Raw genomic sequence first — 72,089 nt, 5'->3', positions numbered from 1 at the left:
TCTAATAAAAGATAATTAATCTTACCACCTTGATGACTGATAACACGTTGCAGTGTAATATCACATTCTTACATTCTATGGAGCCTATGTCACACTAGCAAGTAGATTTAATGGTGTTGCTTATAAAAAATAAAAAATAAAAAATAATGCATGTGTTTAACACTCTACACTCTGGGTATTGCCACTAGCCTCTATCCATTGATGAAGCTCAGTCCATGAGAGAGCCACAAGTCTCCAGATACTAAGCACAAATAGATACAGGAGAAGATTTGAAGAGTGTCATAGAGCCCAAAATATGCAATATAACAGCTATCAAAGCCTTAAACATGTATCCAAGCCAGTTCATCATATTTTTAAATTAATTAATCTTATTCCTGTCTGAATTGTCCATCCTGAATCTACTTTTATGATATGATGACATTTGTGGGAGTTTTGGTTTCTGGTGAGACTTTGCAGATCACTGTCTAGTGTCTCAAAAAGAATCAATGTTTTCTATTTCTAAACATGTAGATATTTTACTGTATGAGACCTCGGCATAGATGCATTACTAGAGATTTATGGGACCTCCATCACCATCTATCGCTGTATGAGTTCTCCATGTAGATTCCTGTGCAAGAATGTATTTCGTCCATAAACGAATTGATTCATCCATTTTTAATCAACACCCAAGCGAATCAATTTATGCCCAGCTGGATCCATTCATTCAAATGTGTATTAAAAGGGCTTTGATTCGGATGAATTGAATCTATTCACAGCTCCATCAAGGGATAGGGGCAAAGGACAGGGGCCCATGTGTGTAGTGTTAAACATTTGCATTATTTGACTTTTTTTCTAATCAACATTAAATGTTTTTGCTAGTGTGACAAAGACTCCATAGAATATAAGAATAAGATATTACACTGCAATGTGAAATCCGAATAGTTCTCAAGGTGATCGGATTAAAAACAAGTTATTAGAGGACCTATCTTGTATCTAATTATGCCAATTTGGTAGATAGTAACTAATGAAGCTGATGTGTAACACAAATTAACACCACAGGGTACCATGAAGGTGTCATCTTATTTAGCAATTAAACCACTAAATGGCTGCCTTGTCTAGAGTACTGTAACTAATAACTCCTGTGCATTAATGCTGACATTGAATTATTATACTGTTTATTACTGTATGATGCCTCCATGTAGATATGTTAATGTATAGGGCCTCCATGTAGATATATTATTGTATGAGGCCTCCATGTAGATCTATTAATGTATAGGGCCCCCATGTAGATATATTACTGTATGAGGCCTCCATGTAGATATATTAATGTATAGGGCCCCCATGTAGATATATTACTGTATGGGCCTCCATGTAGATATATTAATGTATAGGGCCTCCATGTAGATATATTAATGTATGGGTCTCCATGTAGATATATTAATGTATAGGGCCTCCATGTAGATATATTAATGTATGGGTCTCCATGTAGATATATTATTGTATGAGGCCTCCATGTAGATATATTAATGTATGGGTCTCCACATAGATATATTAATGTATAGGGCCTCCATGTAGATATATTAATGTATGAGGCCTCCATGTAGATATATTAATGTATAGGGCCCCCATGTAGATATATTACTGTATGGGCCTCCATGTAGATATATTAATGTACGAGGCCTCCATGTAGATATATTAATGTATAGGGCCTCCATGTAGATATATTAATGTATGAGGCCTCCATGTAGATATATTAATGTATAGGGCCTCCATGTAGATATATTAATGTATGAGGCCTCCATGTAGATATATTACTGTATGGGTCTCCATGTAGATATATTAATGTATAGGGCCTCCATGTAGATATATTAATGTATAGGGCCTCCATGTAGATATATTAATGTATGAGGCCTTCATGTAGATATATTAATGTATGGGTTTCCATGCAGATATATTACTGTATGAGGCCTCCATATAGATATATTACTGTATGGGTCTCCATGTAGATATATTACTGTATGGGCCTCCATGTATATTACACAGGGCCTCCATGTAGATATATTATTACATAGGACCTCCATGAAGATACATTACTGTATGGGCCTCCATGTAGATATATTATTACATAGGGCCTCCATGTAAATATATTACTGTATGGGTCTCTATGTAGATATATTATTGTATGGGCCTACATGTATATATATCATTGCATAGGGTATCCATGTAGATATATTACTGTATGAGGCCTCCATGTAGATATATTACTGGATGGGACCTCTATGTAGCTTTTGATGCATGGACCTTGCCCCTAATTGCTATGAATGGTTCAATTTCTGAGATACAGCACTGTTTATATTTTTCAATTTTCATGCCTACTAGTGACCATTAGACATAGTAGGGGCGCTAGACACTTATTGAGCCTATTTGACTTCTGGTGTTAGCATTAGCATGCAAAGTATACTTACATCAGTGTCTAGTGTTTTTCTGTGAGCATCAGTAAGCTCTCATTAGAGAAGAAAGAGGTTCCATCACCAGGTGTCTCTCATTTGAGTCAACGTGGGCTGATCTTATCTCATAAATCTCTTTCTAACAAGGGCTTATTAGATATGTATTTCAGCGGCAGTAAAAGGTCTATTCAACACCCAGGACGAGTAGAAGTTTTGGGTAAGCCTTTATAGCATGTCTTCTGGTCCTAAGGAGAATACGACCAAGAACTGAGTTAGCTTTACGGGTTTCTAACTGCTCTTATATTCTCCACTTCAAACAGCCTTTTCCAATTTAATGTCAGATACTTGATCCAAATTAATATGATCTTCAGGGCGTTTTGGCACAAAGAGTGTGTTTCCTGCTGACAGAAGCTGAGCAAATCACATAGAGTAGCGAGGCAGCATGAGCACACTTTAAGGTATAATCAAATTACTGGCAATTTTTTTATTTTATTTTTTAAAAGCCTTACAGAGACATTTTTTAAAAGAAAAAGCAGAAAAAAAAAAGAAAAAAATTATAACTAGAGTTCCAGATAAAATTAACGACAGCTAGTAATAAATGCATTATAGTTTGGTCTTCAAATATATCAACCCCCCTCAATAACACCTCTTTGTACATGCAGTTTCAGTATTTTCTTTTCTGTGGTTTTAGCTAATCTCAGTAAAGGGTATTGTAGCAAATGTAAAAATGTTTAATGTTTTTAGTGCAAGGGAAGAACAGATTTGGAACCTGGAAGCCTCATTATATACAAAATGATGGTATATTGACTTGTCAGTGACGATAGTAAATTTAAAGTTATCGATTGGTCACATATATGCACGTGCTTGTCATAGGTCACCTGCTGTCCTGATTGCAGAGGATCTGGTTGCAAGATTTCCTTCAATTTTTCACACAAATGTGGACAAGGAATCTTCGCAAATTGAGCTGCTTATTGGTTTTCAGTCTGCAAGAATTAGTAAACGCCTCTCCAGTTTGCTTTATCCATACTATTATGAGTGTCTCCCACTGGAGAAATGTCTCGGGCTCTGAGTTATTTACTAAACTGAGAATTCAAAGTCAATTCAAAGTGAATCTCAAATTTATTGGCAGAGTAGCCATAGTGAAGGTACAGAGAAGTTTTCCATTTTGGTATTTTTAACCTTAAATTTGAAATGTACATTTCAAAGTTGATCTTAACATTTGCAGAAGACTGTGGACATCTTGAAGAAAAGTCTAGCAGTTTGTCAAGATGATCTTATTCTCTGTAACTAGGAATGGGTTAAAAAAATAAACAGGTGTTTATCTCCACTAGTGTCTGTAGTGGAAGGACGAATTGTAAGTCAAAAGTGCTCATCTTGAAAATGAGAATACCATCAGACTTACAGAGACATTATAGGCACCTGAATACTACATCTCAATGAAGTGGTCTAGGTGTCTTGTCCTCCATGTTTTAACGATGCAGCTGTAATGGCAACATTTTCATTCTAGGGTCTAAATGCCTTGTGAAGCACTTCTAACAAAATCAAATGGTCTCATAGAAACCATTGCTCTGCATGCACTCTAGTCCATCAATGCTTTCCTTTGGATTGGCTGAGACCTACATTTACATGTGCTTTGCATCCTTTAGAAAGCTTCTCCTGCATTAACATCTGCTTTGCAACATTAAAAAATCTGTACATCTTCTGTGGTTTGAATTAATTAGACCTTCAAGCAAGTTCACTAATATGTGTCTGCTATGTGCATGTTCTTTGTAGCAGTTATGCAATTTTGAGGAGACAGGATACATTATAGAAGGAAGACACCTTCTCTCCACTATTTGTTCCCACTGTGTTTTAATTTAAAACTTAAAAAAAAAGTATATCTCTCTCTTCTCACTACTACGTCTCCAACGTTACCATTTACAAGTTTTACAAATCCAATTCATAACCATATGTTCACTCTATTATTAGACCAGGATCTCTACACTCACCTTTTCTAAGAGTTATTTACACAATCTGGCTTTGGTATTTATCTGTGTGACCTAATGAGTAGCGTTTCAATCAGTTTTCATTCTTGGAGATGACTTTCCATGAAGTACTCCTGTATTAGAGTGAAGTTAACTCTACACTTCTCCCCAAAACTATGAAGCTTGTAATTACTAAGTTGATATTACCCTTTTAGAACATCTCATTTTGTGGGTTTAAGTGAAGATATGGTTTTTGAGTTATCTTGAGTACATTTACTGCAACACTGTATACCCTGTACAGAGAAAATTGTAATCCTTACAGTTGTGTGTTTTTTGTTGTTAATATTTTGTTTTACTCTACAAAATGCTAGTGTATAATATAACTATATGTATGGGACAAAAAATAAAAACACATAACAGAGATATCCAAGGTCTGTGAATCTTGCAATTTGAATTGTTAATTTATTAATTTGCATTGTCATTAAATTGTTTTAATTTGGCTAATTAGTATAATTTCAGTTCAGAAAATTAAATATTTTTATCATAGTCATAATGTCACTTGTTTGGGACTTTCAGAGCCAGACAAACAAGCAAGTACTGGCCAACCAATCGGACACTGCGGTGGTAGACAAGAAATAGAAGACTCCAGTCATGGCGGATGTGGCAATATCCAGTGACCATACAATCAGGAAGAAGGAACATGAGAAGATGGACAAATACCAAGGACTGAAAGAGGAGCTAGATAGGATGTGGGAAGTGAATGCAGTAGTAGGAGCCTTCAAAGCTGTGATTTCCAAGTTCAGGGAGTGGCTTCAGCAGAGTCCAGATGGGACATCTGAGATCACTGTCCAGAAGATACTGTGCAAAAACCTCAGACTCTAGGCATCTAGTAGAGGACCCATTAATAAGGAATGCATACCAGTCAGGAGGGGTTAAAAAATCTATTTATATATATATATATATATATATATATATATATATATATATATATATATATATAAATAAAAACAGGGGTCAAGTCCTGGGGGGAAAAGTGTGGGAACTCACCCGAGATCCCGCCCCCCCCGCAAAGATACACTTGTATGCATAGACGCACACACGCGCGCACGCACACACACATACTGATGACATTCATGCGCACACACTCTGGCTCACACATAAATACACTCACAGACAAATACTCACTCACAGACAGACACACAGACAAACACACTCACAGAAAAACAAACACTCACAGACAAACACACACTCACAGATAAAGATACATACACTCACAGACAAAGACACATACACACACTTCAAGACACTCACAGACAAACACACACAAACACTTCCAGACACACACACTTCCAGACACACACACTCACAGACAAACACACTAACAGCCACACACACATAAGCTCACACTCACAGACACACACACTCCCAGAGAAAGATACATACACTCACAGACAAAGACACATACACACACTTCCAAACACTCACAGACAAACACACACACACACACTCCCAGACACACACACACATACACTCTCAGACTCACACTCACAAACATACATTTTTACAAAATGCTTTACAAATGTCCACCCAGCCTCCCTACCTGGTCCAGTGGGGCTAAAGCCCGGCGGGCGGCTGTGGTGCCTGATACACGCGGCGAGGGAGCTGCTGGTCTGTCTCCTCTGCTTCCTCTGCGGGCTGTCTATTAATGCCGGGAGCCGGAATATGACATCATATTCCGGCTTCCGTAGAGAGCACGCGAGGGAGCAGAGTAGACAGACCAGCAGCTCTCTCGCCGCGTGTATCAGGCACCACAGCCACCCGCCGGGCTTTAGCCCCACTGGACCCCATAACAGGGGGAACACGGGGGTTCCTGCAGGAGAAACAGGAACGGTGTTCCCGCTGTAAAAAAATGTGCAGGAACGCCGTTCCCACGTGTTACTGCAGGACTCGAGCCCTGTATATAACAAAATTCAGTAGGCCCATCACTCTTCCTAAATAAATGAAAAATCAAAAAAATATACTAAGGTGCTGCACAGAGCGGAATATCTATACCAAACAATAATGAGAGCACTCCCTAGATACATAAAATGTGCATAAAATGTATTTAGGAAGTGCAATTTTTGATGATCAACGTTTCAACCTTCATTTCTCAAAGAGCAGGGACTAGGTTGCTAGAGTAGGACCTGCCAAGAATGAGGTACATTGGTGTTGTGGCAGGCTTATGTAATGTATGATCAAATACTGTAACTAAACCCCCATTTTTTTATGCCCAGGTGAGATGTTTCTTAATAAAACTATCACATTCTGTGAGATTTGAAATTGCTCTTCTCTTTAGTGAATGAGAGAATTCGATAGAATGCATGTAACACATTTTTTTGAATATTTTTTTGAGTATACAGCCTTTGAGTGCACTCTATCTGTTCTTTATATATATATATATATATATATATATATATATATATATATATATATATATATATACATATATCGTATTATCATTAATAATAACCAAAGTTGGGTACTTAATATAATTGATGTTTGCTCAGTGTGGAATATCAGTACAAGTGGATATTTGGGGTGGATAAACTATAATATGGTTTTTCAATATATCTTTATTTTTATTTATTGTTGTTCCTCATCCTTTGCTTCTGTGTATGACTAATTTAAATGTAAATGTATATATTAACTTAAATATATATATTAATATACATATAGTGCATGTGTACAATATATTTGCAATGCCTAGCATTGATATTATATTAATATAATATGCATAGTAAGTTTTATGCTATGTGGTTCGTGTCCACTGTCTTTAAGGGATGACTATCTGATCTATTTTCAGGAGCTCTTATCTCCCCTTGCTCTTTTCTTTCACTCTCTTTCTAGTATATCGTATTTACCACACAGAGACTTTGTTCTCACTATTATCATTTAGTTTGTTTTATTCGCTAGGTCCACCTCATTACCCTCATTCTCTTCTTCTACTTTACACTTATGCTCTATATCCCATTTCTTGGACACGTCCAATGATTGATTGATTTTGTCCTCCATGTTCCCCCCCGATGCTGGCTTATACATGTCTTTGTATTACTTTGTGATCACGGACGGCATTGTATTTTAGTGTCACTTAGCAACCACGCACGCGCACGTAAGGTGCATGTCACACTTCTTCACTTCTGGGGGAAATCAGTCAGTGGGCTGTCAAAGCACTAAGTGGGTAAGTGTATTGGGGTAAAGTTTTCTTACAAAATTCACGATATTGTCACTTGCACTCTGATCTTGAAAAAGACCCGAATTGGGTCAAAACGTTGATTATGTTTGAACACAGCATTTATGGCTATTTAACTGTATTGACACACTAAAACTCTTTTTGAAGACCTGTGAGTGCAGCCTATATCTTTATTTACTATATTATAAATGTGGCGATTTGCACCCAGGAAAGTAAGAATTTTGTATTTTTTGAAGGTGGAGTGCCGAGCTATCTACGGATATATATATATAGATATATAGATATATAGATATATATATATCTATATATATATACACACATACACAGCATGGTGCCTACTGAGATATTTCATAAATTCTATGTACAATTAGCCATATTCTTTTAGCTTTAACAAAGTAAATGATGTGTGCAGCATATAGTAATAATTCATACCCAGCTGAGCAAACCATTAAATATGCACCTATAATAGGGTAATGGGAAATATCCCTTCAGATTTTTCCAAAAACGACTTATAGAAGTTTTCTTACTGAACTTGCAAAGAGCAAATGATCTCAAGAGACAAGATGGGCTTGAGGAGTTTCATTAAATATTAAACAGCAACAGTGTCTTTGATGAAACTGTTTGGAAACCTAAGCTTTGGATGTAAACCATGCAAGTGACATTACAACTAAAACAAAAATATAAAATTTTCTGAACTGAAATTATACTAATTAGCCAAATTAAAACAATTTAAGGAAAATGCAAATGAAATAAATTAATAATTCAAATTGCAAGGTTCAAAGACCTCGGATATATCTGTGTTTTGTGTTTATTTTAATTTAATTTTACATTTTTTTATTTTTTTTTTAATCTTGCTGTGCAGTGAATGGAACTTAAATAAGAATATTGTTACGCAAATGACAAAGTAGTAAAAATGAGTTTAATAAAATGCTAAGCTTTGTCGATTCAAAAGTTAAAGGATCATTAAAGGCCTAAAACCACTTCTCCTTCATTTAAGTGGTTATGGTGCAAGTAGCCCATGAGCACCTTTTCACCTTTAAGTATTAATCTGTTTTTGAGTCATTTGACATTAAAATGGAGGCCCCCAGGTGCTGGTCCGGTTTCCTCTCCTCTACCTGTATGCTGATGCTGAAGCATTTGCTTGAGTGCGAGTGAGAGAGGGTCACATGGCTTATTATTCTGAAACATTACTCAATATAGGCAGCCATTGATAGGTTTCTGCATTTGTGAGCAGCCAAAGTAGAGGAAGTCAGACGGGCACCTGGGTATCTCCACTCAAGTGTTAATCCACTCGTAAATTACTTAAAACGAAGTCAGATAAGAAGGAGCCAGTAGAAAAGATCACCAAATCTACTTCATTGACATGAGGTGGTTTTGGTGGTCAGAGAGGTCTTCTAAAGTCTGGCTTGCAACTGTATTTCAAGAACATCTATGGTGTGAAGATTTGCATCAGTGCCCTACAATTTCCAATCTTTGTGTCACTGAAGATTAGACGTATGCACTTAGTTTCAAACGAATTACGATTTATCCAAATTTTGGGTGATCGGTGGTTCATCAGAAATATCAAACTCGGAAACGCTACAAAACTAATGAAATTGAGAATGCATGAAATCATTTCATTTGATTCATGATTCTGCTTTCCATCCATGAAAAAAAAAAAAAAATTATTGTGGGTTCGGAGACAGCCATTAAAAGTTTAGTTTATTCACAGATGAAATGAGAAGTAACAAAAAGAGGGGGAAAAAGAGGAACAGTAAAAACATTATATATTTATATATTATATATTTAATACATATATAATACTTTATAAATATATAGATTTTTTTTTTACTGATTCTTTCCACCCGTTACTTCTTCTCATTTGATCTGTGAACCAAATGGCGTGAAAAATGTCCCTATCAAAATATATACCTAATATTTATGTTTTGCGGTACATGGATTGGCCAATTTGGTTCATCTGAATTGTTTTTCCCAAATCGATTTCATGGACGAAATTCGACTGAAACTAAACACCACATAGACATATCCCAAATCGCCTGAACAAACGAACTATTCGCCTAATTAAATAATATCTAGGCTTCAGTAAATTATTAATATCTCTATAGGCAATGCGACACGTGATACCGAATGAACGCAGAGCCTATTATCAAATTGATATTTTGTACTTTTTTAAACAAATTTTTATCATGTTTTCCACTCAAGTTTTTTTTTTCTGTATAAGGATTTTGTTTGCAAATGTTAGTATAGTAATGTTAAATATGCAGTTTTTAAAACCATTTCTTCACACCACTGAGAAGTAGAACTAATATCCTTACCCAATAAATACATCAAAGGCAGTGTAGAAAATAAATACCTCCTGTCGTGGTAAAGTTTAAGATGACATTTTTGCTGAGTATGTATTTGCCTTTGAAGTTGCCTGTATTATCTAACACAAAAAAAATCGTTGAGTTTCTACCTCAAAAATTATATTTAACTTTTTTTCCTGCACGCACTTCTTTTTTTTTCCCAATCCATTTAATTTCTAAATTTATACACATTTCTTTTCTATTTTGATATAAACCTTCAAGCAAGCCCATTTAATCGTTCCTCCGAGCCTGAACAAATTGTCTCCAACTACGGCTTCATCTATTGAGTGACATAGTTAACCTTAAGCTGTATCTAGCTTCTAAATTCCTGTTTTGCAAAGCTGCAAAATTTTGAGTTTTAAAACACTTGGTTATGTTAAAACGCAAAATGAACAAAATGAATTCTCTACACATAACGTTCTTTCTCAATTCATCCATCAGTCAAGTCATATGTAGTTTGGACTGAAAAAAAAAATAACAAGGGCTTGTAATTTACATTATTAAATTAATAAAATGCCTTATCTTGCCACTCATCTACATATGAAGAAGTGTCCATAAGGTAGAGTAGGCTCTACTTTTAAGCACAAGTAGTTGAAATAGACATGTTAAAAATAAAACGTATAAAAAGTAAAATCAGACTTTTTTCAGAATAAAACTCAAAAACTACAGACCAAGCACTAGGGGTTAAAATGTATCACATAATAATAATAAAGACAGAGATAGTGATAGAGATAGTGGCAATTTGTAATATGTATTACTTTTAATCTGTAATGATTAACTGAGTAAATAAACCAAAAGCAATCGTACTTTTTCACTAAGCCTCGGAATTAAAAGGAAGAAAGTTTCTAAAATTGTGTTGGTTTTTTTTCCGTTTACTCCGATGTATTGTATCTAATTCCGTCCTCAATATTGAGTCCATAATTTGCAAAGCGTGCTTCCTACACAAATTGTATTGTTGGGATGGTCCAAATGTTTAAGTTTCACAAAACAGATCCAATTAAAGGGTACGTCAGTTAGGAAACAATTTAAATCAAATGAAGCGAGCTCTATAGTTTGCATGAATACAAAAGGAAAGGAAAAAGTTTCTGACGTAGTAATTATTGCTCTTTGCTTGTTTGGTTGAAATGGTTAAAGGATTCAAAAGCAAACCAGTAATTTTAGGGAAATCAAATATTGAACAACGCAGAACAGTGAGATCTGGGCAAATTCTAAAAGTGCTTAATTTATCTCTTGCGATTTATCTCTGTAGTTCGCACAAGACACAACATATAAAATCAGATTACCAGGATCATTATACATGAGTGTGCAACTTTAAACGCTATAAGTTATATACACTTTGCTCTTCTTTATATCTATTTATTTTATTTATTTATTACTGGATTTATAAAGCGCCAACAGATTCCGCGGCACTGTACAATTAGTGGAGAACGTCCAATATACACAGACAAATACCAGAGGTAGAGAGATCCCTGCCCGTAAGCTGGTATCTAGCCATTGGAGCTCTTTTATACAAAGTATAAAAGTATATATATATATAGACAAATATATATATACTTTTGACTGGTTTTTTTTCCTCGTTAGGAAGACTAAATTCTGTCCTCTCTGTTGGGGCTTTTTGCTTCTGTGATCGTTGACCCATCGCCAGCATATATGCTGGTGTGGCTGCTGTTGTAAAGGGTAAAGGAGACCCAGCTCGGACTGCAGAGGGTCTTCCAAGGAGTGCTTCAAGGCCTAGTAGCTGTGGTTTGGCATAAGAAAAAACGACTTTGATCTGTGCAGAACACCTAATGGAGTCAGGGAAACGCTTTTGTAAATTTAGATGGTGTGCAAATTATTGGATATTGCCAAGATTAAAAAAAAATACCAGAGGAAGTTAGAGAAATGGCATCTGTTCTGGTCGGCTGCCAGGCTCTGCTCCTCCCAAGGGAAAATAATTTAAATCATTTTTCACAAGCTTCCCAAAGAATAGAGAAACAAGTATTTTCATGTTTTAACTTAAGCCTATTGGTATGTGATCGATTCTAAATTGCAAAATTTTGAAAAACTGAACTTTGTGCCTGAAAGAATTTTCTAGTTGAGGATTTTTGACTATGTTTTACCAATCCACTGACATCTCACCACAACTCACTGCTTCGGACTATAACCCATTGGTGTATCTTTGAATGTGTTTGCTGGAATAAAAGTGATTTTCAGCTACAAAAAAATATAAACATACAACTGGAAACTATAAATACATAAATGAATGGAAAATCGAGTGATAAACAATTGAGGGTGTTATATGGTAAAACTGTGTGTTTTTATATGACCTGGCTAGATATCAAAAATCAGAATCGTTTCCATATAAAGTTGTAGACCCTATATTCGGATTTGCCTCTGTAACATCTCAGTATCTAAAACATGTTATCTTATTATCCCCTGTGGGTCACACTTAACTAACATTGTAAGCTCTTTGAGGGATTTAGCAAACACGTAATGTGTTTGTGTGACTGCAATATCTATGGTTTCCCTCCTAGATCCACTATACATGTGATTCATTGCTTGGCATGTTTTACCATTTGTATGCAAATAAAAGGGAGACAAATACTGCTTAGAGGGATTTGCAAGGAATTTGAGCGAAGCCCAGGAGCAATTCTACAAATCATCTTGTGAAAGGTAAAACAAGTACTAAAGTAACTCAGGGAATTCATATTTTATAGTCTGCATTTGCAATTTTTTTTCTCTTCATGCAATAATTAAAATAAGATAGGAAATATATTATTGTTCAGAATACATTTCCAAAGAAGCAAAATCATTTTTTTAATTTACTCTAGAACAGTCAGAGTATGTGTAAAAGCTTAAGTGTGCAATAATATATCTATTGTTACCATAAGAAGATTTTATTTCAATATAAGTAGCCTCCCAACTGTTCTAGAGTCTTCCCTGGATGTTGCGGTAAAGACCACGTAATTGGTCAGGACAGCACATCTCCATGGTGTGCAAGGCCAGTTTTGCCGTATAAAGTGATCATGGCCGCAACTCCAAAAAGGCAAGTCTTGTGGGATGTGCTCAGTATGCATCAGTTAGTACCTAAAAGTGATGCAGAAGGACAACTGGTGAACCCAAGGCTCATTGATGCATGTGGGGAGTTCAGGAAGTCACATGTCAAATGTCTGTGATAGCGATGTCAGCTGCAGTATTCCCTTGGTTACCATGAGACACAGCTATATTATCCTAAACCTAAAAATGTACCTGTCACATTCGCCGACAGTACACACCTGTCCCAGGGCATCCACAACGCTGTGGAGGTCAGTCTGCAGCAGTTATAGTGCCTGTGGCTGGTGCACCTCAGTCTGCATCCTCTGTACCTCGATTCACAGCCAGGAGTGATTGCTCCAGCATTCCAAGATGGCAGTCGCTGCATGAGGAGGTCAGAGGTCTACAGGTCAGAGGTTGGAGGAGGTGTGGCTTAGGGGCGGAGTCAGAACAATGATGCGTCCAAGATGGGGCTCAGTCCGACAGTCCGTCACATTTACCTCAGGTAACCCCTCTTACGGGTGAGACCAGGTTATATGATTGAGCCACTCCTTTATAAGCAGAGCACACCTTTCAGTCAGTGCTTGGTTGTTTTGCATCCTCAGAAAACTTAACATTTGTTTCCCTGTGTTTCCTGTCCTTGCTGGTTTCCTGACTTTGCCTGCTCTCTGAACCGTCTGACTCTGATTCCTGCCTAACCCTTCTTCGGATATCTTTGCCTTGGCTTTTTTCTATTATTTTTATTAAAGCCCCTATGCCATCACTGAACCAACAAAATCCTGTAGTCAACCCCAGGATCTCTGCGGATTGTGCTTGTAAGGGAGAGCTGTTACTGCACCTGAGTTCCAGGACTGAGCACGACCCCAGTGGTTTGTTACAGTACTATAAACCTACCCCCTAAATCTTCCTTTTTTCATGTAGAATTATACACTGATTAACCAGAACATTGAAACCACTGACAAGTGAAGTGAATAACATTAATTAGTTTGTTACAATGGTACCTGGATATATTTGGCAGCAAGTGAACAGTCAGTTCTTAAAATTCATGTGTTGGAAGCAGAATACATGGGCGAGTAAAAAGATCTAAGTGACAAGGGCCAAATAGTGATAGTTAGATGACTGGGTCAGAGCAACCCCAAAAAGGCAAGTCTTGTGGGATGTGCTCAGTATGCAGCAGTTAGTACCTGAAAGTGGTGCAGAAGGACAACTGCTGAACGCAAGGCTCATTGATGCATGTGGGGAGTTACGGAATGGTTTGATGATTCAAGGTGTTGCCATGGACTCAAAAGTCTTCTGATCTCAATCCAATTGAGCATCTGTGGGACGGACTAGAACAATCCACGGAGGCCCTATCTCACAACTTGCAGGACTTAAAAGATCCGCTGCCAATGTCTTTGAATCAAATACCACAGGACAAGTTCAGAGTTCTTGTGGAGTCCATGCTTAGATCCACCTACACAATGTAAGGAAGGTGATTTTAATGTTGTGGCTGTTAAGTGTATTAATGTCAAATTTTTTGTAAATTAAATAAAATGTTGGTCGTTGTGGCAGCACCACTGCTGAAAAATGTGTGTTCCAGGTATGTGCCCCAACTACCTTTTTTTGGTGTATATTTGGAACCCAGACCAGATTCCTTTTGGGTTGAGCACCCCTGCACTATAGGTGCATGTTTGGAAGTGACCACAGGAAAGCAAACATTTGAGGAGGTTCCCTGGAGGCAGTTTAAGAAGTATGTATTGGAGCTGGCATATTTATCTCCCATGTTAAAATGAGTGTAAAATTAGTGTAAGACTCACCGATATTGGTAATTACTGTGGCATAGTGGAGGGCTTGATACGATATGGCCATATGGTGGACTGAATTTGAAGATAAGATAGGTGATTTTAAGAAGCCTCATACAATTCTAAACTGTATTGTTTGTGTGTAAGCTGTTACTTAATCTTTATTTTGTATCTTTTTTTTCTCTCTGCATTTTAAAGGCACTGCAGTTGTCATTAATGCATTAATCTTTAATAATGGATATTTCATGCACAAATATTTAAAATCTATGTTTTAAATGTATACATATAAAAAGGTAATAGGATCTCCTAGGGCATATGTAATACCACTGATAATTATATTTTTAAACTAAAATTGATTAAAGGATGTGCTAAACTGTTGACTTCACCACTGTGGACTTTGTAAAAAGTACCTGGTTGTCATCTGAGAGTGACCATTGTAGATATTACCTCTGAGTACTCGGGAGTGGATTCTCATTCATTCATGCTTACTGGATGCACAAGTGAAAGGAAACCTATCTAACATACCATTATCATTGTACGTTCCCTTTAATTAGAAAAATACTGAGCACAGATATAGTATTTTGTCTCTTGAAAGGTGCCTTAACACTTCTGTTGGAATGAAGAGAATGTGATATATACATCTCTCTCTAACTCTCTCACTCTCTCTAACTCTCTCTAAATCTCTCTAACTCCAACTCTCTCTAACTCCAACTCTCTCTCTCTCCAACTCTCTCTAACTCCAATTCTCTCTCTCTCCAACTCTCTCTCTCTCCAACTCTCTCTCTCTCCAACTCTCTCTCTCTCCAACTCTCTCTCTCCAACTCTCTCTCTCTCCAACTCTCTCTCTCCAACTCTCTCTCTCTCCAACTCTCTCTAACTCTAACTCTCTCTAACTCTAACTCTCTAACTCTCTTTCTCTCTCTCTCCATACATACATATACACATACAGTTATCCATAAATATATGTATTATATTTGTAATATATTTTTATCCAATTTTGCTGCAAATGTCTTCAGAAGAGAGTCAAGGCATTTAATGCGTCTAAACTTACATTTTGTATGATTCATATCTCATTTCAGTCAAATTCCCAAGATAAATGTCTATTGACGTCAATGTGCGCTTATCTACCGCATACTTCCAAGATGTGTCTCAGTTGACTTCAGTACTGACAAAACATTTAGTAACAGAGAATCATGGGAAAACAACTTCTGTATCAAAAATGTACAAGATACCATTACAGCTAGATATGCAAAATGGCAGCACTTGTTACAAATTTTAGTTTTTAAAGTTTAGATGACTATATATTTTTGTTATCGGACCAAACCTTTCATCAATAATGTATTTGAAGTATCTAGATATTGAGCTGAGGTCTATGTTCAGAGACATATTTTGTGTTTGTTATTCATACATATGTAACATAGACAGCTTTCATCGCTTTTCTACTCTCAACAAACTTAATAGACAAAGTAACTTTCACTAAAAAAAATAAAATAAAGATAGAAACCTTTTTCTAATTGTTCACCCATACATTTGCGCATTCAAAGAATGTAGATATTTCTCCTTAATGTCAGCAGTAAAAGCTTAACAATTATGTCTTCTAATGCTCTACATTTATTTGCAATAACAATTACTAACAGTCCTCAGCTGCTAGGCTTGTGTCTTTGCATGAAAATGATGTTATTATCTTACTTGTATGTGACTAAAAAAAATCTAAAGATCACGGATTATATAATAAAATAAAATAGCATACTCAAATAAAATGCACAAAATTAAAGGGCAAAACAGCAAAAACATTTAAATTAGTCACAAAAACAAGGTTAAAATGAGTTTCTTTATGCTGTTATGCAAATGTAAATTTGCCTTTGACAAATATCAATTGTTAAATCCTTTTTTTTTACTTTTGCTGTCCTTTCTTGTTAATTTTGGAAACGTGCCTGTTTTAAAAATATTTACTGGCACAATTTATTCTGCGGGTTGTCTCACATTTTTATTTATTCAAGCAAACGGCACCAACACAATTCAGAACTATTATCCATACCAATTTAGACATCCCTAGTCATTCGCTTTATTTATTGCAATAAGCTTAGACATGCGTTCGATATTCGTTCAAAGGAAAAATTTATGCTAGTGCAGCGATCCGGGCAATGCATACTTATGTGGATGACTATGTAGATATATATGTATAGAATTTCAATAAGTCGATAAATAATATTTCTATCAATGGTCTGTAAAATATGCTTAAGATTATGATATGTATTTTACATTACAAAAAACATCCATGTTTCTATCTAATGTTTTGACAAAATATTGTGAGATAATTATTACTATAAAATAAAGAAGCCAAGAGATAACCAAAATAGCAATAACTTTTTCCAAAAATACTTGATGATATATCTAGTTATGCCTCAAAATGGATACAATATATTTCTTGTCTTCAAAAGGGCCATCATTTTTTTTTCTTGCCTCATTCAGCTATTAAAGCAGCGCTATCAGTTAGACCTGAAGAGTCAGATTGGTAATAATTAAAATCTGTCAGAATATCAACCGATTTGGTATCCTTTTGAATATCAGAATTTTGTATTTTACTTCGATCGATATTCTGCACAACCAAAAGTCCAAACCATATAAATTTAAAAAATATATATATTGTCACTTAAAAACAACTTTAAATCCCTAATTTACAGTTTGTGAGTTGTTGTTTTTGTTAAAAGCTTCCCCTGTAATTTTAGGATCGCTCCAACAATCTTTTGAGCCAAACCGAAAGTTCAAATTGAATTGTAAAATTTTTGATTGGACTAAACAAATATTTTCACCATACACAAGTCTACTATTAGTGTTTTTTTTTTTTTTTTTTTTTGGGGGGGGGGGATTTGTCAATGCAATTAAAAGAGATTATAAGATCAAGAAGAGATGACTTTATTTTATGAGCTTCAAGAAGCTTCTGCCATGACATCTTGCCATTTCAAATCAGCTATCCCTCGCCACAACTGATGGGAAGGGTGTCCACAATGCACAATAGATAAAAAAGGCACTTTATGGCTTATGTGCCAGCATACCTAAGGAGTATCCTGTGTTGCTGTGGGCTTGTGGGACCTATGGTAGAATATATTTTGTATTCTAATTCAATCCAGGAGTAAATGGTGGCTCCATTGTGGAAGATGGGTTGGCTGTAGAAGGAAACCTTCCACATGCCTCTCTTTCATCACTCTTCCCAAGTGTTTAACCCCTTAAGGACACATGACATGTCTGACATGTCATGATTCCCTTTTATTCCAGAAGATTGGTCCTTAAGGGGTTAAAGAAAACACGTCACCATGGGTCTTCTTTGCAAAAAAAACAAAAAAAAACAAGGATCCTACAAGTGAGAGTTAGGGATGTGCACGGGTAAAACATTTTGTTCGATTCAGAAATTCTGGTAAGAAAAAAATTGTGTCTGCTTCGGCAATTCGGACCAATGGCATTCGGTTTGGTTCGGCACTTCCGAAATTTGGGCCTTCAGCAATTCGGAACTTCGGTAATTCGGACCCTAACTCCTAACCCCTAACCCCTAAACCCTTACCCTAACCCCAAACCCTTATCCTAACCCTACCCCTAACCCTAACCCGCTTCCAAACTTCGGCAATTTAGAAGTTTGGCAATTCGGTTTGGCACTTTGGAAATTCGTCATTTCAGCAATTCGGCAAATCGAACTTCGGACATTCGCAAGCATCCGAATGTCCGAATTGCACGAAATTCACCTGAATGTACATTCGAATCGAAACGAATTGAACATGTCTAGTGAGATTGGTGTTTTGGTTTATTTATTAACCATTATTATACTGTATTTCCTGTTCTGCCAAAACATATCAAGAACATTTTTAAATTATATTGCAGTCTCAGAACATGTATGTTTTCTTGTATAAGCAAATGCAGATTTTTAGAAATTCAGTTCCCTTGTATTTAATGTAATATGTTAAGCCCAAGTGGAATCTATTAGTTTGTCATCACGGTTAATTGGGATGCAAGTCCAGTTCTGGGAAGGAATGTTGATAATCTGTCTTAAATCCAATCATATTTTTCCTTTCATACATCAACATTTTTGTAAAATCTCTAACATTACTTTTCAGAACATTAACTCTGAAAATAAATTGTCTTACCTTATTTACCTTTTTGAATGTAATAATGATGGAACCACATACATTTGTATCATAAATTCTACAAATATCACATCCACTTGTTCTGCCGTTGGTCATCATTCAGAGTTACAAAATGTCAAGCTTTCTTCAATTATAAGTCACATACTTCCATCTCTAAAATGTTCCACTTGTAGTGAAAATTCTCTTTTAATCAAGGAAATTCCATTGGCACTATCTACTTAAGATGCGTAAAAATATTCTTTCTTTTTTTCCTCTAGACGAACTGGGATAACTATCACATGATACATTTTATCTTGCTATTTGTATGTTTTATTATAAGTGTACGCCATAGGCAACATATGTAAATCTTCCATTTGCATCGTTAGCAGGAGTGACTTCATAAATAAACTAATAGACACTGATTAAGTAGGAGGCTATATCTCCTTGCATTTTATTGACATAAACAGCCTACAACATCTATTTCGCAATTAATTTATTGACAGGCTGTTATAATTACCTACAACTTTAAATTTAACAATGCCATTCTAATTGCAAGACCTTCTTAGGAAGCACATTACAATAACATGTTTTTTTTATTAACCCATTTAGTCCAAAATGGTTTCTTTACCATTAACTAGTTTTAGTCCAAAATGGTTTCTTTACCATTAACTAGTTTAGCGTAGAAACTAAGCATACATTAGTAATGTGTGTATACATAGCTACACAGTTACATAGATATAACTATTTCCATCCACTACAGAAATAATCTAGTTATAAATATATTAGATGCTATAAACATGTCATCTTCTACATATTCAAAAAACAGGTTTTGATGAATAATAATTTTCAGCAGTGCATACGACATAACATTGGTAAATAAAATCCATGCTTAAAGTTATTTGGAAGAAATGCTTTATTTAAATAATTATAGAGGGTGCGTTATAATACACCAAGCAATACATTGGAATAATAACTGTGAGTTTTCACCAAACCAGGAAGTGCTTGATACACTCCTAATATTATAGATAGCACTGCTGTGGTTTTAATATGAGCAGTGATTTAGGGGTACAACATCGTGTTCTTGGAATTGAATAGCAATTGCCAGCTTTCTGTTTTAAAAAGCTTAGAACTAAACGAGAACTCCCAGAAACCTAATTCATGGCATCATATAAAGCAGTACTTTTTGAGAATATATTGAAACAATATAGAATGGTAGGGAACAGAAAATGGGGACCTTTGGAGCAAAACTGACTAGTACTAATTAATATATATATATTTTTTTTTTTAAAAAAGTATACCAAAGAGAAAAGAAATCACCCAACTACATATTGAACCAAATTTTTGTTAGTGCTTAGAGTGCCATTTTGGATCAGAGACTTTATATTAATTCTATTAAACATATTATCTGTAACTATGTTTATTATTCTCTTGTATAACCCAGGTAAAACTTTAGAGTTCACTAGGTGAAGCACATTATTGTGCTTGTGTTTGTGGTACTGCTACCTAAATTGAACCAGTAGGAGAACTTGCGTTCCCAATGCTGGTATTATAGCATAGTACCAATGCCCTGTGTTCTTTTATTTGATCAGAATATGACTGAATATGACTGTTTTCACAGGTAATACCTCAGGATATTCAGTACAGCATACAACAGAAACATCACTATTCCTTCTTTATAAGCAACACAAACCAGTTTGTACATGGAGAATGTACATGAGCTGGTTTGTGCGGCTTGTGCGCTTTCTGCTTCTTCTCAATCTAGTGTCTTCCTCTTCCCTGTCTTCTGACCTCTTTTTTCCTCTGAAGTCTACTTTACATGACTGGAGTGAGAGCAGTCTTTCTGCAGATTTTTTTCCCTTATATACCTGAGAAACAAGTACTAAGGAAAATGTGTGTGTTTCTGAGATCCATAGTTAACCGCTTCCCCTTAAGGACCAAACTTCTGGAATAAAAGGGAATCATGACATGTCACACATGTCATGTGTCCGTAAGGGGTTAAATAGGCTGCTAAGAGACATGCGTCCATCAAGTTCAGCATTTCTCACATCTGTTTATGTTTATGCAAAAGAAGGCAAAAAAAAAAAAAATGGTTTAAAGATTTTTCCAATTTTGCAACAAACTAGGGGAAAAACAATCCTTCTTGACCGCATAATGACAGTCAGGTTTCTCCTTGTATAAAGAAGCTGCTACCCCACAAATTAAAAATGATATCCCTGAATATTATATTTTTGCAAGTATTCATCCAGTTGCTCAGGAAGTATTGATTTACTGAGAGGGTAGTGGATGCATGGAATAGCCTTCCAGCTGAAGTGGTAGAGGTTAACATAGTGAGAGAGTTTAAGCATGTGTGGGATAGGCATAAGACTACCCTAGATATAAGATAAGGCCAGGGACTAATGAAAGTATTTAGAAAATTGGGCAGACTAGATGGGCCGAATGGTTCTTATCTGCCGTCACATTTTATCTTTCTATGCTGATTAAACATCTGTACAGACTCTGATAAAACCACCTGTTCAGGCAGAGAATTCCACATCCTTATTGTTCTTACAGTAAGAAAAAAAAAATGTCCTCAGCCTTAAACTAAATCTCCTATCTCCCTATGTCCTATGTATAGTCCTGTGTATGAATAGATTTTAAGACAATGGTTTGTATTGACCCCAATATTTTTGTATAATGCCATCATATCCCCACTGAGATGACATTTTTCTAAACTAGACTGATTTCAAATGTTCCATTCCTTTTATTAATTTCTGCACTTTTTCTAGAACATATTATGTTTATATGCACAGTATTTATTCTTGTAGTGTTGCTTATTTTTAACCCCAATAAAGAATAATTGTTCACAATCTCTATAGTAATATGGAGATTTTCGATGGTATTTGAGTGCCGTCACAATCCATTTTGTATTGAGATTATCACGTGCCACTCCACAGAGGAAAGTTCTAGTCCAGAGCTGATAAAATTAAGAATATTTATACTGGTCTATTACCGACTACTGCAATAACCGAGAAAATGCATCATTAATTTAAATGATTAGTTTGCAGAAGATTTCTTCAGAATATAACATGGCAGAGGAAGCACAGCTGGCTATTCACAATGCCTGGAACTCCCATAAGACCATCATCATTGTTATACAGTGTAATATCTTGTCCGTTTTTACCTCTTTCCCAACTGAAGTCAGAACGTATCATCATTCTTTATATCTTTAACAGATTTTTATGTCAGAGCTGAAGAGTACAAGATTAATGAAAATGTACTTTATTCGGAAAACTTACTCCTTTTGCAATTTCTCAAAAAGAGTGGAAGGGAGAAATAACTGACTGACAGCAGCCGTGCCGTACAGTATTTATGCTTCTATCAAAGTTTGCGAAGTAGTTTTAGAAACTTGTTGTGAATATAAACAACGGAAAATGAACTTTCAGAAGTAACTGTACGGTTTCAAAGTAAACACAAAAATATTCCTTTTGTTATCTGTTACAGAAAAAAAAAAAAAAGAAACTCACTCACGGCCAACCTGAATGTATGCTAAGAGAATTGAAGAGACAAAAATACACGTTAGTTCGCGAGTATGTCCCTTTTCTGAAATGACTCTATAGTAGTGTTTCTTTTTTTTTCTTTTTTTTCTTCTGTGTGTGACTGCATGATAATGACAAAAAAGACGAAAGAACTGAGACGTTGAAAACCATTTCTCTAGACTTACACCTCAGGCCAGAATGCGCATATTGCTCTGTTGGAAAAATAAAAGGCACTTCGGATAGCCTGCTGTGCAACTCTAAAGACTGATCACATACACTATTCACTATGGAACTATAAATCAATAGCATGTAGTTCTACTTGAGCCAGTTCAGCACATCTGTTAAAAATATTCTCTAAAATAAAAAGTAAAATTTTAATCAAGGTGTATCCAATATCCTGCTCGCTTACCTAGGAAGAATAGAGCTGCTCAACATCAACGGGAGACTGCGGCAAACATGTTTGTTCTACAGGATACCTGCTGTGTTTGATTCACAGTGAAGTGACCACGGTGGCGTTTGATGATATCGCCATGTTGCACAAAGCTGGGTGCAACTAAGTTGACTAAGACCACCTAGAGTTTTCAGTAACAAAAATAAGAATTCAGATTAATCCAAAAGGTTCTTACTTTGTTCAATACATAATTATAAATCCATTACAGTTTTTTAATGTTTTCATAAATGTATGTCTAAAAGAAGTGTACTGTTCTTGTACATGTTATGTCTAGTAAACAAACAGAGATACTTACTAAAGTGTAAATGTAAAAAAATTCAGATTCAATTTCAAATTTTAGGAAAAAATTTCCAAACTGGAAATTAATGTCCAAATCAGGAAATACGTTAAAGGACCACTCTAGTGCCAGGAAAGCATACTTGTTTTCCTGGCACTAGAGTGCCCTGAGGGTGCCCCCACCCTCAGGGACCCACTCCCGCCCGGCTTTGGAAAGGGGAAAGGGGTAAAAACTTACCTTTTTCCAGCGCTGGGCGGGGAGCTCTCCTCCTCCTCTCCGTCTCCGTTCCTCCCCGTCGGCTGAATGCGCACGCGCAGCAAGAGCTGCGCGCGCATTCAGCCGGTCACATAGGAAAGCATTCATAATGCTTTCCTATGGACGCTTGCGTGCTCTCACTGTGATTTTCACAGTGAGAATCACGCAAGCGCCTCTAGCGGCTGTCAGTGAGACAGCCACTAGAGAATTAGGGGGAAGGCTTAACTAATTGATAAACATAGCAGTTTCTCTGAAACTGCTATGTTTATAAAACAATTAGTTAACCCTAGCTGGACCTGGCACCCAGACCACTTCATTAAGCTGAAGTGGTCTGGGTGCCTAGAGTGGTCCTTTAACTGTTTTTTTTTACCTAAATTTAGAAATTTGCTTTTAATTTTTAACACATGCATATTAAGAAATTCATCACTTTTAATTTAGAAAACACAAACATATATAACAAGAGAGCACTACAATTGTTTTTGAGCTATAGTTTACATAATAGCAAGTCTAGAAAACATATTTATTTACCAGCTGCAGTGCCCAGTTTGCCAATCACTGCTTTATGGCATATCTAGAATACTAAAATAAATTTAAATACGCACCAAAGCAGCCTTGTTAACGAAAGTCAGAATATGACAAGCAAATAGTCTGTTTTTCTTAACTGCTAATATTTATATTTTGTCGAAAATGTACATTGTATTATACAAAATGGAATGTTTACTAACATAAAAATAATCTTGGACTAGGTATTTCTCATTAAGATGTTTAGCCATCTGTTTTCCATACTTTGGTGATGCATGGTGCACCTCACAGCCTCATGATGTTGGACATATTTTTTTATTGTGTTTTTATTTTTATTTTTTTAATTGTGTTCTAAACATTGATTTTCCTTCTTTAGAAACTGCCTATGACATTACCAGTTGCAGATTTATAACTGATGGTATTTGGAAGGTGTACTAGTTCATCACGATTCTTTCGGCTTCCTTTGCAATAGTTTTTTTGATAATAATGTCTAAGAAAATATAATACCTGGTTTTAATTCTCCCTACCTTTTTGGAGTGACAATGAATTTTAATACATGGTGATTCACTGAAGAGATGCTATCTGGCTTTGATTGTTCCACTGACACAGCTGACTGTCTCTGCTGGCTGTTTCTGCATGTCAGGTAGGGGTAGGAGGGAGGGTTTAATCTCCCTTATACCAATAGGGCTAAAAGATAGAGGGGGCATGGGGAGATTTAGGAAGTGATGGGGAGCACAGCTCCTCACAGCTTCTATTTTTAAGTATTGCAAGGAGGGAGCCGCGAGCCGGTAGTTCCCTCCTTGTCATAACTAAACAAATGAGCAAAGAACGAATTGCACGGACAAAATATTATCCAAGAAACAATCTGTTCTTCGTTAAATTTTTTTGCAATTTGTATTTATCCATTTGTCTTTTGAAAAAATGTACAAATTGTCAAATATTCGGATCAAAACCTGTTTGACCGAAAACGAGTGTCCAAGTCTATTATCCATTTGATATTTACTGCAGGTAGTTGTCTTATAGCTCATGTCGCTATGTTCTACTCTACAAAATAGAACCTCTTGCCACTGTTCTCATGGTGGAATGAATTATAAAAAAACTTCCCCGAATGCACTAAATAAAAAAGAAATTTATAATAGAGTTTGTGTTGTAAATAGTAAATCAGGCAGCCTGGACAGAAAAGTGGTGTCTTGAGATTGATGTTTGATGTTTTTAATTTATTTAATATCCTTTATCTCTTTTATCCCAATAAATGTTGGAGTTTTGTATTGTTTATGCCACTTTTTATCTTTATATATATTTGCAGAATACAATAGAATATAATGGCTGAGTTTATATAATAAATCGTAAAAAATATTATAAAAGATTATAAGATTGAACTAGCTCCTTTTTCTGAGCAAAAATGTTGGTACTAACCATGAGCTATCTGCTTGATATTGTCTATCTAGGGAATATACATTAATTTTTAATGATGCTGATCCTTGATTTATATTTCCTATAGTAATGTATAATATGCATGTGACCACGAATACAGAATAAGCGAAGGACCAAACCTCAAGCTGATCTAAGCTGTAAAACAACCAAGTACATTTTATAATGTCAAGTCACGCAAACGAAAATCTGTAGCTGTTAATCTCGTTACAGATCCTGTTAGTGTTTGGAGACATTTATAATTGAAAGACCTACCATTCAATAGAGATAATTGATATTTTTGTGAATAATGTTTTTGTCACTGGTGTAAAGAATAAAAAATAAATAGCCTGAGATTTTTTAATTAATAGCAAAATATCAGAAACTAAATTATTAAACCAAATTCATAATTTGTGTCGGTAAGCTTATTCTAAAACAGTCTTAAGTATTTTCTTTTTCTGAAGGTTAGTTTCTCAATTAATTTTTCAGCATGTTGCCATTTCCACTAAGCACCTCTAATTTCTATAAAACAATTGCTTTCATTTGCTGGGTTTTAGCTTATGTATATTATGCAGGCCATGGACTTTGGATTACCTAGAAGAAAAATATTTAGGTCACTTGATATAAACCTGCGTGCCTGGCTCATGGGTATTTAGAAGCAAGGAACAATGTCCACCTGTTTCCCTATCATCATACATTTTTTTTCTCTCTTTTAATTACTTGTGGGATGGGTACGTAGCCCTGTTTCTTTATACCTCTTACTTTTTTTTTTTTTTTAACAAAAATGTGCATTGAAATATTGAAAGACATATAGAAAACCCCATCAAATGTCTCATTGGAAAGTGCCACGATCTGTTACAATTCATACATTCCTACACTTAATTGTCATTTGACTACAGAAAGAAAAAAGAAAATGGGGAATAAAAAATAAATAAATAAACAAAGCCTTGCCTCTTTCATACAAGTAAAGAACAGGCCGTGTTGGTGGACAGACATTATACACTGTCATCTATATAGTGAAGGATTGTCTATTTTGTACTTATTTCTATCTACCTCATATCTACTGATCTATAGAGATGTCGCGAACATAAAATGTTCCGTTCGCAAACGGCGAACGCGAATTTCCGCAAATGTTCGCGAACGGGCGAACCAGGCGAACCGCCATAGACTTCTAGCCACAATAGTGATGGAAAAGTTGTTTCAAGGGGACTAACACCTGGACTGTGGCATGCCGGAGGGGGATCCATGGCAAAACTAACATGAAGCAAAACTAAGCAAAACTAACATGAAAAATAACATAGTTGATGCAGAGTCTGGTTTTAATCCATAAAGGGCATAAATCACCTAACATTCCTAAATTGTTTGGAATAACGTGCTTTAAAACATCAGGTATGATGTTGTATCGATCAGGTAGTGTAAGGTTTACGCCCGCTTCACAGTGACAGACCAAACTCCCTGTTTAACGCAACGCAAACAACCGCAAACAGTCCATTTGCACAACCGCAATCTCCCCATTTGCACAAGGTTGGATACCAAGATAGCCATGTCCCATTCCTTGTCCTCACTGATGTCATTGAAGGTCTCTTCCTCCACCCAGCCACGTACAACACCAAGGGTCCCCGAAAGGTGACAACAAGCCCCCTGGGACGCCTGCTGTGTTTGGTCTTCCACCTCCTCAAAGCCACCTTCCTCCTCTGACTCCTCTTCTTCAGACTCCTCTCTCTGCGTTGCCTCTCTCTGTGTTATTATAAGGTGTGTTAAGTAGTACTATTACTATCAGTTTAATCCCTGTTACGTCCCCTATCAGGGGACGTGTATATGGCATCGATTTTAGGAACCAGGAGATGGAAAAAGATGCTTGGTCGGTCCTCCTACTTCAAATTTGGGGCACTGCGCGTGCAATCTAATGTGCCACCAGATAGGAGTGGTGTGTTAACTAGTACTATTCTTATCAGTTTAATCCCTGTTATGTCCCCCTCATCAGGCCTTTTTTAGTCGAATGTATCGCCCACTGTCAGTCCCTTTGGGATCCATCCCTCATTCATCTTAATAAAGGTGAGGTAATCTAGATTTTTTTTACCTAGGCGACTTCTCTTCTCAGTGACAATACCTCCTGCTGCACTGAAGGTCCTTTCTGACAGGACACTTGAAGTGGGGCAGGCCAGAAGTTCGATCGCAAATTGGGATAGCACAGGCCACAGGTCAAGCCTGCACACCCAGTAGTCAAGGGGTTCATCGCTCCTCAGAGTGTCGATATCTGCGGTTAAGGCAAGGTAGTCTGCTACCTGTCGGTCGAGTCGTTCTCTGAGGGTGGACCCCAAAGGGCTGTGGCGATGCGTAGGACTTGAAAAGCTCTGCATGTCCTCCATCAACAACATGTCTGTAAAGCGTCCTGTCCTTGCCGGCGTGGTCGTGGGAGGAGGAGGATTATTTTCACCTCTTCCCCTGTTAGATTCCCTGTTGTGCTGTGACATCACCCTTATACGCTGTGTAAAGCATACTTTTTAATTTATTTTGGAACTGCTGCATCCTTTCCGACTTGCGGTAATTCGGTAACATTTCAGGCACTTTCTGCTTATACCGGGGGTCTAGTAGCGTGGACACCCAGTACAGGTCGTTCTCCTTCAGCCTTTTTATACGAGGGTCCCTCAACAGGCACGACAGCATGAAAGACCCCATTTGCACAAGGTTGGATGCCGAGCTACTCATGTCCCGTTCCTCGTCCTCAGTGATCTCACTGAAGGTATGTTCTTCCCCTCAGCCACGTACAACACCACAGGTACCAGATAGGTGACAACGAGCACCCTGGGTTGCCTGTTGTGGTTGGTCTTCCTCCTCCTCAAAGCCACATTCCTCCTCTGACTCCTCTTCCTCACAATCCTCTTCCAGAATTGCCGCAGGTCCAGCAAGCGATGCTGATAAGGCTGTTTCTGGTGGTGATGGTGACCACAACTCTTCCTCTTCCTCTTCACCCTCATCTACGGCCTGATCCAGCACTCTTCGCAGGGCACGCTCCAGGAAGAAAACAAATGGTATGATGTCGCTGATGGTGCCTTCGGTGCGACTGACTAGGTTTGTCACCTCCTCAAAAGGACGCATGAGCCTACAGGCATAGGGCATGAGCATCCAGTAACGTGGCAAAAAAATTCCCAGCTTCGCAAAGGCTGTCCTAGCACCCAGGTCATACAAATAGTCGTTAATGGCTTTTTCTTGTTGGAGCAGGCGGTCAAACATTAGGAGTGTTGAATTCCAACGTGTCAGGCTGTCACAAATCAAGCGCCTCACTGGCATGTTGTTTCGCCGCTGGATATCTGAAAAGGAACGCCTGAAATGGCCACACACCTTCCTGGCCTGCTTCAGGATGTCCTGTAAGCCTGGGTACTTATGCACAAAGCGTACGATCAGATTACACACATGTGCCATGCATGGCACATGTGTCAACTTGCCCAAATTCAATGCCCCAACAAATTTCTTCCGTTGTCACAAACCACTTTGCCGATCTCCAGTTGGTGTGGAGTCAGCCACTGATCCACCTGTGCGTTCAGGGTGGACAGGAGTGCTGGTCCGGTGTGACTCTCTGCTTTCAGGCAAGTCAACCCCAAGATGGCGTGACACTGCCGTATCCGGGATGTGGAATAGTACCTGGGGAGCTGGTGGTGTGCCGTTGATGTGGAGCAAGACGCAGCAGCAGAAGAGGACTCAGCCGAGGAGGTTATGGAAGAGGATAGAGTAGGAGGAGTAGAGGAGGTGGCAGCAGGCCTGCCTGCAAGTCGTGGCGGTGTCACCAACTCCTCTGCAGAGCCACGCATTCCATGCTTGGAAGCCGTCAGCAGGTTTACCCAATGCGCAGTGTAGGTGATATACCTGCCCTGACCATGCTTTGAAGACCAGGTATCAGTGGTCAGATGGACCCTTGCCCCAACACTGTGTGCCAGACATGCCATTACTTCCTTTTGCACAATCGAGTACAGGTTGAGGATTGCCTTGTGTGCAAATAAATTTTGGCCGGGTACCTTCCACTGCGGTGTCCCAATAGCTACAAATTTTTGGAACGCCTCATACTCCACCAGCTTGTATGGTAAAAGCTGGCGGTCTAAGAGTTCAGTCAAGCCAGTTGTCAGACGCCGGGCAAGGGGTGACTTTGTGACATTGGCTTCCTACGCTCAAACATGTCCTTGACAGACACCTGACTGTGGGCAGATGAGCAGGAACTGCTCAAGGCGAGAGACGCAGTGGCGGATGCTTGAGAGGGGGCAAGGAGGACAGCAGTGGTTGACGTGGCTGAAGATGCTGGACCAGGAGGAGGATGGCGGCTTTGAGTTTGTGTGCTGCTTGTACTCATGTGTTGATCCCATAGGTGTTTGTGATGTGCAATCATGTGCCTTGACAAAGCAGTTGTACCTAGGTGGGTGTTGGACGTCCCATGACTCAGTTTCTTTTGGCACAGGTTGCAAATGGCATCGTTGTTGTCAGAGGCAGACACACAAAAAAAATGCCACACTGCTGAGCTCTGCAATGATGGCATTCTGGTGGTGGCAACAACATGCGTTGATTGGCGTGCTGTCTGGCTGACCCCGGGTGCCAATGCATGCTGTCTGACTGTGCCAATAGCTCCTTGCGATGACCTCCCCCTGCTTCCAACTCGTCTCCTCCTCCTCTCTGTCTCCCCATCTGAACTTTCCCCCTGTTCTCCTTCTCTTCTAGCGGGCACCCACGTGACATCCACAGACGCATCGTCATCATCAACCGCTTCACTTGTATCTGACAACTCAGCAAAGGAAGCAGCAACGGGTACAACATCATCATCATCACCACACCGTACGTCCATGTGTGTAATGCTGCCTGACTGAGACATATCCCTGTTATCTACATCCTCTGGCAATAATGCTTGTGCATCACTCATTTCTTCCAACTGATGTGTAAATAACTCCTCTGACAGATCAAGTCAAGCGGCTGTGGTGCTAGTGTTGGTGGTGGCGGCAGGCGGCGAGCGGTAACTTGAGAGGTGCCCGATGCTAAGCTGGAGGAGGATGGTGCATCAAGGTTCCGAGCGGAAGCTGTAGAAGATTGGGTGTCCTGTGTTAGCCAGTCAACTATGTCCTCAGAACTTTTCAAGTTCAGGGTATGTGGCCTCTGAACACTGGGCATTATTCTAGGGCCAAAGGGAATCACAGCACCACGACCACCACTGCCTCTGCCTGCCATTTTTTTTTTGATTAGTGGTACTATGCGTGCAAGCTACTTTGACAACAGATATGAGTGGCACTGTGCAATGGCAGAGGTTGGCAGAGTAGACAGTCAAAATTGTATTTTTTGTATTTTTGTATTTGTAATTGTATTTTTTTTTTTAATGTACACTACTGTTACACCAGATATGTTGCACTGGTGTGACACTGTGCCCTGGCAGGCCCTGAAACGCACACGTGTGAAGGAAACTGACTGCTATTATTTCACAGTCAAATTTCTAGTTTTTTTTTTTTTTAAAGTACACTACTGTTACACCAGATATGAGTTGCACTGGTGTGACACTGTGCCCTGGCAGGCCCTGAAAAACACACGTGTGAAGGAAACTGACTGCTATTATATTACAGTCAAAAAAGTTTGCTTTTTTTAAATGCAAGCTATTGTGACACCAGATATGAGTGGTGGCACTGGCCAAGTGGGCACAGTATACGCTGTGAGCCTGACACACACGCTGGCAGGCATGCAACTGCAATTAGATTACACAGGAATAAAAAAAAAAAGCAGACTGATGTTCTAGGGCTTTTTGGGGTGCTGTCCTTACAGCAGAGATCAGATGAGTCCTTCAGGACTGTAGTGGATACTGAATACACTAGCCTTGCTATCCATTTCCCTATTAAATCAGCAGCAGCTACACTGTCCCTCCTCTCACTAAGAATGCAGCTTCCGGGCTGCGGGGCCTAGCTGTCATGGAGGAAAGACGCACTTCGTGTGAGCTCCCTCAATATCTCACTTTAAGCAGCTATCAACAAGTGAATTTCTCCCCAGAAGGGGATGACCCAGCAATGTTGCTCCTACCTGACCGACCCGACATGCTTAATAGCGGTCAGCAACTCGACAGAGTCTTACTTACCTCCGCGTGGCAAGTGTAGCCTGGTGGTCACAAGGCGGGAGAGGCGGCCGATCTCCCGATCCTGGGATGCCCAGGAGCAGCTACTTCCCGGCAGGAACTCCGTTACCCCCCCCCCCCTCGGACCGGTGGGGTTTATCCTGGTCCACCCCTGAGAGGCTGTCTGGAGCTAATGGATGCACAGAGCACAGCCACCCAGGCTGACATACTCATCTGCGACTCTCCCAATATGGCGGCTGCCGCGTGTCCTCCTGGTACCAGCAAAGCATGGCAGGATATTGAGTCTAAGCTGGACAGACTCTTTAATCAATTTTGGTAGCAAATAACAAGCAGGAAGCCCCAACAAGCTCCACCACAGCCCCAGCAAGCTCCACCACAGCTAAGCGAAGCAGTCCCCATTAAAATCCACCAACGCAAAAGGCGTCGAAGACGGGACTGGAGGCACAAACAGAAATGCAGAGCCTGCCCCACGTCAAGCACTCGCCTCCACCTTAAGCCACCACAATCCCGCACCGGACGTGAAGCACCACCGGGACAGATCCGATCACCCGACAAAACAAGCTTCCACCACCTCAAGCCGTGAACCCGGCACTCAGCCAGAGACTTGCCTTTGTTGTTCCAGGTATCAGAGACTCCCAGGGTCTGCACCTGGCGCCCAGAAGGGATCGGATGAGCACATGCAGTATAAAGCAGCCTGCCAAGCATGTCCCACTATAGCCGATCCTCCACACCATGCCTTTGATCCCACGAACTGCTCTCTGCACATTAACTAATCGTAAAGTAGCAAGCGTTTAAACATGTCATTATTTTACCTCCTAAAGAGTTTATTGTCATAGTTCCTTACATGCCTTTACCTTAACCATTCATGTATTATGTTATTCACTAGTCTCATCTCATGGGGCAACTCACACTTGATTTATAACTAGTGGTGGAGCTGCTGATATAAATACACCGTTGATAACGTGCAAGCTACACCCTAAACATGACAGCCATCTTTCACAACAATGTACTGCTATATACTCATACCCTCAGTGCAACTTGCCATGATATACACACGTTCAGCCTAGCATGCTCAAATATAACACACTTCTGTCTAAAAAAAGAAAAAAAAGAAAAAAAAAAGTATGCAGCTTCCGAATGAATCTAAAATGGATGCTGTCGGCACACACAGTATGGATGGAGAGTGAGAACAGGAGCCTGGCACAGCAGATCCTCCCAAGCTGGTGCAGAAAAACGGCAATGGGGGGGGCGTGGTTTGGCCGCGACTGAAGATGGCCGCTTAGAGAAAGAGCTCCGACCCACGCAGCAGCTATAGCGGGCTTACACATCAGCACGGCACGGATATGGGGCGCACTAAACGCCCAGACGGCTCCCAAACCCCCAGGAACCCGGCGACTGCCGCACAAACGGGTCCCATGGACGGGTACCTGGCTCCGACGACAACCGAACACTACGTGGCCGCGGGCGCAAACATGGCCGACTCCCCGGCCCGCTCACCAACCTCAGAGCCGGCTGCACCCACGCTGGCAGAAATCAGTGCGGACATAAAAGCGATCAAAGCCTTAGCAGCAGCAATGGTCACCAAAACTGACATGCAGACCCTCTCTGACAACTTACACGCGGCGATCCGCATAGAGGTAAACTCCCTCAAGGCCGAAATTTCCACACAGGCCACCAGGATACAGGCAGCTGAAACCTCAGTACAGGCTATTGGGGAGAGAGTTGAGGCTTCAAATCTGGCCATACACAGGCAAGGCAATATCCTTTTACACCTAAGGCGCCAAACTGAAGATCTTGATAACAGGGGCCGCAGATCTAACATAAGGGTCCGCGGCATGCCAGAACCCGACGGGGCAGAGGTCGTAGAAGCTACATTGCAAACGCTGTTCCGCGACATACTGGGACCAGATGCACCAGACTCCATAACGTTTGACAGGGCGCACAGGGCGAATAGAGCACGCACGTCTGATAACATGCCAAGAGACATTATATGTTGCCTGCACTCCTACAAACTGAAGGAGAAAATAATGAACAAGGCCCGCGCAAGACCCACCTGGCGATTCAATGGCGCAGAAGTAGCTCTATACCAAGACCTGTCTCCCCTTACGCTAGAGGCCCGCAGGGCCCTGAGACCCATCACTGCGCTACTCAGAGATAGAGGGATACCGTACAAATGGGGTTTCCCCTTTATGCTTTTGGCCAGACATCACGACGACTGGTTCCCGCTACGTTGGCCAGAGGAGGTGCCCAGGTTCCTACAGCGCCTCAACCTTCCACCTACGGAGGTCACCGACTGGATACTGGGGCCAATGGACCAGAGGCAAGGAATCCACACCCCGAGCCAGCATCGCAGGAGGCGAGACATCACACCAAGGCGCCCACAGGCCCGCAGGCAACTGATACCCACAGACCCGGAGGAATAAGGTTGTGTCCCTCTCCTAATCTCACCAGGCAAGAAAGACCGACCACGACGAGCACAACATACCACGGCCTGCAGATGACCACTGAAGCCAACGCTATCCCGTGTACTGCAGAAGACAGATAAGTACTGTACGCACATACACACATTTGTGGGAACTTTTGCATGACCAAGTATCGCAACACATTCCTAGCATACCCCTGGGGACGGGAGGCTATCCCGAGTTGATTGGGGAGGGGGGCCTGATGGGGGTGGTACGCGACACTGGGCTTGCTCGTGGGTTGGGGCCCTTGCAAGGACTATCCCACGTGTGTACATAGAACACGAACTGTATCGCTATATAAGACTACTGGTTAATTACGAGACTCTTGAACTCCTGAAATAATATGGTTCCACTGATGCTACAAATGCGATTTGGTCATGCCATAACATTAATTTAACCGCTACCTGCAGCTCTAATTGTGAGATGGATGGAGGGAGGTGGGAGGCGAATAAGGGGACACGTACCTATACATAGTTCTTGTTTTGTTGTTAATGTAATGCAGGGCTGTGGCGGGTGGGATGGCTCTAGAGGTGGGAGTTTGGCTGGGTTACTGTTGTGCTCTAGGGCTATGGAGGAGGTGAGAGGAAAGTAGGGAGTTACACTGGGACTAAAACTATGACTCTATCGGTAGCACATGGTCTCTCGGGTGGGGGGGATGCGGGTGGGTTTGGCGGGGCGGGGAGGTGGGGGTCCATGGGAGGTACTGAGGAGTGACGTTATCTAGTGGCTATAACGCATTAGAGAGGGAAATGTGTATCCCTTGCACTGCACAATAAACGTAAATCAGGAAGTTTGCACACATGGCTGACAGACATGCACATACCCAGGGCGCCTTGTACCCCCCCCCCCCCCCCCCCCCGCTGACGGTTGGCCCCGCTCATGACTCTTGAACCAGGGGAACCGGGACGGGGACCGCTGTGGGAGACGGGAGAACCCGGGATGCACTCCCCATGTAGCTGACCCAGCCCGCTGAAACCCACGACCCGAGCTAACCTAAAACAGCAATGGGCTACTCACCCTGACATAGGGAAGGACCAGCTGCCACTCGCACCGCACAAACCTCCTGAATGTTAACCCATACCCCCATAAGACGTGACCGTACAGATAGACATTCTCATTTTCATTGAACTAGCCATTGATTTAAAATTAGTAACAAGTGGGACACGGACATCCCTCTGAGAGATCCACACACTATTACACCACTAGACACTGAGACTCTGCTGCCTACCTGGCAGTGACACTGGGCTTCATCGGCCTCACCACCACCCCGACTCATACCTGTGTAGACCAAATTACTGGGGGACCCAACACCGCGGCTGCCCTAGCTTGCTAGGGGACGGTACGGTCTTGTTATCCACCCAGCTACACAGGACCCCCCCGTATTGTGGGGATAATTCTATTTCTTGTTGACGTCACACCATTGAGCACTCGCACCGGGGGCCTCCTGGGACGGACTGAATTGGGCGTGGACCGAGCCGCCCCCATCTCGTGGGAATTTTAACTTACGAGGGCTATACCCTCCCTCTTCCTTAACTGTACTTGTATTCCTTCTCCCCCCCCCCCCCCCCTCTCCTACCGGCAGTTGAAGTGCGCACGGGCTACTGGACTTGGAACACCTAAAAGCGACCACAGAAGCACCAGCGACCTCGCCCACACTCGCCACATGGCATACACAGCGGCACCTCTACATGTTCTGACGCAGAACTGCCGGGGCCTTAACACGCCTGAGAAGCGCACACACCTCCTAAGAGAACTTCACCGCAGACGGATCTCCGTGGCAAAGCTACAAGAAACACACCTCAAATCTTCCGATACCCACAGACTGAAGGACAGAGATTACCCAGTCAATTACCATAGCACTCACCCTGAAGCTCGAAAAGTAGGAGTTGCGATACTGATGGCCGCGAAACTTACATTCACTCTGCTGGACCAAAAGGCAGACCCCAACGGTAGGTTCCTTTTTATCAAAGGCACGATTGCGGGAAGGAAATACACCTTCGCCTCTATCTATGCGCCAAACGCAAAACAGGCAATGTTCTTGTGCAAAACATTCCGCCAACTGGCAATATTTGCGGAAGGTTCGCTCATCATAGGGGGGGACTTCAACGCACCGCTTGACCCGTTGATGGATTCCTCGACTGGACACAGCAGCATACCACAAACCGCGATTAGGGCTATAAAGAAGACCATGCGAGACTTGAGATTAGTGGATGCGTGGCGGACCATACACCCGACAACCCGGGACTATACACACTACTCAGCCATACACAGGAGATACTCGCGCATTGACTATGTCCTTATACAACAGGAGGGCCTACAATACTTACAGTCAGCTACAATCACACCGACACCATGGTCAGACCACGGCGCAGTGTCCATGAAGTTGGACTCCCCGCTGTTCAGGCCCACTAAGACAACGTGGAGGCTAAATGAGTCGCTCCTGTCGGACCCGGAAGTGCAGGCACTCTTGACAGAACAGCTCACCAACTACTTCAGTGAAAACGACACGGAGCATGTATCGAAGGTGACGATATGGGAAGCACACAAGAGTGTACTTCGAGGCCATCTCATACGGATTGCTTCTCGTAAAAAGAGGGAATCGCAACAACATCTCACCGACCGGATCTCCCGACTTGAAGCACAACACAAGCGATCGCAACTAGAAGAGCATTATCGCTCACTCCTGGATGCTCGCAGACAATTGGCGGAACTGGTAGCTAGCAAACATCATAGGGCGACGCAACGATCCAAGGCCTTCTTCTACATCCATGCCAACAAAGGTGGGAGACTCCTAGCCCGCATGATCCGACCCCAACAAGCCAGGGCGCAAGTACACGAACTACGGAAGACTGACGGCACACTTACACAATACCCGGAGGCAATTGCCACTGAATTCTGTAAATATTACCAACAATTATATAACTCCACGCAGTCACCCCCAGATGCCCGCGGAGCAGCACTACAAGACGCGACAACGCGCTACTTACAAGGATTTCAACCTGATGCCTTAACATCAGAAGAAGCGGAACTACTAGAGGTCCCGATCACCACGGAAGAGGTTCAAGCGGCGATTAAGGCAGCGAAGAAAGGGAAGGCTCCGGGACCAGACGGGTTCTCGGCGGGATACTATAAGCTATTCAGAGATATTCTGACTCCATACCTAATGGCAGCCCTCAACCGACTCCAACAAGGGGATAAATTCCACCAGGAAACACTAGCAGCTACCATCACGGTGATCCCCAAACCCGGCAAAAACCCTGAAAACTGCGGTAGCTACCGACCGATCTCGCTTCTTAACGCGGATGTGAAGCTCTTCACCAAGATCCTTGCCACCAGACTACAACAGTATGTACCGCGCTTAATACATCCAGATCAAACTGGATTTGTACCGGGAAGGGAAGCCAGAGATTGCACACTCCGAGCATTTTCCATACAAGCACTAGCCCTTAGAGAGAAATCGGGCCTACTAATGCTCTCAACGGACGCCGAAAAGGCTTTTGATAGGGTGAATTGGGACTTCATGATGGCGACATTACGTAAAGTGGGACTAGGAAGTGGGATGGTGACTTGGATAGAGGCGCTTTATACAGACCCCAGCGCCCGAGTGAGGGTGAATGACGCGCTTACGGACGCCTTCGCCATTCACAATGGCACTCGGCAGGGCTGCCCATTATCGCCACTCCTGTTTGCCATCACGCTGGAACCATTTTTGGATAGGGTGAGACATACGCCAGAGATCATAGGATTTAGGCATGGGAACCAGGAACATAAGGTAGCTGCATATGCAGACGACATGCTCTTCTTTGTGAACGACCCAGCTAAATCCTTGCCGGCCCTGATGCAAGAATTTGACGCATATGGCCAGTTGTCGGGGCTGAAGCTTAACTTAACTAAATGCGAATTATTAGATGTCTCGACTACGACGACTATAGGAGAGCAAATCAAACGCAAATATCCCTTCCATTGGTGCCAAGACCAGATGCGATACCTGGGAAACTGGATGCCCAGAAACCCGAAAGAACTGTATGCCAGGAACTACACCCCCCTTTTGCACACAATACTAAACGACCTTAAGAGTTGGAACTACGATCACATATCCTGGCAGGGACGTATATCGGTGATTAAGATGAACATTCTCCCACGGCTGCTCTACTACTTCCACACCATTCCCTGGCACGTTCCACCAGAATTTTTTACGTCTCTTAAGTCGGCGGTGATAAAATATGTCTGGAAGGGAGAAAGGGCACGGCTCAGTTTTGACAAGCTATGCCTACCTAAGAATTGGGGGGGCCTGGCCCTACCGGATATCCGCAAATACTTCCATGCCGCGGTACTGCAGCGGATCAGGGACTGGCATACAGCGTCTGATAACAAACTATGGGTGGCACTAGATAGAGAAGGCATGAACAAAGCCCTTTACAGGCTCACATGGCAAGGCTCGGCGGATGTAACATCGAAACTGGGCGCTGAATCACCCATCACACAAACGCTAAAGACGTGGTCTCTCATAAGACGAAACCTACGTATCTCCCCACAACCGAGCCCCCTGATACCGATAACTCATAACGCGGAGATAGGTGGAGGGCTGCACTGATCTTCCTGGCCAATAGAGGGAAACAACGATTATGTCCCGATATACGAGGTCCTAGGCAACTCTGGAATACGGAGCATTCGGGAATGGAGTGGAACACCGCATCCGACGCTAATGCACAGATTTCACTACGCTCAATTACGGCATTTTTATTATAACCTCCCCAACAGGGTAGCTGTAACAGATCCCTAACAACCTCTGGTGGATGTGAAACAAACCAGGGAATTACAATTTACACATCCATTCGCTCCATTCCTCTGTTCGTCTGGTTCCGTGCGAATTTCACGTGTAATGCAGAGGTGGCCGCCATTTCGGGACTTTCCACGTGTTCGCGGCCATCTTGTGTGCGAACAGCGGTGTTTGCCTGCAATCGCATGGAACTGAAAACGGATACGCAAACAGGCGAACACCGCTGAATCCTCCAGACCTCCATAAGTTCGTACGGAAACTACCGAACGTCCCCTCGTTCGGTAGTTATATGCAATCATCTATGGGGATTCCAGCGAACCCCGCGATTCGCATGGATGGCCAGAGGATCATACCTTTTTACCGTGCGAACGGAGACCGACCGCAAGGCCAAAACTCATGGAACTAATTTCGGCTAGTTGGTCTGTGCGGTCGGTCAAAACTTTGGAACGTTATATCTCCCGAACTGTACATCCGAATGGGGTGATTTTTGGATATATTGTCCCCCTGAAGGAGAGCTATCCAGCGCTACCGGATTTAAAGCTGTACCCCCTGTTTTTGGGGTACATCCAGAACTGGTGGAAAAATGTGGACATTTTAATTGGGTTATGTAGTTATCTGAGGGGAGGAGACGTGGGGGTGTTACCATCTGTATTATTGGTTGTTTTCATCCTCCCCCTGGGAGTGTTCTGTGTGTATCTATTTCTAATAAAAAGCAGGCTGGGTGTTCCAGTCCTCAGTTCATCTTGACCCTTCAAAACGTAGCCTCGTCTCGTTCGTGGAAGGGGATTATTTGGGAATATTATTCTGCTCCTGTTTACAGCTGAACCTGCTCCTCACTCTGGATTTCGTGGATGGGATTACATCAGCCTACTTCTCCACAGCAGCTTGCAGGGAAAAAGGACGTCTTCAACGGCAGAAACCCTCTCTCTATCTGGGTAGCCGTTACATTGGTTGGCAGCGGTGGGATGGTTCTTTTTGCCCAAGGAGCAAGTGCTGAATGGAGTCTCAGTATGCCAAGCTGAAAAGACCCACACTGAAAGATCTATTGGAAAATCGTGGTAGGAGTGCTAGTAACAGACCAAGGAGAGAGCTGATAGCTGACCTACTGGAGCTGGACGAAATGGATAGATCCATGGAGGTAACTGAACCTATTGCACCGGTCAGCGAGAACGATGTACTCACTGCTATTGTACAGCGAAGATTAGCATTATATCCGGAAAAGACCACGGAGCTAGTAGACAGACTGTTCAAGAACGCAAAAGAGGAGATCGAGACTAAGAGGAGGCAAGACACGGAACATGTATTGGCGCAACAAGCTAGTACACATATAGTTCCTACTCCTCCTCCCGTTGCTGCAGGGAGGAAAATACCATTTACTGCATTTAAAGCGTTTGCAGAAAATGAGGAAGAGATTGATGGGTATTTGGCAGATTTTGAGCGGCAGTGCTCACTGCACCAGATACCCCCAGACCAATGGGTTACTATTCTGGCTGGAAAACTTTCAGGAAAAGCAAATGAGGCTTTTCGGGCACTCACGGCCGAAGATATCACACAATATCAGCGGGTGAAAGCCGCACTACTCACCCGATACGCAGTCACCCCAGAGGCATATCGCCGTCGCTTCCGGGAGTCCAAAAAGAAGGCAGCGGACTCCCACATGGAATGGGCAAACAAGCTACAAAGGGTGGCATCACATTGGATGCAAGGGTGCAATGCTAACACCGGAGAAGAAGTGCTACAATTGTTCTTGATGGAACATTTCTTCCAAGATTTGGCGGCAGATACACAGGATTGGGTGAGAGATCGCCGCCCAGCCAACTTAAATGAGGCAGCACGACTAGCGGACGAATATGTGGAAACGAGAAAAGTGAGCCAAGGTACTACACGACCAGCACCTAGAACAGAGGCCCGCACCCCAACATACGCTGCACGCACAGAATTCCGGGCCCCGGTACCCCCAGGACCTCCACGTCCTCAAGGGTCTAACAACCAGCCCCGGGAATCCTACAAAGTGACGTGTCATCGCTGCGGCAACCTGGGACATATTGCCCGTGTTTGCCCGTTGGGATCAGCCAATAATAATTGGAGGCGCACATCTAACAACGAAAGCCCATCTTCACGCCCCGCTGCTGCTCACTGCCTGGAAATTGAAGGGAGCCCTGAGGAATGCCTGGGAATATTATATGAGGCCAACCCCATACAAGCGGCTTCCCCAGATAATCGCCAGCACCACCGTCAGGAGGTGCGTGTAAATGGACAGATAGCACAAGGCCTAAGGGACACTGGCGCTACCATCACTTTAATACAAAAGCATCTGGTGAAACCAGAACTTGTGTCTAACCGTACTGTTGCTGTTCGGGTCGCAGGGGGGGCTGTTTTTCGCTTACCCACCGCCCGGGTACACTTGGATTGGGGAGTCGGGTCAGGAAAGACCACGGTGGGCATTATGGACAACCTACCCGCTGAGGTCGTGTTGGGCAATGATATTGGCCCTCTAGCCTCGGCCTTTTTACCCACTACTGCTGCGGCTTGCCCCGTGACCACCCGCTCACAGACCCGTATCGAGGACGATCCGCCAACAGGTCGGGAGACCCAGGTAAGCCACCGACAGACACCTAGCAATGACACTACAGATAGACCGCTAGCTTGGGACACCCCAGAGGAGTTTGGGAGGGAAACTAGACAGGACCCCACCCTCCGAAAGTACCGAGAACTAGCTGACAATAGAGGGGATGAGCGGGAACGTTTTATATGGGACGGGGACCGATTATACAGATTAACCGAAGGCAGGAAGAGAGGCTGTGCTCCTTCGCAGAAGCGCCAATTAGTGGTACCTAGAAAGTACCGATTGGAGCTTCTCCGAATTGGCCACGACATTCCGTTAGCAGGACATCTAGGGGGTAACCGCACAACATACAGAATCACTCAGACCTTCTTTTGGCCAGGAATCTCGAAGGACGTGCGCCGTTACTGTAGCACGTGTGATGTATGCCAGAGGGTGGGGAAGAGAGGGGATCATCCGAAAGCTCGACTGTCCCCTATGCCTGTGATCGAGGAACCATTTAGCAGGGTGGCAGTCGATCTAGTAGGACCCCTACCTAACCCCAGTCCCTCTGGTAAGAAATACATTCTTACCGTGGTGGACTATGCCACCCGCTACCCAGAAGCCGTCGCTCTGACGAATATCCAGGCTGACACTGTCGCTAGTGCGCTAGTCGGGATATTCACCAGAGTAGGATTTCCCCAGGAAATCTTGTCGGACAGAGGGACCCAGTTTACCGCAGACTTAACCCAGCAGTTGTGGAAGGTCTGTGGTATTAAGCCCCTACTTAGTTCACCGTACCACCCCCAGACTAACGGTCTCTGTGAACGCTTTAATGGTACCCTAAAGCAATTGCTACGGACCTTTACGGCGGAATACAGAGACTGGGAGCGATTTTTGCCACACCTCCTGTTTGCTTACCGGGAGGTGCCGCAGGAGTCCACTGGGTTCTCTCCCTTTGAACTGCTCTATGGACGGAGGGTGCGAGGCCCTCTCGACCTCATCCGAGAGCACTGGGAGGGAGAGACGGAACACGAAGGTGTCCCCATCGTACCATATGTGCTAGAAATGCGGGACCGTATGGAACAGTTAGCCCGGATGGCCCGGGATCATCTCCATGCGGCCCAGGGTCGGCAGAAACATTGGTACGATCGGAACGCTAGGCTGAGAACATTCCAGGTAGGACAGAAAGTTCTAGTACTTAAACCCGTTCGAGGAAATAAATTGCAGACCTCCTGGCAAGGCCCCTACAAAGTAGTAGCCCAGGTCTGTGACACCACCTATATCATTGCCAGTAGCAAGGACGAAAAGATACAGAAGTCCTTTCATATAAACCTATTAAAGGAATACCAAGAACGGCCCGAAGACATAGCCGCCATATGCATCCCCGCCACTGAGGACCCTGACAGTCTCCCCATCCCTGATCTATTAGCCAACCCCGAGTCCAAAACTCTGCTTAATACAGTACAGCTAGGGGAGCGATTAACTCCCACAGAACGAGAACAACTCCAGCAACTACTAGTTGAAAAGAGATTAACCTTTTCCCAGGAGCCAGGCTACACACCTGTAGCGACCCATTACGTAGAAACCCCAGGACAAGCCCCGCTCCGACAAACTCCCTATAGAATTCCCGAGGCTGTAAAAGAAGAGATGAGGAAGGAGATTCAGGAAATGTTAAAACTAGGGGTTATAGAGCCATCCGACAGCCCCTGGGCATCTCCCGTCGTCCTAGTCCCCAAAAAGGACGGGACGACCCGGTTCTGTGTCGATTACCGACGCCTCAACGACCGAACTGTGACAGACGCATACCCCATGCCCCGAGTAGACGAGCTATTGGATCGCATTGCCAGGGGACGCTATCTGACCACCATTGACTTGTGCAAGGGGTACTGGCAGATTCCCCTGGCCAAGGACGCTATCCCTAAGTCGGCGTTTGTCACCCCGTTTGGCCTATACCAGTTTAAGGTCATGCCTTTCGGGATGAAAAACGCCCCAGCTACTTTTCAGCGCTTAGTGGACCGCCTCCTTGATGGCTTCCAGGACTTCGCTTGCGCATACCTGGATGACATTGCGATCTATAGCGAGACTTGGGGGGAACACCTACAACACATAGAGACTGTGTTGGATCAGATTAGGGCCGCCGGCCTAACTCTAAAGCCGGAGAAGTGTAACTTTGGCATGGCTGAAGTCCAGTATTTGGGACACCGGGTGGGTTGTGGGAAACAACGACCAGAACCCGCTAAAATAGAGGCCGTAGCCAATTGGCCCACACCCCACACTAAGACACAAGTGTTAGCTTTTTTAGGGACAGCAGGGTACTACAGGAGATTTGTCCCTGACTACAGCGCCATCGCCAAACCCTTGACAGATTTAACAAAGAAGAATTTACCTAGAGTAGTCCTGTGGTCTCCCGCCTGTGAAACAGCCTTCCAAACCTTGAAACAAGCCTTGATCAATGCACCTGTTTTATCTGCCCCCGTCCCTAACAAAAGATTTGTCGTCCACACAGATGCGTCCATGTACGGACTGGGGGCAGTGCTAAGCCAGGTCGGCGAAGACGGGGGCGAACACCCTGTCGCGTATCTCAGCAGAAAACTGTTACCTAGAGAAGTGAGTTACGCGGCAGTGGAAAAAGAGTGCTTAGCCCTGGTCTGGGCCCTAAAGAAATTAACCCCATATCTGTATGGTCAAGAATTCACCTTAATTACTGATCATAACCCCCTTGTATGGCTGAACAGAGTAGCTGGAGATAATGGACGCTTACTGAGATGGAGTCTCGCCCTACAGCCATACAATTTCTCCATCCAATACCGCCCTGGCAAGTTTAATGGGAACGCGGACGGTCTGTCCAGACAAACCGAACTATTGCCCTAACAAAGGACCGGACAGCCCCAAGTTGACCCGAAAAGGATCAATCCGGGTCTGCCGGAGTGTTCCACAAAAGGGGAGCAGTGTAACAGATCCCTAACAACCTCTGGTGGATGTGAAACAAACCAGGGAATTACAATTTACACATCCATTCGCTCCATTCCTCTGTTCGTCTGGTTCCGTGCGAATTTCACGTGTAATGCAGAGGTGGCCGCCATTTCGGGACTTTCCACGTGTTCGCGGCCATCTTGTGTGCGAACAGCGGTGTTTGCCTGCAATCGCATGGAACTGAAAACGGATACGCAAACAGGCGAACACCGCTGAATCCTCCAGACCTCCATAAGTTCGTACGGAAACTACCGAACGTCCCCTCGTTCGGTAGTTATATGCAATCATCTATGGGGATTCCAGCGAACCCCGCGATTCGCATGGATGGCCAGAGGATCATACCTTTTTACCGTGCGAACGGAGACCGACCGCAAGGCCAAAACTCATGGAACTAATTTCGGCTAGTTGGTCTGTGCGGTCGGTCAAAACTTTGGAACGTTATATCTCCCGAACTGTACATCCGAATGGGGTGATTTTTGGATATATTGTCCCCCTGAAGGAGAGCTATCCAGCGCTACCGGATTTAAAGCTGTACCCCCTGTTTTTGGGGTACATCCAGAACTGGTGGAAAAATGTGGACATTTTAATTGGGTTATGTAGTTATCTGAGGGGAGGAGACGTGGGGGTGTTACCATCTGTATTATTGGTTGTTTTCATCCTCCCCCTGGGAGTGTTCTGTGTGTATCTATTTCTAATAAAAAGCAGGCTGGGTGTTCCAGTCCTCAGTTCATCTTGACCCTTCAAAACGTAGCCTCGTCTCGTTCTTGGAAGGGGATTATTTGGGAATATTATTCTGCTCCTGTTTACAGCTGAACCTGCTCCTCACTCTGGATTTCGTGGATGGGATTACATCAGCCTACTTCTCCACAGCAGCTTGCAGGGAAAAAGGACGTCTTCAACGGCAGAAACCCTCTCTCTATCTGGGTAGCCGTTACAGTAGCATTACATAGAGAACAGACGTGGTTCGAACGCCTCTGCATGACCAGCTCCGACGCGGACGGCAGAGTCTCAGTCATCTACCAACAGCTTATAACAGGAGATCGCACACAAAACACGGCATTCAAGAGAAGATGGGAAGAGTTGACGGATAGGACGTTCACTGAAGCACAGTGGGAACAGATACTAATATTACAACACAAAAGCTCCATAAGTACCAACTACCAGGAGGTCAACTTTAAGCTACTCTCCCACTGGTATAGGACTCCATCTCTACTACACAGGATATTCCCAGGTACTACGGACACCTGTTGGAGATGCGAAACCCACACGGGCACAATAAGACACATCTGGTGGGATTGCGCAAAGATTAAGCCATTTTGGGAAGATATACAAAGGGAAATGACAACCATCCTGGGAGACCTACCTGACTTCAACATAGAAATGGCCCTACTGCATCACACGGAAGGCTCAATAGCCCAATACAAGCGATCGATAATTCGACACCTACTGAATGCGGCAAAGGCATCCATACCTGCTAAATGGAAACAGACCCAACCACCGACTGTGACAGAATGGCTTCAGAGGGTAGGAGACATACACACGGCCGAGGCACGATACGCAGAACTGCTCGGACGGAGCACCAAACACGTCGCCACCTGGACCCCGTGGTATGTATACCTCTCTCGACCGGGAGCAGGAGGAACATAACGCACACCATTGTACACAGGGTCCAGGGATGCCCGGGCGCACGTCGACGCACGGTGCCACTTTTACACCCTACCCTCCTTCCCCCCCCCTCATCTGTCCCCCCCCTTCCCCTTTCTCTTTCTCTCACTATACAATGCTTCCACTCAAGCCCACGCGACCTACTTCTAGGACACCGTGGCGGCGGCTCGGGCTGGGCCCGAGGAGGTCGGGAACAGGGGTACCCGACTGCGAGGATGCACGAGTTATAGGTATGGAATGTAGTAGATTTCAGGGAGGTGAGCCAATGTCATCACTAAAGGCTAACTGAAGAAACAACTAGGGAACTGAACATACACAGCAATAACCCCAAAGTATGACACACTAGACTGACAGGGGGACGGGAATACAACATAAACCCTGCAATACTCCAAGGCACCGCATCAGGCTTCAGACTGTAGGACTACTACGATAGACGGACATACCCAAACCACTTCTGTTGCACAGGCGACTCCTGGAATTCTCTTCTTTAGGTGATCCCTGGTTAAGAATCGAATTAGAGGGGTGGCGTCTTTAACTGTGAAATGTATGTGCTTGGAACTGACAATCTTAATTGCACCACAACACACCTAGTTCAGCAAATACCTACATGTCTCCGACACTACGCCCAACTGGGGCCACGTAGGATCTTACAGCTCCATGTGCCCAATATAAACATGTTTGAGATTGAAGTTATTATCTAGTTTCTTAGCCATAAGGTCTATATGCCAGGCCCCTTAGTGGGACCAAGGAATGGGGCCCTGAGATATCCCCTTGTTTAAACTCGCTTGATCGATTACTGATGTTACTGAAACTGTTTTGGCTCGTGAAGATGCACCTACCTATAATTGTTTAAATTGTTTAATTTGCTTCAATTGCTTATAATTTACTGATTGATTAACAGCTGTATAATGCTTGCTGTATGTTAGATAATCAGAAGACAACAACGCTTACTTTCAGTGTTACTCTCCGAACTGACTATACGTATTTACACTGTTGTGGTGTAAGTATTTTTGTGATTCTGTACTCACCTGATTGTCCTAATAAAGAATTTACAAAAAAAAAAAAAATGGATGCTGTCCAGGAGGTGGGAGGATCTGGAAAGGAGGGTCTGCTGCTGATTGGCTGGAATGTGTCTGCTGACTGTGAGGTACAGGGTCAAAGTTTACTCAAAGATGACGAATAAGGGGCGGACCGAACATCGCATATGTTCGTCATCCGTGGCGAACGCGAACAACCTATGTTCGCCTGGAACTATTCCCCAGCGAACTATTCGGGACATCTCTACTGATCTACAAGATGACTCAACCTTGATGCAACTTGGACTTAATTTCGTAGGTTCTACATCAGTGGTTCCCAACCTTTTTTTTTTACTTAAGTATCCCTTTGCAGTCAATTTCCACAATTTGTACCCCTTATATTAGCGAAAGGTTTGTTAATAATATAGTTGCTGTTATTTAAAATGTATGTGTTTTTTTCTGCCCCCTTTGTCAGAGGATTTCCCTACTTCTCCAGACTCCCCCTGCTTCTCACAGTGCAGATAGAAACACTGACACACATACAGTTTCACAGACACAATGATACACACATTGGCACACATACAATTGTTCAGACACACATATCCAAACAATGGCACAGCCACACAGATACAGAGATAGAATTGCACACACTGACACATGCAGATAGATAGGCACACATATACAAACACTGACACATACAGATACATGCATACACACCCTGACACACATACAGATACACTGACACACTTGTAGATACACAAACACACAAATACAAACACTGACACACATGCAGATGCACAGACACACATACAGTTGCACAGACACACTGATACCCATGCTGACACACATGCAGATACACAGATACCAACACTGGCACACATACAGTTGCACAGACGCACTGATAAACACACTGAAACACATACAGATATTCAGACACACAGATACAAAGCATGGCACAGCCCCACAGATACAGAGACATAATTACACACACTGACACACATACAGATACATAGGCACACATATACAAACACTGACAAATACAGATACACAGATACACACCGTGACACACATACATATACACAGACACACATACTGACACAAATGTAGATACACAGACACACAAATACAAACACATTATATACTGATTTTTTAGCATGTCGAAAAAATTATTTTAAAAGTTTATTCAAAAATATAAAATCATTTGGAAACTTATTCAACAGAATTAAATCAAGGTATTAGTCAGGCCATTTAGATATAACCTTTTAGTAGTTTACTGGTGTCAATAAATTAAACAAAAGTCTATTAGCAAGCTTGGGAAGGCATGTAAGGCAGAGGGAGAGTTTTAAGTGGCACTGTCCACCACCCCCTTTAAAAATGAGTATCTCATAAACATAATATTGAAGAGATATACTGAGACAAAGTAGTGATTAATTTGTCTCAGTATTTCTCCTATGCCTGACACTTCTAGACACTAATAGATAGTACTTCAAAAACTCACAAATTCTACTCTATAGAATATATTACTACTTTGTAAGTATACTATTCCAATTATTATTATATCTCATTATAAATTTAAATAATATTGAAAGAATAACCATTTGATTTCAAATTGCTCAGCTAGAAAGAGATGTGGATTGGGCTGAAGCACTTAACTTGCAAAATATTTTTTGATGCGACTAAATTATTTGCTCCCTCATATTCATTATTCCTGGATAAAAAATCATGTTTCTTGATATAGTCTCTGATGGTTTCACTTCAATTTGACTTGAGCTAATGAAGTTGCAAGATTTCTCAACATTTGCAAGTCCGCACATGAGTATTCATAGCATAGTACATGAATATCAGCTAGCCTATTAGCACCAATATATTTGAAGTATAACAGAGGCAAAGATGGTCATTAGGAGTTACTGTGTCCCTCAGAACAGATAATATACATACATTTGGTTAATAAATATGGAATAAAATTATTGTTATTAGCATAGCCCATAATATTTAACTGGGCGTTTCTCATATTTTCTTTATCTCTCATTCCACCGAAGCTACTTCTTCAGTAAGACTTTATAGAGAGTTGACATGTGATATTTATAGTTGATATTACCAAAGTATATGATGAATATCACAGACCCTATGACTTACAATAAGATTTTATGGTAAAGGTATCTCTGTCCTCATGTGTATGTGTTACTATATGGGAATTGCCATTTATACATGAAAGCTTATATGTTACAAATGATGTCCGATAACTGTTGACCTTACAGCTTCCTGTACAAGTATATGCGTTGCATTGAAGTATTAGTGTAAATACATTATTTCCACACGCTATCGTTTAGGTCATCTTTTGTACTTCTCAGATGAGATTGTCGGGTAAATGGGAAGCCTGCATGTTCATCTGGGGCATTGACCAGGAGATCATTTGTGTTTCTTCTCCAGAGCAATGTCACGTGCATGACCGTTCAGTCAACTGTGCCATAACATTGAGGTAGGGCAATTATAACTTTAGGAATGGTTCAGAAAATGTTCTCAGCACACAGAAGCTGGACCAATGTTTTGAAGACTGATATTTTGTAAAAAGAAACACTCTATTTGTAGTACCCAGAAAATGATATACAATAATGGTAGAGTGGGTGCAGAAAACGTTATCTATGGTAAAATATGTCAGGCAGAACTACTTTCACATAGATTTATCCACTGTGAAGGCAACAGTCATATCCTGAATCCTGTCATATTAAAATGGATTTCGACTCATCAATCTCTTCTTCTTAACTAAAGCGCCCATAGAGATTGTTAAGGTCCAGACATGAGGAACCCTCATGCCAACTAATCAAGAGTCATACCACCAATCATCATCACCATACTAGAGGTTATTGCCTTCTTTTGGATCGGCAACAATAAGAAACAGATGGTGAAATGCTGAACTTGATGAACTTGAACATTTTCAGTCCATACTATTACATAATGTCACAGTAAGAAATGTAATGTATGCTAATATATATGCTTTTCCAATAAGTGATATTAGGAGACTAAGGTTTGGCTCCAACATCTTATTGGTAAGTCATCTTCAAAGACGTTCGTCGTTGTTCTAGGAAAAAGGAAAATAAGAAAAGTTTTGAGCTATCTTTTGAAACGTTTTACTAATCTAATTTGATTATAACTATTTCCAAATAATTTATATATATTAACTATTAAATATGCTATAAAAGAACAATGTGCTTAAATCCACCCTGCCAAACCCCCTTCTTTCACGAGTAAGAGCAAAGTGTAAAAATGTGTAATTTACAATAAATTGTTCAACCTATGAATACCTATGCTTTTTTTTTTTACACAAAACATAGATTGAATGTCAAATTTTTCTTATACACACTAGGTAGTCACTCAGAATGATATGTACAGAATCAAGTGGTATAGGTTAAATGTTCATCTTCAGCATTTTTTCTAACAATTGTCAGGTAAGCTCCATCCTTGCTTCATCGTGTTCTTGAATGCATTGCACTTTTAAATGAGCAATGAGAAATCTATGGAATGCATCTGGCTTTGAGTACTTGGAATTTAATTCACTATCAGCCACCTGCTCCCACCTTTTGCAGACGTAGCCAACATCACTAGGTATTAGAAGGAATAAACTACTGTCGGTTTCATTCAACATCGTAATAGCCATGACCTCGGGGAAATACCATGACATCACACCATGTCTCTCATGTATTTGGTCATAAGGCGGTTTAATATGATTTTTAAAAGTCACCATTTTTATAGTTAGGCAGGGCTCAACAATGTATTTTATATTTAGTCATTCAAAATATATTATAACAGTCTAAAAGAAGTTGATATTTTTGGTTTTATATGTTTACCTTTGAAGCAGGTAATGTAAAATAGATTACAGGATACAATATGGTTCTATAAACCAGAATAGTTTTTTTGCCAGCAGGTGTTTTGGGGCATTTTTTGACCAGTTCTTATTTAGTACAATCCTATTTTTATTATATGCAAAACGGAAGATCCTTTGCCTGTAGTCATGTCACTCAAACTCTGATTACTGCATATTTTATTCCCCAAAGCAGATAGATATTATTATATTAATATTGTGGCCATCATATTCAATGAACACATTTTTAAACACCAGACATTTGAAGAACAGTTTTTAAATTAAAGGTAATCTTTCATGCCAAAATACTGTTTATTTTTTTTTTTCATTTTTTTTTACATAGACAAAAAATATGTACTCCATCACGATTACTAAATTTAGCAAAAAGTAAAAAAATATTCTATAAAAAAAATACCCTATCTCATAGACCTGCTGACTGCCTGACAGGTAATGTCACTGTAAGAGGCCCTATACTGCTTCCTATAATTTACACTCATTTCTTTAAGAAATAATAGCTCAGGGAGACAACTTTCCCAGATATGAGTCAAATAAACATCGGAATCCCATATGGGACTGCATTGATTGATTATCTCCCTCTCCTTTTTGATTTGATTCATAATCTGACCTTTTACTAAAACCCAGTATGGTGTTAGCAAAGTTCTCCAGGTTTTGGCAGAGCAGCAGAACAGTTGCTGCCATCAGGATATGTATAATGAAACCAAGTTTGGCATTCATTATATTATTTAACCCCATATGTAGCAAAAAGAACTCTGGTGTTAAATCAACTCTCTCTTTTCAACTTTCTCACATAATTATTTGATCTTTCCTGCTATCATATTCCAAAAAAAGGGGAACATGGCCACCATTTATGAGCATTATGTCCTCTGAATGTCCATTGTTCACTTTGGCCAAAGCACTTGGTACTCTGTACCACCTGTTTAAAATGTAATGAGTTTGTTATTTTCAGACAATAGTTTTTCAACTGTACTTAGAGAAGAGACCAAATCCCCCCTATCTGTTTTGATGCTTAGATCTTTTTCCCATTTGGATATACTAATTATGGAAGGTGCGTGATAATTTAATCTAATCCAATAATCAGAAAGCCATCATAGATTTATGGGCTTTTTTTTTATCTAAACGAGTTTCTAATTTGTTGAGGTTTTTTGACTCTCCAAAGCATAGATACCTCCTCATATATCCTTTTATTCTAATAAAATTATATATCTCCCTATTGGGAAGATTAAAATCCTACTGTAACTGAGCAGATGTTTTAATTTTCCTATGGGAGGTAAGATCACCCAATTCTAATATGCCCAGTTTTTTCCAGGTCTCTAAATCGATATCTTCTACGTTGGATTTAAGAATACTTATTGATTTTCTTATTATAACCTTATTTGTTAGTTCCATAGTCCCGCTAATGTTTTCCTAATTTTTTAGTTTATCTATTGCTTGGCTTATTTCACCATCCGTTGTAGGAATATTTAAAAAACGTAGTTGGTCATTTAAAATTGTAGGGATATCGTGCTTCCCTAAGAACTTTGAAATAAGATCTAGAGAAGGACAGGATGGAAGGTTCATGTTTATACATTTTCTAATCTTCACTGGATGATTCATTAACGTGAGAATTGTCTGGAATTCAAAGTGAATTTCAAAATAATCAAACTGGAAACATATCTGGCTTAGATAATCTTTCTAGTTTACTTAAAATTGGAATTATATTTTGAATTCACTTGAAATTCCTAGCAGATCTCAACTTTGTGTAAAACCCTGTTAGATAAAACATATATAGATTTTTTTTAAGGGTGGGCAACTTCCGGCACTCCAGATGTTGTGGACTACATCTCCCATGATGCTTTGCCAGGACGTACTTGAAAACCGGAGTAATCTGAATGTGCCTTTTCCTGGTTAAATACTCTGTTATTGTTATTATTATGGTTGTAAGAACATTAAGGTAACCTATGTCAATATCAAGTTTTGCTTTGCCACATGTTCTTCTTTGTTCTCATACACATGTGAAATACTCACACGCTTCCTACTTTTAGCTTTTGTGAGATGTCCCATCATTCATCATTAATTCTCAACTTACAAGTACAAGCATGTACACACTTAAAGGAAAACTGACATTTTTCTATTCTTATTTAAAATAAAAGATTGAATGCATTATTGCTTTTATTCCTATTATTTTGGAATGCATATATTCAAGAAAATATAGATTGTTTAGGTGCATTTTTTGGCTTAGTCTTGCTTCATGGGGCCAGTCATCTTCAAATTCTCTTTAGTCATAAGCACCTTTTATCCAACCAAAAATGTATTGGTAATGAAGAGCTAGTGTATGCTCATGAATGCTGACATAATTCCCAAGCGTCACACAACTCAAAAATGCATTATGCTGTTTTAGACCTTCAAGCTGTGCATGGTCTTAGTAATTATATTACATGCATTTTTTCCCGAGTAATACAAGTAATACTATGTTTCCTTAACCCCTTAAGGACCAAACTTCTGGAATAAAATGGAATCATGACGTGTCAGACACGTCATGTGTCCTTAAGGGGTTAAAGAACTAAAGAAACAATGACTTCACGTGAAGTGTAAACATGTAGCCCTCAGCTGTTTTGAATTCAGGATTGATATGATTATCTGTGATTATCTGTGAGTCATATAATGGCCAGTCAACAGTGTTGATTTCAGGGCCCCAGATTTGGGGATTTGTTCCCTGGTGTCTCACATGTGGATACACAAGAGAATGTTATACCAAGCTGGCATACCTCTTTTTCGCCTCATCCTTTTTGCAGAGCATCAAACACTCCTCCTTGTTCTTCATTTTGACCTCCTAACAATTAGAGGTATGGCAGGTAATTGTTGGAGATATAGTCCAATGTCATCTGATGGCTGTGAGTACACAACCCTGACTTAACAGAGCCATAGCAACCAACCACTAGCTGAGTTGGAGCTCAAATTTGTATGGCCATATTAAGGGAAGGATAAATAGAAAAGATACTAAGCAGCCAGAGATAGTAACTCTAGTGCATACAGAACAATATCCAGGCAACCAACAGTAACTCAATGCATGGAACACACTATTCAAGACTAGATTCTAGGATCAGTTATTTTACGGTAACTAAGCATACCAAGACCTCAATGCATATTAGAATGCACTCTAGATCAAGTGAGATTATTAGATAAGATGACAAGCCACTGGTATCTACATTAAAGGAGTAAAGGGAAATATATATATATATATATATATAAAAGACATCATGAGATCAACGTATTACCTAATTTGAATTCCAATACCACCTGTACGCTGATGACACTCCGCTATACCTCTCCTCCCCAGACCTCTCCCCTGCCGTCCTGCAACGTGTCACAACGTGTCCTGCTTGCCTTTCTTCCATCTCTGATTGGATGTCTCCTGCTTTTTGAAACTCAGTTTCTCTACAATGGAACTCCTTGTCTCTCCTCCTCCTAATACTGACCCCCCTCTTTCGCTCTCCCTTCAAGTAAGTGGTACCCACATCAGTCCATCCTTGCCAGTGCCCTGTCATGCCATTATACTTGATTCTGGCCTCACATTTGAGCCTCACATCCAGTCTGTTACCAAATCCTGTAGATTTCACCTTAAAAACATAGCCCACATCCACCCCTTTCTTACACAAGAAGAAGCTTGTCCATGCTCTAGTAATCTCTTGCATGGATTATTGTAACTCTCTCCTAATAGGTCTTCCCACAAGTCGTATTGCCCTGCTACAGTCTGTAATGAATGCTGTAGCTAGACTGATTTTCCTCTCCTGTCGCTCCTCTCACACATCTCCCCTCTGTCAGTCCTTACATTGGCTTCCTGTTTCCTTTAGGAGTCAATTCAAGGTACTAATCCACACCTATAAGGAACTGACCAATTCTAGCCCCTCCTATATTTCTTTACTGATCCACAGGTATGCCCCTTCACGGTCTCTCCGCTCTGCCCATGACCTTCTCCTGTCTGCTGCTCCCACCCGTACAGTCAACTCACGCTTGCAGAACTTCTTGTGGGTGGCTCCTTTCCTTTGGGATAGCCTGCCTATGACCATCAAGCTCTCCCCTAGTCTTCAATCATTTAAATACTGCCTCAAAACCCATCTCTTTAGGAAAGCTTATGGCCTCCAAGAGTAACCTCTACCTCACATACCTGTCTCTTGCTCTCTCCTAGAGGGCAGCACTCTACTCTCTCCTCCAGCTCTGCTTTACTCCCACCTTGTTTGATTGCTACCTCCTGTCTATAGACTGTAAGTTCGTTTGAGCAGGGTCCTCTTACACCTATTGTTCCTGTAAGTGTTTGTAATTGTCTCATTTATTGTTAAATATCCCCCTTTGATAATATTGTAAAGCGCTACGGAATATGTTGGCACTATATAAATACCAGTAATAATTCTAATAATAACAAAGGCAAAGGAAAAAAAAAGGTCACAGTAAAACGGCAAGGGGAAATAATCACAAAACAGTGACAAAAACGAAAGTCACTTCAGTAAGAGAAAAGATTGATATCCATTAGGTCTAAAACCAAAGGCTAGGAAATAACTCACAGTAGGAAATGACCTGTGCATGAGGCAAAGTAGAGGCAAGAAATAATTGGAAGTAAAAGCAAAGTAACTCAGAAAGCAACAGTTAAGGGTAACAAGGTAAAATTAAACCAAATACAAAAATTACAAGAGTGTGGAGTAAAGATCTTTAACCCCTTCAGGACGGAGTCAATAGTGCACGTTCTGATCAAAACAAAACGTAAACAAAAACTGGAATTTGCGCTATATGTCTGTTCACCCGTAGTTCCCCTCTTTCAAATTATATGCACCCACACTTATTATATATCATTTTGTTCAGGAGAAACAGGGCTTTAATCTATCATTAACTATTCATATATGGAACATCATTTATTATGAATAAAAGTAAAAAAAATGTGAGAAAATAAGATTTTTTTTTAAATTTGCATTTCCGTCTGACATTTTAACTGTGAATGTCATAATACTGTTAGGTTTTACTGCAAAAAAATGCACATATTTGTAATCAGCGATGTCTCACGAGTACAACAGTACCCCCCATTAACAGGTTTTATGTTGTTTTGGAAAGTTACAGGGTCAAATATAGAACATTACATTTTCAAATTGAAATTTGCCAGATTGGTAATGTTACCTTTGAGACGGTGTGGTAGCCCAGGAATGAGAATTACCCCCATAATGGCATACCATTTGAAAAAGTAGACAAGCCAAGGTATTGAAAGTGGGGTATGTTTAGTCTTTTTTAGTAGCCACTTAGTCACAAACACTGGCCAAAGTTAGCGTTCATATTTGTTTTTGTGTGAAAAAAGCAAAAAACGAATATTTGGCCAGTGTTTGTGACTAAGTGGCTACTAAGAAAGACTGGACATACCCCACTTGCAATACCTCGGGTTGTCTACTTTTGCAAATGGTATGCCATCATGGGGGTAATTCTCATTCCTGGGCTACCATACGCTCTCAAAGGCAACATAACCAATCTGGCAAATTTCAATGTGAAAAAAATGAAATGCAAGCCTTATATGTGACTCTCTAACTTTCCAAAACACCATAAAACCTGTATATGGGGGGTACTGTTATTCTCGGGAGACTTCACTAAACACAAATATTAGTGTTTTAAAACAGTAAAACATATTACAACAATAATATAGTCCATAAAAGTGCCGTTCGTTTGTAGAAAATGCAAAAAACGTCACTTTTACTTAAAATATCATCGTTGTAATACAATTTACCAGTTTGAAACACGAATATTTGAGTTCAGCGAAGTCTCCCGAGTAAAACAGTACCCCCTATGTACAGGTTTTATGGTGTCTTGGAGAGTTACAGGGTCAAATATAGTGCTTGCAAATTAAATTCTCTGCACTTTCTCCCTGTGTTGTCAGGCATGTCAATCAAATTTTAATTAATCAAATCACATAATTACGTTAAAAGATTATTTAAATATACATGTAGAATTTTAATATATATGCATTTATAGGTATTTAAATTCTACGTGTATACTAATGTAATCTTTTATGTAATTATATGTATTTATCTATATATATATATTTGCGGTTATTTGTATTTTATATATATATAGATATATATAGAATGTCATTCTAAGTGTATTTTGTTACCGATATATATATATTAATAACAAAATACAGTTAGAATGAAATTACATATGCATATATAATTTATATTAAATTTTGTTTCAATATTTTATTTATTTATTTTATTATTTTATTTATTTATTATTTTAATTATACGTATTTATATATAATATATATATATGTACATCTATTATATATATAATATATATACATATTATATATATGTAACGTCATTCTAAGTGTATTTTAATATTAATATATATACTTATATTAATATTAAAATACACTTTGTATGACGTTACATATATAATATGTATATATATTATATATATAATATATATACATATTATATATATATAAAAATATATTTAATTTATTTTTACACTTGTCTTTTATTTTTTTTTTATACTTCCCACCAGCAGGGGGACTGTCTGATATTTCAAACAGTCCCCCTGCTGGCATATCCACAGCCAGCTATAGAGGGCCATGTGATCGCTCTTTGAGAGCGATCACATGGCCCCCGGGGGCCTGATTTGCCGTGGGAGGGCTGCCTGGGCTGTGAGGCAGTCCTCCCGAAGCGGATCGCGGTGGAGGTAAGTATAACTTACCTCCTGGGGCTGCAAGCCGTTACGGCGTGCTATGCCGTCATAACGGCGTTAAAGCCCACTTAACCCGTGACGGCATAGCACGCCGTAACGGCGTTAAGGGGTTAATCTGTAGTTGCTAAGTGAGGGAGGAAAGGTGTAATAAAAAACAGATATTAGCAGATTGATGTAACAGATTGAAGTGACAGATTGATGTAGCAGATTGGTGTAACATTATCTTCGATCACTGCTGGAATTTGACGTTTTTTAGATTTCTCATGTGATACTCTCGTCAATCTGGCACGATGGATTGCTGGATAAAACCTACCAGGAAAGGTTAAAGGATCCTAACATGTATAGCTTGGAGGAAAGACGAGACGGGGGGATATGTTAGAAACATTTAAATACATAAAGGGAATCAACACAGTAAAGGAGGAGACTATATTTAAAAGAAGGAGAACTACCACAACACAAGGACATAGTCTTAAATTAGAGGGGCAAAGGTTTAAAAATAATTTCAGGAAGTATTACTTTACTGAGAGGGTAGTGGATGCATGGCATAGTCTTCCAGCTGAAGTGGTAGAGGTTAACACAGTAACACACTAGAGGAGTTTAAGCATGCATGGGATAGGCATACGGCTATCTTAGACTTGCGATAAGGCCAGGGACTAATAAACGTATTTTGAAAATTGGCCAGACTAGATGGACTGAAAGGTTCTTGTCTGCTGTCACATTCTATGTTTCTATCATGTTTATCGACTAATCTGTTATACCCATTGCTGTAGGCGTCTTTTCTTGAACTCACAAAGCAATGCATCACATGTGCACAGACACATGTACATTCTGGGAGTACAGGAATGACACTAACCTATCACAAATCAATACTACCTATATGTATATCCTGCATGAGCTGTGCGTTTGCCCTATTTTGGCTTATATTGCCAACAAAAGAACCTTGTTAAGCCAGGCCCTTCCAGGGTCCAGCATTACAGCTCTATCCTGCATTTCTGTTTTCTTATTTGGATATATTCTTGATTTAACTAATGTGTAGTAGTGAAGTAGTGTCAACCGTAAACCCTGACACATGATACATGAACAAGAAAAATGACAGACAAGTACAAACAAGGTGAGAGCATTGTAACAGTATAAGAAGAGGGCACACAGAGGTGTCCAAAGGTAAAAATATAGATGGCATGGGGACAGGGCTGGGCAAATAAAAGAGACAAATAAAAGAGACATGATATAGTAAACAGAATGAAGGAATAATATTCTCAAACATACATGAGTCTGGAATTTTTCAACTCTTTTAGGTCACAGGCAGGTCATAACTACACTAAAAGCAACAGATCACATGATATACACTGATCAGCCACCACATTAAAACCACTGACAGGATAAGTGAATAACAATTATTATTATTATTACGATTATATCATTGCAATGGCACCTCTCATAGGGTGGATTATATGAGGCACCAAGTGAACAGTCAGTTCTTGAATGTCAGGGAAAATCGGCAGGCAAAAAGATCTGAGTGGTTTTGACAAGGGAAAAATAGTGATGACTAGACAACAGGTACCACCTACCTAGATATAGTTGCAGACCACGTACACCCCTTCATGGCAATGGTGTTCACTGATAGCAGTAAACTCTTTCAGCAGGATAATGCACCCTGCCAAGTTTTTCAGGAATGGTTTAAGGAATATGACAAAAGGTTTAAGGTGTTGCCTTGGTCTCCAAATTCCCTTGATCTCAATCTAAATAAGTATCTGCGGGATGTTCTGGAACAACAAATACAATCCATGTAGGTCCCACATCGCAACTTGCAGGACTTACGGGATTTGCTGCTATTGTTTTGGTGCCAGATTCCACGGGAAACCTTCAGAGTCCACGAGTCCATGCCTCATCACATCAGAGTTGTTTTGGCAGCATGAGGGGTCTACAGGATATTAGGCAGGTGGTTTTAATGTTGTGGCTAGTACAATTGAACCAAAATCTCCAAATATTTCCAAAGGTTTTAAATCACTCTATTGACTACATGGTTGTAGTTGTTTAAACATGCGACTAGTTTGGTTGTGAAAGGGAAATCGTAAGTAGAAGATACATATATAGTATATTGTATCCTATGTATAAGAACAATTGAAAAATATACATTTAACATTCTATAGGTAACATATTACTACTACTTGATAATATCACAAGACATCTGGATTGTCAGTTATGCTGGTAAAGGCCAGTGCGACCTTGATCAATACAAAAATTCTCTAGCCAAATGTTTGACAAAATCGTGAGAGCACATTTATCTTTCCTAATGATATTTATATTATATTTAATGGTAATATTTTATTTGCAATTTAATTTCCTTATTGTTAACACGTGTTATTCCAATTCTCTTCATCAACGTGGTTTTCAAAAGCATCCAGTTTTCTTTTCTTTTTCCAAAAATTCCATGGCAGACACAGTTTGTTTTCATTATTTCACTCTATGTTCACCCGTTTGAGTTTTTTTTTTTTATGTGATGATCTTTTAAAAATGTATTGTTTTCATATTATTATCTGATAAAGAATGTTCCATCAGCAGCCGAGACGAGTAGAAAGTGATTTTGCAGTGAAAATTATGTATCCACAGGAGTTGAGAAGGTAACTGGCGTTCTATCCGCAGCGACAAAATTACTCGTGTTGTGCTGTTATATATAAAATAATGCATTTTCCTCCAAAACCGTAAAAAACAAAGTTTAGCGAGATACTTTACTCTACACCAAGTGGTGTCTGTGTGAGACAAAAAAAAGAAAAGACGCAACCATTTAGATTTAAAATATTAGCTAATAAACAAGTTTAGCAAATCTTCGCAATGCGTCCCATTGTTCTGGGAGCTTAAATGAATAATAAATGTTGTTAGCATAAATTAGCTTTGCCTCTGCATGTTGTGAAAATGAATCTTATTATTGTCTTGTCCTGCTATTTCAAAAAGAAAATAATGGCTTTGACTGATTTCTTTCCTATTTTATCATTATTATTTTATTTTATTTTTCTTGGATGGGAAAGTGGACTTTTTTTTTGCTTATGAACATTGTAAGAGATGCTAATAGACAGAAGAAAAAAAAATGAAAGAATTGTTGGCAATTCAAAGTGAATTAAACATTTTATGCCCAAATAGCAGGATTGGAAACATTCTCCAAATCAGACATGCTTTCAATTTACTTATCTTTAGATTTGAAATGCACTTTAAAATAACTTTGATCCCTAACAATTCACTCCAGTGGAGTAATAAGGGGGAAAGGTAGGTAGATCCACCCAAGAGGCTGCACAGAATAAACCCCTGTCAGTGCAGGTAACTGCCTAACATTGCATTGCTGATAGGGGCACCTGCTCTCCCCATACATATGTGATTTGGGTGGTGAGAAGCTATTACCTATAGGAATGTGGCATCAGTACAGAGTGCTGACAGTAGCTCCCCACTGGACCACAGGGCTCAGGTTCCACTCCAACTTTCCCATAAGAAAAAGTAGAAAAAGGGAGGCTGAGTGAACCTCACTGTATGAAAATAAAAATACATTTTGTAAAAATTAAAGGGACACTATAGTCACCTGAACAACTTCAGCTTAATGAGGTTGTTCAGTTGAGAACTATAGCTCCCTGCAGCCTTCTGAGAAAATACAGTGTTTGCATTGAAAGCTAGGAACACCTCCAGTTGCAGTCACTCAGAGTGAACCAGAGGGACTTCGGAGTTGATGGAGGCATAATATGCCTCCATCCACTCAGATCTGCTGTCAGCAGAGCACAGGGCAGCACTGTGCACATCATCCTGTGATTCAGTATCTCCTCCCTCTGCATACAGACACTGAACTTTCCTCATAGACATTCATCGATTCAATTTATCTCTATAAGGAGATGCTGATTGGCCAGGGCTGTGTTTGAATCATGCTGGCTCTGCCCCTGATCTGCCTCTTTGTCAGTTTCAGCCAATCCTATGGAGAAGCACTGTGATTGGATCAGGCTGCCACATGTCAGCAGACTGCTTGTTTTTCTGAGTCTAACAGCATGCAGATTTACAGCTTCTGGCTTGAATACAGTAAGATTTTTACTATATTTATGGAGGCATGAGGGACCCATGGGGGCTAGATGGTCGTGTTAACACTATAGGGTCAGGAATACATGTTTGTGTTCCTGACCCTATAGTGATCCTTTAAGTATGTCTGTAGAAGTGCGTGCGTATGAACGTATGTTTATATGAATATAAATGTGTGTGTATGTACATATGTGCTTCTATATGTATATGAATGTGTAAGCGTGTATCACAGCTAGTGTGTATATGGATGTGAGTGTGTAACATGGCAAATGTGGATAATTTATGGCAATTCATATCCTACATCATAATTTATCTCTGATTGTATTCAGTAAGAAAATAAAGTAGACTTTAGTGGTGATAAAAACGTGCAGATTCCCACCTGACTTGGAGAGGTTTTTGGCTGTGGAGAGGGTTTTGCTTGGCCTACAATATGATCAATGTCACACTACCACTATTTTTCATACTTCTGTTGCTCATATTTTGTTTTGCTTTGTTCTTGCTCACTTAGCAAGGTCCGCCTTAAGTTTTTATTCTGTGCTAGGCTGCGTCATATAGTGGCAACCCAGGTTACTACTTGAGACACGTTTTTTGATTCATACTCTCTAACGTGCGATGCCACTTGGCGAGAACTCCCCACCCCCATCTACCCTCTTTGTCAGGGGTACTAAGTATTTCTTGTAGCACACTTCTAACAATGCTAAATGCACTAGTGCCCCTTTAGTTCTATTATTTCTCTGGCACGCTTAATATGTGGCCCTTCTATACCTTGCATCCCACTTGTAAAGTTGAATAAGCCTGTGGTAGTATAATCTGTCGTTCACTAATAATTTAGTGCAAGAGCTTAACTCGGTTCTCATCCATGAGTTTTCATTTTTTTAAACCAACCACTGTATTTTCATTCTTGAAATTATACTATTCGATTTTGATTAACAAAATGTTAGTTTACATAACATGATTTAAGTACTACTCGTACTTACCCATATACTGACATATTTAGCATGAGCATGTTTACTATGCTAAAAATTGCATTGATGTGCCTGTATCTGCTATCATGGCATTACGGGCATGAATGTAGTTCTTTTGCACAACAAAATTAACAAATTATTTTAAACAAAAGTGCAGATTCATCATTTTATATGGGAGCACAGAAGGACAATATTTTGGTTCGAAAGGACTATTTCAAGCCATTGCAAGGCATTACAGAGGTGCTCCAGATTAATACACTAGTGATATATTATGGGATAGGCCAATTAACAAACAAAAGTCCAAAAATACATGAAGCATGGATAGTCATCCATCATTTTGGCAACTGGTCGTACCATTAACACGAAATGTGATGAGTGCAGAATGTGACAACATAGTATCAAACACAAAATATTGCAAAGGTGGAACCCCAAAAAAGTATTAAACCAAACATTTGTATATTAGTGTAAAAGTTTGCTATATTTTTAGGTATTAAGTGAAGTTTACTGTCATGCTTACTATTACTCCACCGGATTGAATTCCTTATGCGTTTTTATCTATAAACTGTGCTAGCAAAAACACTGGCAAATGTATAGATTTTGTGCAATATTTTATAAAGAATGCACTCCCCCCTTCTCCTGGAAGACAGACTATCGACATAGACATAATGCTGATATCTGTCTGCAAGAAGGTCCATCTACCAGCTGTTTGCTAGCCAAGCTTCATTTTATTAAAGGACCACTATAGTGCCAGAAAAACATACTCGTTTTCCTGGCACTATAGTGCCCTGAGGGTGCCCCCACCCTCAGGGGCCCTCTCCCGCTGGGCTGGATGGAGAGTAAAGGGTTAAAACGTACCTTTATTCCAGCGCCGGGCGGGGAGCTCTCCTCCTCCGATCCTCCTCCTCTCCTCCCATTCGGCCGAATGCGCACGCGCGGCAAGAGCTGCGCACGCATTAAGCCGGTCTCATAGGAAAGCATTATCAATGCTTTCCTATGGACGCTTGCGTGCTCTCACTGTGATTTTCACAGTGAGAATCACGCAAGTGCCTCTAGCGGCTGTCAGTGAGACAGCCACTAGAGGATTTTGAGGCTGGATTAACCCATTTATAAACATAGCTGTTTCTCTGAAACGGCTATGTTTATAAAAAAAATAGGTTAACCCTAGCTGGACCTGGCACCCAGACCACTTCATTAAGCTGAAGTGGTCTGGGTGCCTAGAGTGGTCCTTTAAGGTGCACATGCATCGCTCGCACGTCACCTTTTTCACAGCCATCCCCATCATTAGAGGAGCCGTTAAAGGTGTTGGGAAACCTTGGTAGGTTTCCCATAAGGAAGCTGTCCACTGAACTAGGTTATGGTTAAAAGTGGCTCTTGATCTGGTATTAAGCTGTTAAGTATAGAGAAAACACACTGATGATTCAGAAAAGATGGGTAAAAAAACAGACTTAAATAGCTAGGAAAGTACATTGGCATGGAGGATAAAAAATGATTACACGTTCACTGATTTTATATATTTGAAAAAGCCTTAAATATTTTTGGCTAAAGGGACACTGTAGGCAGCTAGACCACTTCAGCTTATTGAAGTGGTCTGGGTGCAGTGTCCCATTTGCACTTAGTGCTGCAATGTAAAACATTGCAGTTTCAGAGAAACCGTAATGTTTACACTGCAGCTCTAAGTCAGCCTGGTAGACAGCCACTAGAGGGCTTCCTGAATCGAAAAGGACCTCTGGTCCGGTATCTGACACTGGATGTCCTCACAATCTGCATGAGGACCTCCAGCATCAGATATTTCCCCATAGGAAAGCATTGATTCAATGCTTTCCTATTGGGAGGTCTAATGCTTGCGTGGCATTTGCACTTTGTGGCTATGTCTCAGCTTATGTTACAGGCAGGGCCCTCTCTACCTTTTGTATTTGTCTGTGTATATTGCATGTTTTCCCCTAATTGTATAACGCTGCAGAATATGTTGGTGCTTTAAAAATACCAGTAATAAATAAATAAAAAATAAATTAAGTGGTACAGCTCTGAAAAACTAGGAATCCATATAGCATGTACATAATTGCAGAGGAGTAAATTGTACTCAATGAAAATTAAGGTATGGTTATTTTAATTTTTATTGCAACTATTTCGGTGGCTAGATAGTCACTGAAAATACTTAGAGGGAACGCATAAACTAGCCATATGCCTGACTGATCAGTCTTAAAACTGTTGAACAAGAACAACTGTATGAGTTAAAAGGTAATAGCAAGCATCAAATAGCTCTATTTAACATCAGCAAAGATGCTGGAATTTAAGCAGTTAGCTGATTTGTTATGGGAAGCTAAAACTCTTGAACATTTCAAATATGTTATTGACCTTTAATTTCAATCTGGGAAACAGCAGTTTGAGTTTCACGAAGATATTTGCTCTCCAGTTATGTTGCCCAAGGGGGGGACCTGTGAATAATTATGCTATCTGCCTTCCTTCAGCTTGGCATACCTTCATGTTATCCTGTGCATATTGTATGCATAATTTGGTTTTTAAGAGATTGATTACAATTTTCAAATTTGGATACGGGTTTTTAATTGCAACATTCAAAATTCCTTATGATAATAGATTGAATGGCCAATATAAAGAGGTATAATGCGAAATGACAGAACGAATGTCTGAACGCAACAAAATTATTAAAATAATAATAATAATAAATAAATAAAAAATAGAATGCAGTAGGTTGCAAATTATACAACTCAATAATTACTATAAGGGTGAAAAAAATGTAAAATAGCATAGAGTACAAATTAATGTCTAAATGCAAAAAAATAAATATAATAATAATAAATAAATAAAATAGAATGCAATAGGATACAATGTAAATAATGCAACAAAAATGATTACTATAAGGGTGAAAAAATGTAAAATAGTAAAGAGTACAAATTAATGTCTAAATGCAAAAAAATAAATAAAATAATAATAATAAATAAATAAAATAGAATGCAATAGGATACAATGTAAATAATGCAACAAAAATGATTACTATAAGGGTGAAAAAATTTAAAATAGTATAGAGTACAAATTAATTCTATTCAGTTAATAAAATGTATCGATACAGGGTTCGAATTTGGGATTATAAGGAACACTATATTATAATGTATAGTACACAAACATGTATTCCTGACCCTATAGTGTTTAACCCACCATTTAGGTGGCTTGCCCCCTTAGCCCCCCTTTAAAAGTTTAAAACTCACCTTATTTCCACGCCGCGCGGGTCTGCCGGCACTGGCTCCTCCCCCTTTGTGACATCATAAAAATGGGCGATTTTTAGCTAATCCAATGTTAAAATTGGCACGGGAGCAAGGCAAATGCTTTTTGGACAATCAGGACCTCCTCGTAGAGATGCATTGAATCAATGCATCTCTATGAGGAAAATTCAGCGTCTCCTTGCAGAGCGTGGGGACGCTGAACGTCAGGGCTGCTTTTTCGGCAGCACTGACCCAGGAAGCCCCTCCAGTGGCCATCTAAGGAGTGGCCACTTGGAGGTGTCCCTAGGGGCAATGTAAACACTGCTTTTTCCTTGTAAAGGCAGTGTTTTCATGAAAAAAAGCCTGAGGGGAACTATTATACTCACCAGAACAACTACATTAAGCTGTAGTTGTTCTGGTGACTATAGTGTCACTTTAAGATTTAAAATTAAGCATTGGGCTGAAGCTAAGGCCATGCAATGTGCAAACAAAATAACTTTGTTGAGTAAACAGATATTTGCAAATCTTCAGTTTTTCCACCTGAATCTGCTCAGGTTGACATTTTATTCACAACCCATGTCCCTTGTTACTGTCACACACACAAATAGTTATACAGACGACAAGTTATGCATGTTTGGGAGTTGAACAGATGTTGCATATTTGTTTTGGTGATTTAAAAACTCTTTCAATCATTAGGACTGCAGGAAAAGATTATTTTAAAACAAGTGTATTTATAACAGTCGTGTTATTGTACCTTTCTCACTTTGTAAAATACAAAATATTTAGCTAAAATTCCTCACTTGCTTTAAGAATGAATATTCTAATCAGATAAGTTTTCTTTTTTTTAAAATAGATGTTCCAATGCAAAAAAAATAAAAAAACACATTTTTGTTCTTATATTTTGAGACGTGCCTCTGGTCATCTAATAGAGCTATGAGTGGCATATATAACTATGCTCCCCTAACAATTACTGTTCTCTAACTATATGTTTTAAAATTAAAATAAAATGCTTTAGCTTACCCTTTTCATCCAAAAAAAAAAAAAAATATATATATATATATATATAAATCCACCAAGGAAGGCTGCTCTCCAGATTTAAAACAAAGATTTATTGATACAATTTAAAAATAACGACCAACGTTTCGGTCCCCGCTCGGGACCTTCTTCAGGGTAAAAAATACAACAGGTGTCCTGTTGTATTTTTTACCCTGAAGAAGGTCCCGAGCGGGGACTGAAATGTTGGTCGTTATTTTTAAATTGTATCAATAAATTGTTGTTTTAAATCCGGAGAGCAGTCCTCCTTGGTGGATTTCTGTCTATATTATAATATGCCTGATGGGAATTGTCTTAAAATAGTTTTCTACTAAGATATTACAGTATATCGTCGTCAGACATAGCGAATCCAACTTCGACTTCACCCAAAGTTCCAACCAGACACTTCCAACCCCTATCCTGATAAAAGCCTATAGTGGTTTATCGTTTTTATATAACTCTTTTGGTGGTGTATTAATCATGATAACCCTACACACATTGGAATCAGATTGTCATTGTTTTATGTTTTTTTGTTTGTTTTTATGTATTATGACCCAGATATGACTTTGGAACCATTACATCCCTCAGGAATTCATACTATATTGCTGCAACTTGGAATGACGTTTGTGATACAGTTTCCTTATTGTATCGTTGCCAGTATGAATCTCGTACGGCATCTGCTGGGATAGTTGATGTGTTAAGGGTTCAAAGCAATATAAAAGATGAGGTGATAACCTTTATTGCGTGTTATAACAAGTTTAGTCACAAACTGAGGGTTACATGCAATTCTTCCTATGGTGCCGTTTCCTGTCAATTAAATCGTGATTACAAGTTGCCCTATCTTTCTCTAATAATTTGATAGAGTGGATACACGGACTGCACTGCAAATATTGTACTTTTATTCTGGCAGCTCTTTCCAAAAGCTGTACAGAGTCATTAGGGCGACTTCACAACACCACAAAGGCTGATGGGAATATTACCAATCAAACATTTTCAGACTTTTGTTTCCTTCAAGAATCTATCAAAAACATGATTCGTGGTTTTACGCAACCTACCTGTGCACTTTCTGATATAATCTTATCATAATACCTTTGCTAGAAAGCGTTAAATTAGCGATGGCATAAAAACGACTGTGGATCAATTGAACATTGTAATGTTTGAAGATTGTTTTTTAGCGTCACATTCACAGGTGAGTCAACAGTGAGGGACAACCCAAATACCTAATTCCAAAGGTAATGTTGCACTCAGGGAACCCAATAGAGTCTGCTACCATGCCTGGAGCACCATGGAAGAGATCCTCAGTCCCTTAGAACAGGGGTTCCCAACCCAGTTCTCAAGTGCCCCCTACCAGGCCAGGATTTAGGGATAACCCTGTTATGTCTAAAGATTTTTTTTTTCTTTTCTAAAAACACCTTAGACACAACTGGGTAATCCCTAAATCCTGGACTGTTAGGGAATACTTGAGGACTGGGCTGGGAACCACTTCCTTAGAAATTTTCAAAATTAAATTACAAAAGCTTCACAGAGTAGTACAAATAGGAAGAAGTTTTTTTTTAGGATCAGGAGAACAAAATTATAAAATGACAAAATTACATACGTTTCAGCGTCAAGCTTTATTTAAGTATACGATACTCTACTGTTAAAGGACCAAGCACCATAACAACTGCAGCACTCTTAAATGGTTATGATTCCATATTTGCCCTGGTGCTCCCTCAATGTAAGTAGTCAATCCAACTTACCTGAAGTTTGTTGGACGCCAGCCGTCTACTCTCTGAGCTAGCCCTGCAGCTTAGCTTAGCATATTGACTGAGAGTAATCAGCACATAGAGGCTTAGCCCAGGAAAGCTAATGGGAGCTCTAAGTAGGAGATTCTGGCTTTTAATGGAGAAAGCGACCGGCACCCGACGAACCCAAAATAAATGTGTCAAATCAAGCAAACAGCTTGACTAAGTACATTAGGGGGATCCACCATAACCTGCACATGGTAGCGGTTATGGTGCTTGGATGGTTCCTATAATATATGAAAATATCACCTTAGGTCTATGCTAATATATAGCAATTTTTATTTTTACAAAGTAACTGAGTAATTAAAAGTAAATCTGTGCATTGTCTATCACATACATTAAGTCTTTACAAAATAGCCACTGCTATTAATGTGCTATTTTTGCTTTGTCGTATTAGAAAACCTGATTATGAATTATAAATAATAAAATGAGTTACCGTGTTTCGTAAATATTGTGAAAACAATATTTGTGACCCAGAATTATTTTCATGGCGTATTATTTTTTTCCACTTTGATATTTGATTATATCCTACCTTTGCATAATGTTCCTTTATCAAATCAATTTGCATAGTGCGACTCTCATATTGCATTCCAAGCTTCCATATTACCCTTCTCATTGTTCTGATGAACCGTTACATTACGGTGTTCTTTTTACTGGGATATTACAATTGATTAAATTCCATTAGAATTATTTTTCATGTGAGGTTCAAAGGGGATTTTCATTTCAAGTTTTCATAATATCAAAACTAGGCTTTGAGACAGAATGGATAGACTGTATTATTTGTATATTTCAATTCCGTGCAGATAGCACTTGAAGCTGATTTCGAGATATATTCACGACCTCTTGCATAGCTGGGTCCTAATTATCCAAATTACTATGTTATTGCATTTGTACTCTCTTTGGTATTGTGTCTTCAGTTGAAAGAGTAGCAGTTATGCAAGTGCGCTAAGCGTTTTTCTTATTTTCTTTTATTATTAAGAAATGGCTTATAATAGGTAGAAAATTCTGCTCAATGCGTCTGCTGATGAGTTTTTATTGTTTAATTTCTAGGTAAACAAACTTACGGCTTAAGGTATTAGTGCACATAAGAAAATCGACATAGCAAGAAAAATGGATGCTTTTATTTCTTTTTAAAAGATCCGAAAGATTTGCTAATCTGGCTCGAGGTATTAACAAGTAGAGCAAATGTACAGAGTGTAATACATTTCTCTGTAAAAAAAACCCTCTAAAGTGGTGGTAACATTAGATTAGCCAGACAAGCCCTATGTTCATCAAATGCAAGCTAACAAACCACCATCGCTCCTTTACCAACAGTGAGATTACACATGCATTATCAGTTAGTCTATTTGGAGACATAGTGGCAGCTAGTAAGCGTAAATAGTAGGTTGAAACTAGTTGCTAAGTTCTTCCCTTAAAAAAGAATGGGAGCTGTTTGCAACTGGCACTTTAAAGGAATACTATAGGATCAGGAACACAAATGTGTATTCCTGACCCTAAAGTGTTAAAAACACCATCTAGCCCTTCCTTGCCCCTCTAAAAATAGTAAAATCTTACTTTTATTCATGTCTGCAGCTGTTGGCTCTGCTCCTGATCTGCCTGCTTAGCTGACATCATCAGAAGTGGTTTTCAAAGCCAATCATGGTGTAATATTCAGGACATGGCTTCTGGGAAGTAACTGAATCCAGTTACCTTCATCTTGTGTACACAGAACTGAGTAGTATGACCAGCTACAGCATGGCACTAAATGGGAATCACTCACAGAATGGCGGAATTATTGTAAATGGCAATAAGAATATTATCAGGGACTGTAAAGATGTGTAGCTTACTTTCAGTGACATGGCACACAAAGCAGAAGCCTTCAAAGGCACCAAACAATTGTATCTCACTGCCTACAGGATGATCTTTGTGATCAAGGGAAAAGATCCCATGATGGCATTTATGATGCCATTCTACCTTGTGAAGGGATGCTCTATAGAACAGACTATGCTTTCTGCAAACTACAAAGGAAACACCAATGCAGAGCTCAGTGGAGGTTGGGAAGGGAAGGATTCATTCAAACTTACAGTTGCAAGAAAAAGTATGTGAACCCTTTGGAATTATATGGATTTCTGCACAAATTGGTCATAAAATGTGATCTGATCATCATCTAAGTCACAACAATAGACAATCACAGTCTGCTTAAACTAATAACACACAAAGACTGAAATGTTGCCATGTTTTTATTGAACACACCATGTAAACATTCACAGTGCAGGTGGAAAAAGTATGTGAACCCTTGGATTTAATAACTGATTGAACCTCCTTTGGCAGCAATAACTACAACCAAACGTTTCCTGTAGTTGCAGATCAGACGTGCACAACGGTCAGGAGTAATTCTTGACCAATCCTCTTTACAGAACTGTTTCAGTTCAGCAATATTCTTGGGATGTCTGGTGTGAATCGCTTTCTTGAGGTCATGCCACAGCATCTCAATCGGGTTGAGGTCAGGACTCTGACTGGGCCACTTCAGAAGGCGTATTTTCTTCTGTTTAAGCCATTCTGTTGTTGATTTACTTCTATGCTTTGGGTCATTGTCCTGTTGCAACACCCATCGTCTGTTGAGCTTCAGCTGGTAGACAGATGGCCTTAAGTTCTCCTGCAAAATGTCTTGATTAACTTGGGAATTAATTTTTCCTTCAATGATAGCAATCCGTCCAGACCCTGATGCAGCAAAGCAGCCCCAAACCATGATGCCCCCACCACCATACTTCACAGTTGGGATCAGGTTTTGATGTTGATGTCGCGAACATAAGATTTTCCGTTCGCGAACATCAAACGCGAATTTCCGCAAATGTTCGTGAACGGGCGATCCGGGCGAACCGCCAGGCACTTAAAGGCAGGCGAATTAAAACCGACAGGGACTCTTTCGGGCCACAATAGTGATGGAAAAGTTGTTTCAAGGAGACTAACATCTGGACTGTGGCATGCCAGAAGGGGATCCATGGCAAAACTCCCATGGAAAATTACATAGTTGATGCAGAGTCTGGTTTTAATCCATAAAGGGCATAAATCACCTAACATTCCTAAATTGTTTGGAATAACGTGCTTTAAAACATCAGGTATGATGTTGTATCGATCAGGTAATGTAAGGGTTACGCCCGCTTCACAGTGACAGACCAAACTCCCCGATTAACGCACCGCAAACAACCGCAAACAGTCCATTTGCACAACCGCAAACTCCCCATTTGCACAAGGTTGGATACCAAGCTAGCCATGTCCCGTTCCTTGTCCTCACTGATGTCATTGAAGGTCTCTTCCTCCACCCAGCCACGTACAACACCAAGGGTCCCCGAAAGGTGACAACAAGCCCCCTGGGACGCCTGCTGTGTTTGGTCTTCCACCTCCTCAAAGCCACCTTCCTCCTCTGACTCCTCTTCTTCAGACTCCTCTCTCTGTGTTGCCTCTCTCTGCATTATTATAAGGTGTGTTAAGTAGTACTATTCCTATCAGTTTAATCCCTGTTACATCCCCTATCAGGGGACGTGTATATGGCATTGATTTTAGGAACCGGGAGATGGAAAAAGAAGCTTGGTCGGTCCTCCTACTTCAAATTTGGGGCACTGCGCATGCAATCTAATGTGCCACCAGATA

Source organism: Pelobates fuscus, chromosome 12 (genome assembly GCF_036172605.1).
Source record: "Pelobates fuscus isolate aPelFus1 chromosome 12, aPelFus1.pri, whole genome shotgun sequence".
NCBI classification, from domain to species: domain Eukaryota; kingdom Metazoa; phylum Chordata; class Amphibia; order Anura; family Pelobatidae; genus Pelobates; species Pelobates fuscus.
Note: the sequence above shows the minus strand (reverse complement) of the source record.